The 60,948-nt window shown below is 42.6% G+C and overlaps 1 protein-coding gene across 1 annotated transcript; it reads left to right on the forward strand.

Annotated features, from left to right (window-relative positions):
• The first annotated feature begins 44,598 nt into the window (after positions 1–44,598).
• LOC115804784 (genetic suppressor element 1-like) lies at positions 44,599–60,339 on the forward strand. The gene is made up of 16 exons (XM_030765279.1): positions 44,599–44,794; positions 47,169–47,381; positions 50,249–50,396; positions 50,727–50,927; positions 52,332–52,499; positions 52,728–53,032; positions 53,780–54,077; positions 56,061–56,420; positions 56,559–56,758; positions 56,921–57,033; positions 57,296–57,563; positions 57,759–57,857; positions 58,161–58,463; positions 59,361–59,636; positions 59,959–60,062; positions 60,202–60,339. The coding sequence occupies exons 1-16, from the start codon at positions 44,599–44,601 to the stop codon at positions 60,337–60,339; spliced, it is 3,390 nt and encodes a 1,129-aa protein (XP_030621139.1).
• The last annotated feature ends 609 nt before the right edge of the window (positions 60,340–60,948 follow it).

Below are 60,948 nucleotides of genomic sequence, written 5' to 3' on the forward strand. Positions count from 1 at the left end.
GGGGATGACTGGACCTGACGTTAGTGTGGTTTAGTTCGGTAGTTCAGTAGTTTGGTATTTTTGGTAGTTTTAATACTGTACTCAGAAGATATTTGGTGGGAAGATTTGTGTGGTTTAGTTTGGTGGTTTATAGTCTGTAAGGTTTATAGTCAGTGTGCATTTGCAAAGCAGCGTCTTCATAGCACCATGTGTGATGACCTATTTCTGCCCGAGTTAATGTGTGCATGTTGTTAGAACAGAAATGGTCTTTTGTTAAGTTTTTAACCGATCCAGGCTCCCCTGTCATTCAAAATCATTCCTATGTCAAGCTCCTTCATTTTATTTGTACAGACAGATATTTCCAATGTGTATCAATCAGCGTTGTAAATTAGGGAGCTCTCATCTGCACCCAGTACCATTACCATTGTCAGGCAGGACCACGGAGCTGGACACAAGCGCAGATTAACAAGTTTTTTTTTTTAATGACAGGTAGTGTTTGGGCTACCAGGGAACCAAGACACAAAGAGGGATAACAGGGAACCAGGAAAGAAATGACAAAAACTATATCTACAGGAGGCCAAGCGACAGGCACGGAACCATTCAAGGAATATACCCACACACTCGATTAGAAATACAAAGACACAAGCGGCTCAAACACATAGAAGGTGTAGGCACTGACTGATCCAGCAGAGGGGTTTAAATAGTGAGAGGTATCAGAGAAAACCAAAGTGAGAGCAGGTGCACAAAATGAGAGTGATCGGACCGGTGATTAGTAAACCGGCATCACTGAATGTGGAATGGCTGAAACCGGCGAGGGAGGAGACGCGGTCGTTACAACCATAAACTTCCCACCAGTCCAATCCTTTAAATGTCAAAACTGATTACCACACAACACACAGTCTCCTGTGATGTTCTGAAAAGATTTTGATGCAAACAACTAAATCAATGACAACAAAAGACACATAGTTAAAGATGATATGTAAAATAATTCCCCAGAAAATGTAAAAAAAAAAAAAAAAATTAATAGGGCAAGAGAAGTTTAGTGCATAAAGGACCAGAGTTATAAATATAAGTCTCTAAGCCCCTGTATTATCATAAGAGTGAAAGAATGATTTTATTCTTTTTTTATTTTCCTTTAATTCTTTATGCATAAGCCTGAGAGACGACCAGACACTGTTGTCTGTTAAAATCAGTGGGTTCCCTGAATAATCCGTTTTGCAGTGTACATGCCTCTCTCCTGTAGACCACTAGACTCCCGCCCAGCTTTATAAATGCACCGTGGTGAAAATCGCATTATCCTAAGATCAGCCATGAGGACTACCACAGCACTCAGTAACACCACGGTATTGTCACCTATTTACTGAAGCATTAACCAACTGCTCCTGTATCTGCGCCATGTGCCCCCACCCCAGGAGTGAGGAAAGGACACATTTAGCCCCCTCCTCTGTTTGATGAAAGAGAGGAGAGGTATATGGTGGTACAGGTGACCTGAGATCAGTCTCTAATAATGGGATGAGGTCAGAAACCAGCAGGATGCTAGACCTCCAGGTTGAGGTTGAGGATTTGAGGATGTGAGTGAGGGTGCCGTGGCATTGGTGCTTTGGGTGGGTATTGGTCAGAAGGCTTGCACTTGGCTGGGCTCCTGAGGAGTGTGGTATGTGCTGGGTTTCTCCTGCACCCTGGGAGGTGCCCAGACTGACATGAGAGCCAAGCCTCTGCTGTGGCCAGCACTGGGCAGTGCCATCTGTGGTGTCAATGGCCAGGCAGTGGGGAGCGGGTAGCCTGCAGAGGGCTGTAATTGGGTCTGAGAGTGGAGATGGAGCCCCGGGTGCCTGTGTATTAGTGGACAAGCTAATGAGAGATGTGGTGACATCACTCTTGGGGGATTCTGAGGATTTCTGCATAAACATGTTCTGACACCTCACACTCTCAGTTTGCTGTAGTTATATTCCATTTTAGGACTACAAACATATACACACAAAGAGAACAACAAAATAGGTGTCGTTTATCTGATTGTGGTGTTCAGTCATACGCCAAATATGTGACATGAGAATGTGCTCTGGTAATCGGGATGGACCAAAAACGGTCACTCAGTTATCCTCTGCCAATAGTTTGGCAGGAGCTTTTTGTCCTATACTGGCTGATCAGATTCAACCGTTTGCTTAAGATCAGCTTTTGGAAGTGACCCCAGCTGCATCTCGTTATGTGTTGACATTTTTCAAATATGTGAGTGGCTCTGCTCCCACCACCCTGCCCAACCTGAGTGACAGCAGCGTGGCTTGTCACAGCTCCACTGTGAAATTTCTGGGGTTTCCACAGGAATTCTGAGTCAGAGAGGAAGACGAGCGTTTTCAGGGTGGCTACACCATGCTCCGCTGTTTACTAAACTGTTCTCTCACATTTCATTATCTTACCGACATGTCTAAACTATCTGAACTAAAACCTCACATTTCTAAAGCTTACATGTAATACTGAGCAGTGACCTCCTTCTCTAGATATCCATCTTTTAATTACCACACACACACACACACACACACACACACACACACACACACAGATACACAAACACACACACACACACACATGCATAAATGCACTAATGCAAACAGACCTGCCTCCATTGAAGCAGAGAGGACAGAGAGGAAGTCCACCTGGAGATGCACAGGAACCAGTTTCGGGCTGATGGGATGTGTTAAGACAGGGATGTGATAGTGGCAGAAATAGGAGGTAATGCCTTTGAGCTCCGGACCTATGAACACAATTTTGGGAAATTTTTGCCCTTATCTCATGCGCCAGGTGTCCCAGAGGTAAAGCATTCCCTCCCCAGAACACTTACTCACTGCTGCCTCAAAGCTGGGCTCACAGGTTGAGAGGGAGCGTAGAATGCATATTAAATTCAAACACCATGGTTAGAAAGAATTCTGCACTGTGGAATCATTAAGCTTCAGACAGGTAGATAAATTTCTAAAAATCATTACGTGGTTTTGTAGGAAGTAGACTCAGTTGATAATTACAGGAATTTAGACTTAAGACATGTACCTGTGCCATATGGCAGTCTCATCACAAGTTTACCTTACCTGTCTGGACTGTTCAAATTACTAATGCCAAATCATCCTCTTTTCCTGTTTTCACACCTTCTTTAAGACATCTTCTTTAATTTCATCTGGTTCTTTCTCTCTCTGTCCTCATCCTTCTTCAGGCCATCTTCCTCCTCTCCTCCTTTGTCCCGCTGACATTTATTCCCTTTGTTTTCTGTTCCCTCTCTCCACACACAGTCCCTCCCTGTCAGCACAATATGTACAGCAGCAGCAGGACACTTTGGAAAAGAAACAGCATTCCCATGAGTAAGAGTATTATTGTGTGTGTGTGTGTGTTTGTGTGTGTGTGTGTGTGTGTCTGTGATCGTATGTCTCTGTCTGTGTCTTTGTCTGTGTCTATTAGTGTTTGTTTGATTCAGAGAGAGAGAGAGAGAGAGAGAGAGAGAGAGAGAGAGAGAGAGAGAGAGAGCTAAAGAAAGGACGATAGAATATTCCATAAGTAATGTTTTCTCTTATTCTTCTCTCCAGTTGAAGAGTTGCTTACTTGAGCTCTTGTCAGCTTATGTTCCTCTCTTGTGAAGAAGAATTTTACACATTCACACAAACACAAACACACAAACAAACACCTAACCCCCCTATCGTATGGCTCCAGGCTATGAAATACGTGGCCCTTCCACTTTTTGCATGGCCCACTGAAGGTTGAAACAGGACAGAAATTACAAAGTATCTGGTTCTTGGGGGTTAAGTTAACCCATAAACTTAACCCATTCTGGGCTTTCTCTGATACACTCTAACCCTCACTGACTGTGGATCTGCATACATAATCTGGATATTACATTTCTGCCCTCTACTTCTCCAAAAACTCTTCTCTAATTCTCTTCTCTAACAGCACAGTGTCTGCCACCTGGGTTCCTCACAAAATTACTTCCATTTATTTGGGCCTAAGGGAATTTTCCCATGTCACAGTCACCTCAGGGGTCCTCACAGAAGCGTCATGCCTTACTCTGTTCTGCATCAGCGTCCACAGAGAAATACTGTGCAAACAGATCCGAACCAAGCAGAATCAAACCAAACTGAACTGAACCAAACTAAATTGAATTGAACTGAATTGTTGGGAAATACAGTCGCCACTCTACATTCGCGGGGGTTAAAGGTGCAGGACCCCCGTGAAAGTGGAAAAACTGCGAATATCTCTCGGCCCCCCCAACCTTGACTCTTAATACTGTAGCCTATATTTATGATAGTAAATAACAAAATAGATTGATAATACACATATTTTTTGCATTTATGACTTATTAAACTTTTTTTACTTTTCTTTATGTTGCACTCTTGAATAAAACGTTGTCCGAAACAAGTGTGCCGATTTGTTTTCTCTGTTTATTTCGTAACAGCATAAAAAATACACATCACACCAACATTTTATCTTGCTCTGTATTAAGTTTTGATTCTTCTACACGAACTCTCTACTATACCGACAAGAACGTCGCTATGTCACTCAATAACTCCTCTTCTCACAAAGGTATAGCGGCAAATTATGTCTCTATGCGACAGCATGAATAATAACGCAAAAAAGTCTACAACCTCCTGAAAAGTACAGTTATGGGGGTATACCACATTTACATTGTCTAATCTACGCACGTCATCCACAGTTTTCTGCAGCAGACTGCAAAACTCCACAAAAAAACCCCATTTAATTATTGATTGGAAACTCGCGAATAATCGAATCCGCAAAAGTTAAACCCGCGAATGCGGAGGGCCGACTGTTCTGCTGTGTAGATGGTCAACAACACACGCCAGCTGTGGATAAATAGCTATGAGCTCAACATCTCCACACATCTCCAGGTCTGAGGTCTGTTTGACCAGCCGTCCCCAGAAAACATCTCCACCATTCCCAGATTAACATCTCCACCATTCCCAGTTTAACCTCTGTTGTATCCTGAAGGGTTATGCAATGGATGTAAATAGCAGACACTGAGCTATAATGTTCGAATCACCAGTCGTGCACTGTCAGTGCTTATGCAGATATATGACCAGACAACCTTTGCTTTCAACGGCTGGACAGTTTTCTGCTTACGCTCAGGAAACATGAGTGTGGAGCAGGTTAGCTGGCAGGGTCACTCCGGTGCTGTGTGGTTGCACTGCGGAGTAAGGGAAGGAATGGTCTGTATGTGGTGGTATAGATGACAAATGACCTTGTCATTGCCTCTGGATAAGAGAATGGAGAATGCCTATGACTGACACTTCAGTGTAGCCACAAAGCCTCAGGCAGGTAGAGGAAAATCTAATAAGTTATATGAGGATGAGAGAGAGAGAGAGAGAGAGAGAGAGAGAGAGAGAGAGAGAGTGCTGCTTTTTGAGAGCATTTTCCACCTCTCCTGCTGTAGTTTTGGAGTTGATTGAGTTGCCCAGTTGTCCACTTCTTGTACACTCTACCCTGTCTCCATGGTGTTAGTGTCAAAGGGTCGTCAGCCATTAAAGTCTGTTAGCTCTCATCACAACCTCTCTCTGCTGGATGTTTATTGGACATTGCCTGACCTTTGACCTCTCGTAGGTCTTATGCCCAAACAGCAGTCGTGAGCCTTTGACCTCTACCAGAGAGCTTGGACCCTGAGGTCAGGGGTTAATAGCCGGGAGGAGCCCATCTGTGGACATTGCCTCACAACTTAATAGACTCACTGAGAAGACTAGTGTTTCAGTCTGAACAGGAGAACAGAGAGGCTGAACTCCAGTACGTCTGACATGGAAGGTTATACAATGAACAGAATTACACACACACAGGTACATAGAAACATATGAGTGTGTGACACACTAACATATACTAACATACTGAGAGACAAAATCATAAAAAGTTGATTTCGTAATCCTGTTGTTGCAATAATAGGTTGAGATGAATGTGATGATGTGAAACACATAACAGAGAGTATCTCTTCAGCACAGCACGTCTCTCTAACACACTGTCTCTTTAATGTACCATCTCTCTAACACACTGTCTCTTTAATGTAATGTCTCTCTAATACATTGTCTCTCTAACACACTGCCTCTCACACACACTGTTTCTCTAACATACTGTCTCTCTAACACGCTGTCTCTTTATCATACTGTCTCTCTAACACGCTGTCTCTATAACACATTGTTTCTCTAACACGCTGTCTCTCTAAAACGCTGTTTCTCTAATACACTGTCTCTCTATCATACTGTCTCTCTAACACGCTGTCTTTTTAACATGCTGTCTCTCTAACACGCTGTCTCTATAGCACACTGTCTCTCTAACACGCTCTCTCTAACATCCTGTCTCTCTAACACGCTGTCTCTCTAACACGCTGTCTCTCTAACACATTGTCTCTCTAACACGCTGTCTCTCTAACACGCTGTCTCTATAACACATTGTCTCTCTAACACGCTGTCTCTCTAACACGCTGTCTCTATAACACATTGTCTCTCTAACACGCTGTCTCTCTAACACGCTGTCTCTATAACACATTGTCTCTCTAACACGCTGTCTCTCTAACACGCTGTCTCTCTAACACATTGTCTCTCTAACACGCTGTCTCTCTAACACGCTGTCTCTCTAAAACACTGTCTCTCTAACACGCTGTCTCTCTAACACATTGTCTCTCTAACACGCTGTCTCTCTAACACGCTGTCTCTCTAATATGCTGTCTCTCTAAAACACTGTCTCTCTAACATGCTGTCTCTCTAACACACTTTCTTTCGGTGCCGAGAACACACAGACACGTGACTCAGACCTTGGCTTTCATCACACAGACATGAATAATTTAGTCTCCCCCTGTCCCCCCCCCGCCTCTGTCCAGCACTGTTTGTTTCTGAGACTTGAGCATTGGATTTATTGGTGTGTTGAAACAGGGCTGAGACCCTGGCCTCCACTCTCTCTGTGGGAAGGATAACGCCACTCAAGAGACGGATAAATTGCACTGTGTAATAACATGTCTGACCGGAGGCACTGACCTATCACAATTTCTCTCTCTGTGTGTCTCTCTTTCTCTCTCTTTCTCTCTCTCTCTCTCTCTCTCTCTCTCACACACACACTTTGCCTTCATCATTCTCCACTTCCCTGCTCTGATGTCTAATAAACACAGGCAGAGACACTGCTCATGGTCCTGCCCCTATAACCCCACATTATCCAGACACTCCGCTCCCCTAATCTCACTGTACACCTCACTTCCCTCCCTAAACGCTTAATTTCCCTCACTGTAAACCTAATCTGACTCGCTGTACGCCTAATTTCACTCACCATAAACTTATTCTGACTCACTGCACACTTAATCTCTCTTATTATCCACCCCTCTAAATGCTTAAATTGACATGCCAAGAACCTAATCTCTCTCACTGCACATCTAATCTTACTCATCTAAACTCACCAACTATAAATCTTAACTGACTCACTCTACACCTAATCTGTACACCATGTGTCACTCACCAGATTTCATTCATTATGAGTCTAACCTCATTTATTGTGAACCTAAATTCGCTCATTATGCTCATAATCTCACTCACCTAATATCACTTGTTGCATATCTAATCTGACACTTTATAATTCTAATCTGACTCACCATAAACCTAATCTCCTTCACAAGAAATCTGATCTCACTCACTATTATCCCAAATTCACTCACTATCAGCCTAATCTCACTCTTTGCACACCTAATTTTATCCACCATAAACATTCCTTTCACTATATATGCAATCTTACACAGTGTACAACTAATCTCTCTCACTATAATCCTAATTCCACTCAGCGCGCACCTCAGTCACTCTGTTCTCAATTTCAAATGCCACATAAACAATCTCACTTACTCCACACCCATTCTCCCACACTCTAAACTCTGTAGGTCTCACTACACCCTTTCCTGTGCACTGTATCCAGTCCTGGGTGTGTTCTCCTCTATCTCATGGGTGTTTGCATGGATAATATTGTACTGGGTTTACTTTGCAGGGATTAGTGGGTACTATAGGGTGTAGAGTTATGTTTTATATCCACTATCTTTTGATGACTGGGGTTTGCACACACTAGTTTCATTTTTGCATGGCCCAGTATGCAGAGCAAGCCAACGGTGTCTATGGTGTCTAGAGTTGAGGTCATTTAGGGCCCATTAAGTGTACTCATGTCCTTACAGAGACTGGAGCAGTCTATCTTAAACCTACCCCCAAATCTGCAATATAAAACATAATTTCTTTTTTAACCCATGATGTGATTTTATCATCATTATTTCTCTCTCTCTCTCTCTCTAGCATTTAATTAGTCACCCTTGCTCTGTCTTTGGTTCTTCAGACTGTACATGAAACCCTTCTCTCTTCTGACTGCTGTGCTAGAGGAGGCCAAGCCATGCTTTCACATCTGCCCAGTGTGGTAGACAGGCCTGCAGGGCCATCATGTTTGACTAATTTCATCCATAATTGGCCCTGTGCTTTAAGCACCACAGTAAAATGAACTGTTCTAAAGGCCTTTCTCTACAGCTGCTACCACGGGCTCTGTGCTCGGCTGCCGGGGTTTGTTATGTTTGAAAAGGCTCAGTGATGAAAAAGAATAATCATAATTATTCCCAGTCAGAGCATAGAGGAGCCCCATTCAAAGCCCTCACTCTCATTTCCATCCATCTCTCACATTAACGTTTGGGTGTTTTATTCGGATGCGAGTCAAATCTATGCTTCTAAGACAGATAGCTGTTGTATTTTTTTAAGATAACGATTCTGTTTGTTTCTCATGAAAAATGACCTGTTTGCAGTGGTTCAGTAAGGATGGAGCTGAGAGGGACTTGTGAGTAGACTTCATAAATATTGAAATTAGCTGCTGGTGTGAACAGAGCCCAATCTAATCAATACAGACCATCCTCAGATGGTGTGGGGAGTATACTCTGTATTACTGCATTTCCTCATCAGACCCTCACACTCACAAGCCTAGCAACACAGAAAAAACAAACACTATCCCCTCTCTGGTAAAATGCGTGTATTATAATGCTTATATGCATATATTACTACACAATGCCGCAAATTGCAAGGTACTGCACACATGCTAAAACCTTTAGCAACACTAATTTAGATCTGGAAAAGGGTTTGTCTCATAAAGGTTTAGTTCCTATAGAGATATAAGCTTTTTGTTTTAGTGTTAGAAGTTCAGAGAGAGAAGCAGTGAGTAACTGGGCAGATGGACTCTTCATAGCTGAGTTGGTTAGAATGTTTCCCAGTAGAGAGAGGCAAGAAAGGATCGCTGAGTGGAGGAATTGTGAAGATAATTCCTTACAACTTTATACAGTGTCAACATATAAAAGGAGAGACAAAAGGAAATCTGTAGTCGGAGGACAGGGGGAGGTTCATTTAGTGTCTGTGTATGTGATGTCTCCCTGTGACTCCTTTTCTTCATCAGCTCTACTAATGAGGCAATTAGAGTAACGAATGAGATCCCAAGAACAAAAAATCTGTCTGAACAGATCAGCACAGCTCCAAACATTCACAGTGGATCAGTATCCCTCGCGTCATGTGTATACTATACTTTATGTTTTCCTATTTCTCACAGCTGCAGCATCGAATTAACGTTAGGATGTGTTCAATGCATGCATCAGGATGTCTGCATCTGAAAATTAAGCAGATAATTACACAAAGGAGTAAACAGTTCTACAAATCTTAGGTAAAAACCTTATGTTGGTGTAAAATAAAATAAATTTAAAATTAAAAAAACCCTCAAAATTAACATCACATGCAGTCTATTTCCCCAGCCTGCAGAATCCACAAAACCCACTCACATTACAAACATTATATTACATTACAAACAGCCTGAGAAACGAAAACATGTATTACTTAAGCTATGTCAGCTGGTTCCCGCAGCACAGCCTGGGTAGTGTTGAGATGTGGTGTTTTAGATGTTGGGCAGTGTTGAAATATTGTGTTTAGATGTTAGGCAGTGTTGAGATATAATGTTTAGATGATAAGCAGTGCCGAGGTGTGGCGTGTTGGGCAGTGTTGAACCACAGTGTTTTAGATGTGTGGTAGTGTTGAGGTGTGGTGTTTTGGGCAGTGTTGAGGTATATTGCTTTAGATGTTGAGCAGTTTTGAGGTATAGTGCTTTAGACATTGAGCAGTGTTGAGGTATAGTGTTTAGATGTTAGGCAGTTTTGAGGTATGGCATGTTGGGCAATGTTGAGGAATAGTGTTTTAGATGTCGGGCAGTGTTGAGGTATAGTGTTTTAGATGTTGGGCAGTGTTGAGGTATAGTCTTTTAAATGCTACACAGTTTTCATAATCTTGCTATTCTTAAACACTCTCTGTATACGAATATCTGATACGATAGCTAGAAGTAGTTTTCTCCTCAGATGTCTGACAGTTTGTGAGGTATGTGGCATAGAGCAGACATGTATGACATGTATGCATGTGTGTGTGTGTATGTGTGTGTGTGTGTGCATGCACACGTGTGTCTGCTCTATGCCTGCACACCTATCAAAGCTTATTGTGTGACAACAAAAAGAACATGAGTATTATCATTTTACAGACTGGGTTTACTGCTCTGAGTTGGAGACGGGCTCTCAGCACAGAGCTCAGTCTATGGGTATAAGCCTATTAAGTCGATAGAATCGACCGTCATCATTCACAGCCAGGCACTGAGCTGGTGATGTCATCTGTTTTGTGCCTTATCTTAGCATGATGTATTTGAGCTATCAGTCGGCTCCTGTGCAGAATAAGTGAAATGAATGAGAGGCTGAAAAAGAGCCTGGTAGGCCCTATCCATCCACCTCTCCACACACAAAGTGATACAACGCTACACAGTAGTGGTTTGCAGTAATTATGTGTGTGTGTGTGTGTGAGAGAAATCCACACCAGACAATTAGCAGACGTTCCTTAAGAATAATATTAATAAAAAGACAATAATGATAAAAAAACAACACAAATGAAACGAATTAACTAAACAAAAACCTGAGATCAAAACGTCAATGATCCAGGATCATCAGGACTGTAAAACACAGTTTGAAATGCTCAAAAAACAAAAAAAAAACAACAACAAAAAACTGCTATAAAACACAGTGAGATCACAGTCAGCTCACACTGAGCATGCTCAGCTCTCAACTCTGCCGTCATGGCAACCATGCCTCCCAAATCTACAGCATCAGCTGTTTGGGCTTCCCTGCAACTGGCCCGGCCACACACTGATGCAGTGTGGCTCATTTATGGAAGTGATAATCCTGAAGTCTGAGCCAGATTCAACACACCCAAACGCACACACATAGACATGCAGAGACACAGAGACACACAAGCACACACACACAGGCACACAAAGCAGAGGTCATTAACAGATTCACTAAGCTGTCATTAATGTCAGTATGGGCAGTTAATTAGCATTACTTTAGTGGCCTGTGAGGGACAGGGACAGTGCTGTGGACTCTCACTCTCCTAACAGAATAGAACCATACCCGCTCCCATGTCCTCATATCACATCTGTTCAAAAATCCTCAAAAAACTCTGGGTAGGCTCAGAGGCCCAAGGTGCTGCTCTCCCAAATGGCCGGGTCCACATCAGCTTAATTGGGCCTTATTAGCAGCTCTCTCTGCGCTGTGCCGGGCCCAGGTGTGTGTGTGCTGCTTCACTGAACACCTAGCCCTCCGTCTGAGGACTCAACACATCCCTGCCCAAGTGAAGAGAAAGGACCCAATTAGACGCAGTCCCATTCCACATCTCCCTCTGCACTCCTCCTCTGACATGCTGAGAGAAGCAGGAGAGAGGGATGAATCTCCCTTATTCCCCTGTGGATGGGGAGAGATAGTGCAGAGATGATATTTCAGCATTTCCCACAGTGCTGGAGCACAGAGCAGCAGTGAGACTGACAGAGTCTTGAGTTAAAGCTATGGAGAAGAGCAGAGGAGCGAATGAAAGGGGTTATCCCATGTCATCTGAACTATAGGCATCCACCACACCATCTCAGAATTGGCTGATAATTTTTTTCCTCAAAAAATACGCTATGACATGACATATCCCAGAATTTCAGCTTCCTACTCCCAAAACTCTTTAGAATTTAGAATTTATTTAGTGCTCGTGAAAACTACCTTTGAATTCATTTTTTTTCAGTCACTGACATTTTTGTGAACTTTAGAGCTTAGTAATTTGGACATAAATACCACCAGAGATCTGAAATTTGTAATGATGATTCAGTATTTCCAGTAGATTGCAAATCTGCAATTTGTTTTATGCTGAATGGAATGGTTGAATACATACAGAGGCCCAAACATGGTTACAAAATTTGTCTGAACCATATTTAGAGGTATAAAAAAATCAGGAAAATAAAAGTGTACAGAGCTGATTTTTCACAGTTTTGCACACATTTATGGACACTTCAAGAATAAATTGCATCTGGAATGAAGCATTAAAGTTGGTACAGTATCTTGCCTAAACTTAAAAAAAAAAGGCTTTTCATGCACTTTGTGTCAAGGGTCATTTCACCTGGTAACAGATGTCCAATTTACTGGAAATTTTCAAGGAACATTATATGTATATCAAAGAGATTATGTACAAAATTTCAAGTATGTGTTCCTTCTAGAATGAATTTTATGAGCTGCAGATTCTGGGTGTAACACCAAACAGTGAATGTAAAAAAAGTATTTTTGCAGGATGCATCACTTATGTGGACTTCGGTGGTCAAGTTTCCCAGAATGCATTTCACACAAAGTCTGGACTCCCAAGCTGAATTTAGCAAGTCCGAACTCCCAAGAACGGGAGTCCATACCTGACGTAGTCCGTATTGAGAAACGGCCTTCGAGTATTTGCCCCTCATAAAAAAGTGGGCCTCTTGGCTTTTTATATTACAGTTATTAGCTAGTTATAACTTGAATTTATTTTAGAATTATTTATTTTTTCCTTATTTGTCACCAGTGGCGAAGCAGAAATTTATTTTTGGACGGGCCTCGGCAAAAGTGAGTCTTCCGTTCTTTGTTTGCATTGAAACGGAATATGTAGTAAACCACAAAATACTGGTGCATTTTTAGGCTGTTCACCAAGCACACTTTGACCAGAAGTAGCATAAAACGCATGCCCTGTCACAACAAACGCACAATATAATGCTGTCACAAAACTAGCTGGGTTTCCATCCAACTATTTAAGGCAAATAAATGCTTAAACTTCGCATCAAACCTTTTAAGTCGCATAAGAAATTTATTTGCTGGAAAGAGGTGATTAGCATAGGATAAAATGATACTGGTTGATGGAAACAGGTTTAGTCGCATCAGCATTGGGTTTGTTGCAATTTTATCTCGTATTTCCATTAAAATTGCCCCAGACAAACCCACAGTTTTAAACCCACAGCTGTTCAACTCCTCCTGCCATAGAACAGTGTACATTTTTAATCTGCTTAACATTGCTGACGAAACATGCACAGACATTTCCTTAGCAAAATTTTATGAATGCACTTAAAATATGCGAATGTGTTGGTTGGAAAACCAGTTGCGATCTCCTGCTAAAGGTTTACATCACTGGAACTATAAAGTCAAAACCAAACTTGTTAATTGGCTAATACAGATGTCAGTCAAACCTATCAAGTATTAGGCTATACAAATAAAAAATTAGAGCGTTTTTCATGATATTTAGTTTTTCATGATATTTATATTATCAACCAGTTTAACAAACAATATCGCACCCTTTTTTTAGTATTAAATAATTTCATCCTAACTTGGGGGGGGGGGGGGGGGGGGGGGGGGGCTATGCATCCTTTGGGCAGGCCTAGGACCATCAGGTCCATCCGTTGGCTATGCGCCTGGCTGTCACCTATTTTAAGAATGATTTATTTTTTCTTTTGTCTTGTTTTTATAATTCTGAGTGACGTATCGCTCATGTTCTTTCACTAAGGAGACAGAGAGAGAGAGAGAGAGACAGGAGAGAGAGAGAGAGAGAGAGAGAGAGAGAGTTCCTTGTGGTGTTCTCAGAGCTCACTGTGGCTAATGTAGAGCGTTCAGTGTGGTCAGTGTAAAGTTGAGTGTAGTTGGTCTAGAGTGTACACTGAAGACTGAACCGCAGTGCTCTGTCTTCCGTATTCTGTGCTGAGTAGAGGACAGAGCAGTGTAGTAAAGAAGATGTGAAAAGCCATCACGCAATACGATATGCAGAATTTTCAAATAATTTGTGGAGACAGAGCTCAGAGATGCCAATGGCAATGCACTGGACACATTACTAGGCAGTCCATCGCGAATGAAGAGGACGTTGCCTCCGTGGCGGGGGGCGGGGTAGTCGGGCTTCAGGAATTCAGATGATGTGGCCCATCCACCTTAGTTGAATCCAAGCAAGGGGGGTGCCTTCAGTGGTGATTTTTGGTGGGATGGAGGATGGAGAACTCTCTTGGATGAGGACCTCGGTTTTTTTGGGTATTGATCTGTACGCCCAGTGAGTGGTACACAGAGGACACAACATCTAGAGCATGTTACATAGCAGTAGGACTGTGGGCCAGGAGAGCACAGTTGTCTGCATATTGTAGCTCCTGGACATTGCAGATGGTTGTCTTTGTTTTGCACTGACGACGTCTGATGTTGAATAGGTTTCCATTGAGATGGAACTGGATTTGTATACCATCCTGTGCCTTGCGGGACTGATTGGAAAGGATTGTGGCTGCTGCCAGGAATAGGTTGTATATCTGTCACAGGAAAGTGTGTTAGTTTCTTAATATTTTGGAATACCTTTGCAGAGAAAATGGCTTGTTTATTGTTATATGTAAATAAATAATAATAAATAATTTTTTGCAAATATGGCTTTTGGTTTTTCGGTGTCTCGAGTGGTGGTGTTCAAACTAGTGAGGTACGTTGAGTGGACAACATACTGTGGTCATGTGACCAAGCTAACTAATTGGAGAGGAAATGCATATATTGCCAGAACCATCGGGAACTACACACAGAATAAGTTGTTCTCGCCAATGAGGAGTACTGGTGCGAAATGAAAAGATTGTAATGACTCCTAAATTTTGGGTCAGAAGGTGCACACGGTATGTGATTGTTACTCATTCTACCTTTGTATGATTCGTTTATTGTTTCACAAGTTAATCTAAGTACAAATTTCAAGAGGACATTATCGCTAGTTTTTGTAAGAAATGGCTATTGGTCAACAGAGACTCACTGGTAATAAGCTCATGTTTATAAAATGTAATATTTATTTATTTCAGTTTTTCACAGTGTTTGAAATTGTGAAGAAAATAAACCTCTGTCAAACATCAGTCGAAGTGTAGTTTTGTCTGAACCAGAGGAAAAGCTTTGGGAGCAGTTATAGGCTGAATATCATGGGGCAAGCACACGTCCCTGTTTCACCCCTACATTTACAGGGAATGGTGATGATTGCTGATTGCCAACAAGTACATGTGCCTGCATGCCATTGTGGAGTTGCTGAAGGATGCCAAGAAATTTGGTTGGGATGCCAAACTTCCTAAGAGTGATCCAGAGAATTTCCCGGTTGACTGTGTCAAAAGCTTTGGTGAAATCAGTAAATGTGATGTAGAGGGCCTTGTTATGCTAATGACATTTCTCCTGGATTTTTTGTGCAACAAAGATCATGTCTAGTGTGCTCCGATCTTTTCTGAAGCCACACTGTGTCTCTGGAAGTATGTCTTCGTGATGTGGGTTGTGAGGCGAGACAGCATGATTCTTGACAGGACCTTTCCAACAGCAGAGAGAAGAGATAAGCCATGACCTGCAGCCCTTCCACTCTTGTGGGATGGTCTCATGGTGCTAGATGTTGTGTAGTCTGTGCAGTTTCCTGGTTAAGAGGTATCCTCCCCGTTTTAGGATCTCTGCAGGAAGTCCCTCTGGGCCAGGGCTCTTGTTGTTTTTGAGACCTATAACTACTGAGAGGACCTCTGTGAAGTTTGGAGGTTCATCAAGCAGGGTACCTGGCAGGAATTGCGGCAGTGCTTCTAGAACAGATGGATTAGCTGGGTTTATGCTGTTTAGGAGAGAGTTTAAGTGCTCTGCCCAACACTGAAGGATTTGTTGCTTGTTCTTGAACAGCACCAAACCATTTTCTGATCTAACGGGGTGATGTTACATTTTTGTGGGCAATACACAGATTTCATGGCATTGAAAAAGACCTGGATGTTATTGGCATCTGCGTAACATTGGTTCTCAGTTGCTTTTCTGACCCACCAAGTATCTTCCATGAGCCGAAGCTGTCTTTGGGTCTCAGCTTGGATGGTTTTCCAGTTGGAGAGGTTGGACGGAGAGTGAGAGTTGGTGAGAAGGGCAGTATGGTCTTTTCGTTTGGCTTCAAGGAGTTCTTTTATGTCATTGGGGCTGTTATCAAACCAGTCTTGATGACGTTGTTGTGTGAAGCCAATTGTCTTAGTAGCTGCCTCAAGGAGGGTTGAGATCAGCTTTGCCCATTCAGCATCTGCATTGAAGGTGCCGTCCCAGTGGTTATTATTCTTCAGGCCATGAAGTCCCTCTGCCAGCCTCTTGCAGAATTGTGTTCTGTTGTCCAGTGATTTCAAGGCGCTGCAGTTCCATTGTTTTCTAGGTTCTTGTTTCTTTTGTTGGGGCTGGATTTTTATTTTGGACTTTTAGATCTAATTAGCTGGTGATCCAGCACTCAGTGCCACACATGGCCCAGGTTATGTTGACATCACTTTGGTCATGCTGTCTCATGATTATGTAGTCCAGTAAGTGCCAATGTTTAGACTGGAGATGCATCCATGAAGTTTTGAATTTGTCTTTCATTTGGAAGATTGTGTTTGATATGAGCATTTGGTGTTCAGAGCACAGAGAGAGGAGTCTGAGACCATTGCTGTTGAGTTTGCCTACACCGTGATTTCCAATAATTCTTCTCCAGAGCTGGGCATTGGTTCCCACCTGGGCACTGAAATTACCCATAAAGAGTGGGGAACCTGACTTGAACTAGGAGCTCCCAGCTACATCCATGACATATCCCCGTCACTCTGTCCTGGCGCCAGAGGGCCTGTAGTTGAGCGGGTTGGGGGGGGGGGGGGGGGGCTGAGGCGGAAGCCTGCACTACAAATGGATTTAATGTGAAGAAAGGGGTGCGCAGTTCCTTCCTCCACAGTCTTGGCCACACTCAACAGGCTCCAGTGGCATGAGCTAGGACCCAAGACAACTTTCAGATGAATGAGGTTACAGGGAGCTGTTTGGATCTCAGTTTTGGAGAGTCCATTGTGTGCTCCCAACACAGTGTTGTTGTTGGTGATTTTCTGTCTGGGTTTACTCCCATAGCCTTGGTCCTTCCAAGGACAGCCACAAGGCGAGTCCACTCACTGGTGGGCCTGCACGCCTCATCTCTCGGGCCCATTGTTGCTCCGAGATCCCTGTGTCAGTGGACACACATACCCTGTGTCAGTGGACACACACAAACACTGCACACACACACACACACACACACACACTCACAGGTTTTATCAGCAGATGTCTGGTCTGTCTTTTAAAGAACAGGGGTAAATTCTCACACTTTATAAAGAGATTTCTTTCAGCATGAGAATTTTTGTTCATGCTGATTTCCTGGTCAGAATTAGAGCATTCTTCCCTCTCTCTCTCTCTCTCTGTCTCTCTCTCTCTGTGTCTTTGCCTGTGGTGCAGTGTGGAATCTCCACTCACAGATGTCTATTGTGAGCAAAGGCAGCTCAGAGCTCAGGGACCTGAGGCAGTGTCCAAAGCTCCCACCACAGCAGCAGCCAAATACTAAGTGATGGATAACCATACGAATGCGACGTGTCAGAGAAATGAGGCCTGTGTGAGCAGCGCTGCTCCACGCCCATGTGACCGGGCCACAAAGCAGGACACTTTAAGAATGGACTCAGTCATTTGGACAGACAGAGAAACAGAAAAAAGCTCATGACTAACGGCACCATCCAAAAAAAACGCCTGACAGGGCATCTCGTGTGAGTAGCCGGGAATATCAGAGAGCAGATTTTAACCTTCCCTCACTGGCCCATCGCACACACTTTATCAACCTCACTTAGACACAAAGCAATTCTTGTTTTGATGTAACTAAGTGCTCTTTGATCAGAGAGTAAATGTTTAAGGTTTAGTTAACAGACTCAAGAACTGATGCCGGGGAGTGACTGCCTTTCAGAACAAGAGGCTCTCTCTAGTGCTCTTTCTCTCTCTCTGTCCCTTACATGTTTACAAACTCACAGTAAATCCCCACTGCATTTTGCATAAGAAGCATTTTTTTCTCCACTAAATTCAGCAGTCCAGATTTGTAATATTCCTCTATGAGTTATGCTTTTAGAATGATTTCAAATGAAAATAACATAGATAAATGGAACAGAGGAGTACAAAAAAAAGTGACTGAAACCAGGGCGAATCCGAGTTGGACCGTACCAACAGAATTGGGAATGACCATCTATCTCACCTCTAGGACAGTTTGAGTGACAGCAGTAGGCCAGTGTGAGAGCCAGTGATCTGAGGATGAGGCAGACTCTGATTCTCAGCCAATCACATGTGGTGGCTCAGTGACCTCTCAGTGACCACAGAAGACACACTGTAAACACTGTGTTCATGTGAGTCAGCCTGGACTCAACATATTTGATTGAATGAGTTCATGTGTATGTGTGTTTGCATTTGTGTGTGTGTGTGTGTGTGTGTGCGTGCGTGCGTATGTATATGTATGTGTGTGTGTGTATGTGTGTGTGTGAGAGAGAGCAGAGCAGATGCCCCGTCTCTCTGCTGCCCTCTCTCACTGTCATTATGGGTGACAAATCTGCTGTCACTCAGGCTATGGTCCAATTTACTGATAATGACTCGCGCATGAAAATTGATCGCTAGGCAGGCTTCTCTCTCTCTCTCTCTCTCTCTCTCTCTCTCTTTCCCTCTCACTTCCTCTCTCCACCTCTGTGGTTCTTTCTCTCATCTTTATCTGTCCCACAGCCTCCCCTTCTCACTCTCTTGCTGTCTCTCTTTCTCTCTCTCTCTCTCTCCCCCCCTCTCGCGAACACACACACACACAAACGTCCATCTCTGAGGGGATGTCTTTTCTCTTCCTCTTTGCTCAGCGGTGCAGTCAGGAGTGGGATTTAGTGAAAGAATGGAGGAATAAAGGAGGATAAGAAAGAGAGAGAGAGAGAGAGAGAGTGAGAGAGAGAGAGAGTGTGTGTGTGTGTGAAAGTGTATGTGAAGATGACTTGTTCTTTGTCATTTCATTGGATATTACTGGTGTGTTTTTAATTTTTTCTCCTTTAAGATTTTCATTCTCTTTCGGTCGTATTCAACCAGGCAGTCCGCCCCCTTTTTTTTTCTTTTGACTCTTCCTCTTTTGCCTGGAGTGGAAATGGTTGGCTTGATGTCCACCTCTTTGCGTCTCAGGGACTGATCTATCTCAAGGCACAGCGCTGTCAGTCAGCCACAAACAGCAGGAGAGCCCCCCCCCCCCTCCCCCGGACCCCCCTCGCCCTGTGTGTGGAGGATCTCCTGAGCTCTGACACAGCCCTGCCCCAGTGTGTGCTTTTATCTCCTCTGGATTCCTAAAGCATGTTTGGACTAAAAGCTCCACTCTACCATCCACCAGGTAAGACAGCTTAGGAGGTGGACACGCTGGGAAGTTTTGGTGTGTGTGTGTGTGTGTGTGTGTAGTACTCAACTTACGTTGGGTGAGTGGGTGGAGAAGGCAATGGGCTTGGAGGTAAAAACAATAAGGGGAGGGATTTGTGTGAAAAGACATGGGAGTCACAGACGTGCTGTTTGACTGAGTGAATGGTTGCTATGAAAAGTACAGTCTGTGAAGTGTTTTCAGTGTTCCTTTAGTTTATGGCTTGTGGGCGTATGCATCTTGGTTTGATAGATGTATGTGTGAAAGATGTATGTGACACTTCACTGATAGAGAAGAGCACTGAGTCTTTTACATCATTTCATTTCACTCTTTGCTGAAGTGGTTGGTGCTGCTTCATTTAAAGCTGAGCGATCTTCAGTATGTAAGAGCTACGCTGGGAACAGACAGAGGACGACCATTAAGGTTACAGAGTCTTGAGAGTGCCCGGAAAGAACTGAACCAGGATCAGTCATGACAAGAAGGGGAGAGGTAGAAAAGTCTAGAAAAAATGGATTCTGAATGAAAGGGTCAATAAAAAGACAGATATGGGACAGGTCAGATACTGAGAGGAGAAGAGAAGAGGGGAGTGCAGATGAGAAGAAAGGACAGGACAGAAGAAGAGAAGAGAAGAGAAGAGAAGAGAAGAGAAGAGAAGAGAAGAGAAGAGAAGAGGAGGGGAGGGGAGGGGAGGGGAGGGGAGGGGAGGGGAGAGGAGAGGAGAGGAGACGAGAGGAGAGGAGAGGAGAGGAGAGGAGAGGAGAGGAGAAGCACAAGAACAGTAAATGAAACAGGTTGTCTAACAGCACAAGAACAGTAACATAAAGCTCTCTCAGTTGTGTCGCTCTTTGCTTTCAAAAAATAAACCTGTAAACTTGTATCTGTGGATCCTCACTGACATGCAGACTTTTGCCACCCTTTGTTAATCTGTGTAGAACTGCGTAGATCCTGCGTTCACTCTCCCACCGCAGAACTGTCTGGAAAAGCACAGCTGACTCACTGAGTGGACTTAAAGGGCACAGTCTTGACTTCCTGAGGAAAACACACTTTACACTTTAAGTCAGAGATGTCAGATCTCCAGAACAGGCACACACTCCCTCAGCCCTTTTAGACTAACTCTGATATTCATTCACAAACATTTAATTGACTTTGTCAAAGTATAATGAGTTCATTCACAGGCACCCTCTAGTATACATTCAGAAAAATGCTGGAAAATGTGCGTGCTGTCTTTCTGTATTCATTAAGCCATATTTCCTTCTTCTCTGAGTCTGTTTATGGCATACAGAGTGTGGCTTTAAGAATCTCTCAACATGATTGTTCCTTTCGTATCTTCTGTATTGTAGCTGTTAGCTTATATATGGCAATCTTTGGCATTAAACTTTTCCACATGATGTGATCAGAGGGGTATCTCCTTTGATCAGTAAAAAAGAGAAGAAGTTCTTATACATGCATATTTCATAGTTTTCATTGAATTATGCATCTCTCTGTTTAAATGATTGAACAAGCATTGTTGTTGTGTGAGTATTGTATGGAGTTCATAGGAAACTCAGTGTGTAATCTATCACATGATTTTCACCCCATCACACACCGTCCTGCTGCCTTACTCCATAAACTTTATTCTGTGTGTGTGTGTGTGTCTGTGTCTGTTTCAGTGTGCGCGCGTGTGTGTGTATGTGTATGTTGTGTCTCTGTTTGTGAGCGTGCGTGCGCGTGTGTGTGCATGTGTATGTTGTGTCTCTGTTTGTGTGTGTGTGTGTGTGTGCAAGTGTATGTTGTGTCTCTGTTTCTGTGTGTGTGTGTGTTTGTGTGCATGTGTATGTTGTGTCTCTGTTTGTGTGTGTGTGTGTGTGTATGTTGTGTCTCTGTTTGTGTGTGTGTGTGTGTGTGTGCATGTGTATGTTGTGTCTCTGTTTGTGTGTGTGTGTGTGTGTGTAAGAGAGAAAACGTCATTTCTCCCACTGCTCATGCCTCCCTCTCCTCCTCTTCCTCCTCCTCCCAGCGCAGTGGGTAATCTGCCATCCTTCCATTCTCTCTGTTTTCCCTTTCTCACTCATTCACACACAGAATGGACTGCCCGCCTCCTGAGGCTTCTAACCACCGTTGCCGTGGTGACTGTGTCAGACACATGCAAGTTTTTCAATGATTATTTGACAAGGGAAGGGGGGGGGGGCTGCTGAAGACGACAAAAAAGAAAAAAGATGGAAGAGGGGAAAATGGGTGAAGAAATTGGTGACTGACTCAAAACCAACTAATTACAGCTACTTCAGAGGAAAAGAAGGGATGAGAAGGAGAAAGGAATAGAGGAGAGGTGGGGGCTGAGTGTATGCTGCGTCAAAAAGGGACAAAAAGACAAAAAGAGTGATTGAGAGAACATTGATGAATAGATGGAAAAAGGGGATAATGGTGTGGGGAGGGGAAAGAGGAAATGAAGTGAATGATCATTGGAGAGGGGAAAATGTAAAAGGATCTCACTGATATCCTTTTTGTAAATCAGTTACTCTCCTCTGTCACACATCTGTGAGTTTGTGTTTTATTTCACTCCTTATTCCTCCTGATTGGTTGATTTTCGGGGTGGGGGGGGGGGAGTCTTGCTGTAAAACAGCGTGACATATATCTGTATGGCAGACCAAATGAGTCAGCGTGTAAAAACAGTAGGTAAAAATAACCATTCTGACACTTTGACCTCAGATAACCCTTCTGTGCCACTCACAGTTCTACTGTCGCTCCTCAGCTGCATACATAGAGTCTGATCCTGTATGACTGCAGTTACCACATCACTCACCTGCAGAGAGGCAGACAGGCCCAGCCTGTCTTACCGGTACTAAAAACATTACAAATCAGTGAATCTTCCTACTTTTATAAATGCATGTGATTAGACTGAGTAAGTGGTAGACAGAGGAGAAGACTGTCATTTCAGCAGGGAATAAAAAGCTGTCCTGGTTTGAGATGTCCATGTTTAATCTAGTTCTGCTTTTTTTTGGGGTTGGTAACATATAGCCTGCTAACAAACATGCAAGCAAATACTGAAAACCTTGCAGATTAAAGGTCCCCTCCCCCCACCAAAGAAACATTAGACTTTAGACAATAATAACAAGTGTTGTTATTGTTGTGTGAGTCTTATATGGAGTTCATAAGAAACTCAGTTTACTCCATATACTTTATTCTGTGTGTGTGTGTGTGTGTGTAATGTGTGTTTGTGTGTATGTGTATGTATGTGTGTGTGTGTGAGTGCTACCATGGGTAATTGTAACTTAATTATCATAGTTGTTTGTATTTGTTAATTGGGTTGTATAGTAACCTAAACCAGAATCTCTTTGTTTACTTCTCTCTCTTCTGATTTCTTCTCTGTCCCTCTATGACTATGATTTCTCTGACAAGTAAAGGGTGTCTGAATTTATCTCAATCACATTCATCCATTTCCATTTTTCAACCATCGCTCCCCTTTTCACCCTGTAGTTTCATCTTCTCTGTTGTCAAACTTATGACAGATGAAGCAAACCCATCTGAATGACTTTTACTCTAAAGAGTGTAATGTGACACTGAGACTAATTTTACTCTAAACACTGTAAAGTGACATTGAGACTGATTTTACTCTAGACAGTGTAAAGTGACACTGAGAGACTGGGTAACTTACACAGGGTTGACCCATCCAGGAAGAAAGGGGAGAAGTAGTTGTCTTTCTCTGTTCCATACCTTTAAACTTAGAGGTGTATCTGGTTTTACCACATATTGTGATTGTTTAGAAGAGAGTGGTTTGTTTAGTTTCCTGTCCGCCTGGGGTTTTTTGCTTTATAAAGGCTGTGTTAAGAGTGCCTCACCTTAAGAGCCTAAGGGAAATGTATTCCCTGTTGGTTTGCATCATGCTTGATCCATTGTTCCTCTGTCAAACTTTTACGAGATCCCATGACAGAGCAGGATGAACATTTTCCATAAATGGGAAATAGTCTGAGTCAGTGTATCTCACTGTCTCTCCTCTCCAGGCCAGACAGACATTTACAGTTATTACACTGTAGTCTTTATACCATCAGTGTTTTGGTGTACTTAATCCTCTGTCTATCGCGGGTCAGCCATAAACAATGACTGAAGAACAGAGGATTCAGCACGACTCCCCCTCTACTTGTTTTTTTTTTTTTTTTACTTGTCTGTCAAACATCTTATGTGTGTCCAGGCAAGGTTTCAGTGAGTGTGACTGGTCTGTTTAGACTCCAAAACTCCATGTGCAGAGACTTAGAGCCAGTGAGTCAGAGGCTGAGTCAGGGTGAAAGTCCGATTTTTTACCTGCTTGTACATTACCTGCATTATAAGCATTTTTGTGTGTGTGTGTATGTGTGTGTGTGTGTGTTTCAAACCTTTCTATACACGCAAGGCTTTCGTGATTGTTGTCCACTCATGTGAAGCATTCGTACGTTTCTGCACACAAGATGGCAGTGTAATGTTAATGCTGATCAAAAGTCCCTCCCACTTTCATCTCTCAGTCATTGTCTACACAAAATTTTCAGAATCACACAGGCAGACTCACTATTAATTAGAGTCACTCACAGTCACAGAGAGTCACAGCCTCAGAGCATTACCTGATAATCTGCTGGTATCTCTTCTCTTCAGTGACTGACATCAGTGATTGGTTGAAGAGTGCACACTCTACATCTGCATTGATACATACAAGCACGCATACATACATACATGCAAACATAAATACATACATGCATATATAAAAACACACATACATACATACATACACTCATACATACATACACACATTCATACACATACATACATACACACATACATACACACATATATACACACACATTCATTCATATATACACAGAGGTGGACAAAGTACACAGCTCCATTACTTGAGTCAAAGTATAGATACTCCTGGTCAAATATTACTCCAATACAAGTGAAAGTTGTTCAGTCAGATTTTTACTTGAGTTAAAGTACTGGAGTACTTGCTTTTAAAAATACTAAGGTATTCAAAAGCACATTTTCTTTTTAATGTCAACACATTGTTGTATTATTGCCACAATGCATTTCCAGAACCTAATGACTTTGAAACAACCTACTGAATGCACTGACTTGCTTGTAGAACCTGTAGAATAAAGAGCTTGTGGAATATGCTACAAAGCCTATAGAAACACAACTGAATCGACAAAAGGATAGCCATTGCCGCTTTAATTTTTTAAAATTTAACACCCCACCCCAGCCCCACAAAACAGCATGGCAGTGTTCTGACACAGCTCTTGCAGTGTGTGTGTGTGTGTGTTCTGTGAATCAGAAACAACTATCATTTTTCATTATTATCTTTTTCATCATCATCATCATCATAATCATTAGGACTTTAGTCAGTAACGTTAACTCGGCATTTTCGCTAGCTATTAGTATGCGTCAGCAGGGGATTAACATGTCCCAACTGGTTTCCAAGCTAACTGGTTCCCATATGAGTTCATACACTGTGTTAACAGCAGCAGTTGTGGTCTGCCTCTGTCACTAGATTCGTCACACATTCACAAACGTATTACTCACGATTTTCAAGTCGCATCTCATATCTACTAGTGATGTGTCGTCACTAACCCCATGGATAGCTAACGTCAGCTATGTAGCTATTGAATGGACGTTTAATTTGTCTTTCTGTTGGAACAAGTTCATACACTATGGGTCTTCAATGACCAGGTAGGCTAAAGTGAATAGCTATCATAGAATGATAATTTTTTTTTTTTTTATTGATAGCTGCAGGGCTCTCGTAGGGGCAAATTAAGTAATCAGTCATTTCAGCTGAATAACTCAGTAGGCTATGGTCCAAAACGGTGCTTAAGAGCTTAAAAAAGTGAACTTGTGTATTATACTGTACCAAATGAAGCAAACCATGTTGCTCTTAGTGTTTGATGACAGCTACAGTGCCACAGTTCCAATGAACGAAATGAACGAATGACTTGAAAAAAGATTCGTTCCTTTTACTGAACAAGATTCAAAGATCCGAGTCAGTAAAAAGATCCGAACCTCCCATCACTAATATCTACAGCGGCAAGCATAAACGTATAAGCGAGCAGTGAGCACTACATCACAGCTACGCGCTATGTTTAATCGAACATAGCGCGTGAACGCGTACAGGAACCAGTTAGCCTGAAAACCAGTTGAGACATCGGTCCCAATACAACAATTTGGTGGGCAATTCCATAAAAATCCAATGCAGCACACACTTGACTGACAGCGTGGGAGTAGTTTACTGTGATTGTTTTTCTCCTGTGACGAACACAATATGGCCTATCGCATTTTAGAAAAGAAAATTCGTGCACCGACTTCAAAGCTATGCTTCAAAGTAATGAGTAACGAGAACCTAGAAGTGTACAATATTATATAGCCTACAATATTTGTCTTTCAAATGTAGTGGAGTAAGAGTCACAAGTTTCCAGAAAAATTGATACTCAAGTAACTAATACTCGAAAAATGTACTTAAGTACAATACTCAAGTAAATGTACTTCGTTAGTCCACCCGTGTATATACATACATAAACACATACATACCTACCTACCTACCTACCTACACACATACAAACATACATATGTACATAAATACATACATACATATGTACATACATACATACATACATACAAGACATGTACCTGAATCCGAATATGTTATTCAGGAAAGCAAAAATAATGTGATGGAAATAGATATTTCCTCTACCCGAAGTTGTTCGTTATTATTCGTGAAAAAAACATGATTGATGTCTGTGCGTCAGCCATTATGTTTCTTCAAATCGATTCATATCAATACACATTATTGAAAAGTGATCGCTATAGTCGCCCCTGCCGTTACCCACTGTAGTCAGGTACGGAACTAGTGAGACAAACGTCTGGTGTGGCAGCTGGTTTACCCCTGCAACCTGTAGTATTCAGCGGTATGTGTTATTTTCCTCCATTTAAATAAAAAACCGCAGTCGACAGTCGTTTCATTTTCTACACATTATTGAAAAGTGATCGCTATAATCTGCAGTCGCTCCCACCGAGTCAGTGCGTTAAGACATCAAGAATCACGAACGCAGGTGGGGTTCAGGTGGGTTCGAAAGTTCATAAAACTTAGTTTACCTAAAAATAAAAATTAAACAAGAGAGAGACCAATGAAAAGTACAGTTTGAGGATGTGGAAATATATTCCATAATAAATTATATTAAATCGGCTTGGTGCTTTGAAGGCACAAAAATTGCATTGTCAATGAATATTAGGTTAGAAAATATGACATTTGCCCGATTTAATGTGATTTCCGTTATAAACCACGCCTGCTTCTGGTCTGCTGTCCAAATACAGATACAGAAACAGGTAATTTTGTTAGCTGAACAGATACAGATACAGGTAATGACATCTCTGTACACCTCTAATACATACATACATACACCATTGCACATACGAACACACATACATACACGCATACATACATACACACACACATACATACATACACAAATACACACATACATATATACATACATACATCCATACATGCATACATACCAGGGTTTCCATTAGCTGGTAATTACTGGTTTTTGCCTGGTACAATTTATTTAAAAAAAAAAAAGATAAATTAAAAACTCGCTGGTCAAAATGTCTGGTAATAATGCATGTACAAAACGTAGGTATAACAAAGACTATCCCTAAACAGGACATTTGTGTTTTGACAGTGAAACAGCCTGTTAACAGCATTGCAAGCTGCAAAGACACATTGGACACATTTGATTTCAAGTCAGCAGCAGAGGACTTTCAGATGTAACAGGTTACAGATGTTTCATAATAGCCTACACTTTAGCAGCTAATGTTGAGGTTTTGCTCAATCATTACTTTTTGTTTTGCTTAATCGTCACTGTTCATTAGATAGTTAAGCTGATTTGACATCGTTGTCATTCTTTCGTCAACCTAGGTGTACATTATATTTGCACTTGTAACATAGACTGTTACGGAAACATGACTGGTTAGTCTCAGATTTGTCTAGTAAAATAAATTCTTTTTGGACATTGGACCGGCAAGAAAAAATCCTAGTGCAAACCCTGATACATATATCCATGCATACATACATATATATACACACACACACACACACACACACACACACAGATATATACATTATGTATGTATGTATGTATGTTTGTATGTGTGTATGTGTATATATGTATGATAGATACATACATACATACATACACACATACATACATACTGTCCTTAATTAGAAACAAAAGAGGGAAAAGTGGTTTCGATGAAGGTTTGACTGGAATGAAACACTAAATGAAAAGGCTGTTCCAGTGAAACAGATCTTGTAACAGAGGTCTTAGAAGAAGCATTGGCACCACAGACACAGTGCTCAGCCCAGCGGCTTGACTAGCATGCCCACATACAGAGAGAAAGTGAACAGAATTAGCTGGCATCTGCAGTAGCTGGCACCCAACTGTGGGCAGTTTACTTTTATTTGAACTCTACTTATTCACCTCATCATCTTACGGTGACCCATAATCTGTAAAGCATACTTCCAGTAAAGAGCTGTAAAATTTATTATTATTTTACAGGGTAGTCTCCCTCTCTCTCTCTCTCTCTCTCTCTCTCTCTAATCACAAAAGTTCATTTCTGGCTTTGCACTATCAGTTAGACCAGTCCACTGCAGGTTTCATGTGTGTACAGTCAGCCTAGCGAGAAGCAGAGTTTAGTGTGGCCTGAACAGATCAGAATGGATCCCTAAAACAGGGTCAAATCTCAAACCTTCGGAGCCTCAAAAAATTAACGAGGACAGTGAGTCTCAATGACAAAATCACTACAACTCAGCCCAAAAACTCTGACAACAACAGCAACAACAACAGGAAGTCTGCCAGCAAAACCAGGAGCCCTCTCTTGCAACACGATCAAGACAAAAGCATAGAATCCTATCTTGTTTCCTCCTTAACCAAGACTTTTAAACATAGATGGCAACGAACCACTGCACAGCCTTGAGAGAATGTCCTCGATACCAGAGCCATAAGGCAAATGAAAAGCATATTTTATAAGTTTGAACTGTTGGTGTGACTAATGAGCCGCTAATTAAATCTTATTGTCAAGTAGATCAGTTTCTGTGTCTACTTGTTGTATTTATTCTTATTTGCAACAAACAAATCACTTTGATGTGTACACTAATTAGAAAAACAAGTGCATGGCCTAGAAAGGGGACCTCTGGGAAATAGGGTAACAACAGACACGTAGAGCACACGAGACTTACTTATCTGTGGTTCAGTGTTTGAAACATCTGAAAAGAGAAAAAGCTACTGACACGCATAAGCTGGTGAAATATGCTGAGAAATAGATTTGTATGCTGATGTCATGGTTGTGCAACTCTTACAGCGTACTATATAGATCAAGACTAAACAGATGAAAACTATTCAGGACAGGACTCAACAGGACAGAACTAATCAGGGCAGAACTAAACAGGACAGAACTAAACAGGACAGAACTAATCAGGGCAGAACTAAACAGGACAGAACTAAACAGGACAGAACTAAACAGGACAGGGCTCAACAGGACAGAACTAAACATGTAAAGGCTACACATGGCAGAACTAAAAATGTAAGGACCAAACATATAAGGACTAAATGGGTCAGGGCTGTACAGGTCAACACTAAACCAGTCAGGACAAAACTTTTAAGGACTGAACAAGCTAAACCTATAAGACCTTAATGGGTTAGGACTAGACACATTAGGACTGATTGGGTCAGGACTAAACACTTCAGGGCTATACACTAAATATGCAAAGGTGGGCAAAATTACATGGTTTTGACACAAATTATAAAACCCATGTGAATGTATCAAAATGAAATGAAAGGTGAAGTTATTTGATGCCTTTATGAAATATTCTTGTAATCCACGAACAGGGTAATCACCTTTTATATCTGAAAAAATTTAAGTTTAAGTTTAAGTTTCAGTGATTGCACACACACACTGTGAAGTGAGCAGTGAATTTGTCCTCTGCATTTAACCCATCCGATACACCAGTAGTGAACACACACACCAGACGCAGGAGCAGTGGGCAGCCTTCCTTGGTGAGCACCCGGGGAGCATTGGGGTTAAGTGCCTTGCTCAAGGGCACACAGCCATGGATGTTGGGCCTGGGAATCGAACTGGCAACCCTCCAGTCACAAGCCCGGTTCTCTACCCTTTAATAGCTATATTAAAGCAATTTTCAGGATTTCTAGGCAAATTGTTCAGCTGCATCAGGACAGAGTCAACTAGCAAAGAAATATAACAAACCTACATATAAAGCAGTAACATGCAAAAATAAAAAATGTATTTGTTGCACCTCATCTCCTTTTAAATAGCAAATAATGAGGGGAGGGATCTTGCAAAAATGCTTTTTTACAAGCCTTCCAGGAACAGATGCTGAAATAGGATACATATTTTACCATTAAAAACACCTGTCAAATTTTGTTGCAGAAATTCTGACCACTCTCAGGAGTCCATATGTGAAGGGTAGCTGATTTGGTGAATATAACGTTAAGTACATGAATATAATAAATTATAAAACTGTATAATGCAGATTATTATATTTGGTTGTATTCAGATCAGGCAGGAAACACAGGGAGGAAATGGTACAGAGTTTGGACTGGGTGCTGTCTGGAAAAACACAAGCTTCACTTCATGAGGTCTCATGTCACAATGGACTATGGGTAGATGTCTCATCATCACAGTTCTAGCCAATACTCCCAATGAAATTCACCCATGACATCAGACTAAGGGTTTTCTTTGCCATTGCTGTAGAATGTCTTTTTGTAAATTTGATGTCCTGCAGTTTTGTTCCTGTCAGAATGATTTATACAGTGTAAGCTTATATGTGCACAGACATAAACACACATATGCATCACATGCATGGATGCATACACACATATACAGACAGGCACACAGATTCAAGTAGGGCTCCTGGACACACACACACACACACACACACACAAACACACAAACACACACTTTGCTTCTGGCACTCTTCTTTGTTCAAGCTGGCCATGGTACCTTCCCATACTCTTAGTTAATGTTCTGAATCTTATTCATGCAGGAGAGATGGAGGTGTGTATACAGTGGATTGTGTGAGAATGCACTATATAGTGGAATGACGAATGAGAAATATTTAGAGTGGGAGAGAGTGAACAGAAAATCAAACACCAATAATTATGTCTGCAAAACTGAATGAGAAATTCAAAAGGGACTAATTACATATGGTTTCACTAAGTCAACTGAAAGCTTATATGTGCAATCTTTAATTTAACATTAAATCTCAAAATTACACTAATGTGGAATAACACTATTGTTAAGCAGTGGTATACAGTAGCATTGACCCAGCTCTGTTGTGTTGATTGGTTATTCTGAGGTGGTCATTCTCTTTCTGATTGGCCAGTGGGGATAGCTGAGGGTCTTAGGTACACAGTGGTATGGCACACCCAACATGCATGTAGCCCTAACACCAACTCCTCTATGTCTTTGACTTAAAGCCATGAGACTATATATTATGATGGGTTTGAGGAGCTGTACTGGAGAGAACAGAATTCAGGCAGGACTGATTTCATCATTGCTTATGATCTTGTTTCTGAATCCATCCACACCTCCTTTGTGGACGGATGGCCTGGACACAGAGAGAGGGGAGCAGAGCACATCTTTTTGGGATTGCATTTTTATAACGAGTGATTTTTGTTTGTCTAAACTCTGAAGAAGAGTGTTCTAAATTATTCATTCTGTACAGTGATTTCAGAATGAATAAACATGATTAGCATGATAACATCAAATTTGCATAAAGGACTAGAGCTCCGCATATAGATCAGACATAAATGTAAATAATTTACATTTTACAATTACAGCAATTTAATGTTGTGTACAGTGTTTGAGAATTATTTCCCATCCATATATAGTTATCTATAAGCAGATGTATGTGTTTCGAGTAAATTACTGCAAGATTAATTTTTTATAGTGTAGGCTCTATTTACCACCCCCCCCCTTCTCTTTTTTGTGGTTGGTGGGGTGGGGGAGTTGTCTGTGCTAACTGACAGCAGATGCACCTGCAAGGCAAAATCTGTAAGATCACTTTGTGCGCGCGCGTGCGTGTGTGTATGTGTTTATGTGTGTGTGTGTGTGTGTGTTTGTGGATGCTGATAACTGGCCCTGTTAGAAACTCCCTGCTGTAGGTCAGTTTCCCTTGTGCGCACGTAGACACAGACACACACATGCACACTCACACACACACACACAAGCACGCACACACTAACACAAATGCATACACACAGTCCATCTGTCCAGATGAGCAGAGCAGAGTAGAAGGTGTGTAAAGAGGGGATGGAGGTTTATGTTAAGTGTGTATGGTGTAAGTGTATGGTCATGCCTAACAGTGGAGGTGCTATGGTGTTTCTGTTTTTCTCATGAGAGATCACACTATTCCGCTTCTGACTGCATTAGCATAATCTGCATAACCATCCTGATTTTAATTGCTAACACCCCAGCAAAGATCATGTGGCTAAGTGGTAAATCATAATTAGGTAAATAATTTGTGAGGCCATAGCAAGCTGCTCTACTCTGCCCACCATCTGTGTGTGTGTATGTGTGTGTGTGTGTGTGCATGCGTGCGTGTATATGTGTGTGTGTGCGCACATGCGAATGCATGAGCCAAACAATGGAGAGGGAGAGAGAGGGGGGAGTGGGTGGCGAGAGAGTGAGAGAGAGAGAGAAAGGGAGAAAGGGATATTTTCATTTGTCCTGCTGTTGTGGTGCAGAAGAATCTATTTTCCCTGGAGAAAAATGTGGTTTCTCTCTCTGTGACAGTTGTCATAAGGGAAGCTGAAAGGCTGGGATAACATTGGCCTCAGATTGTTTTTTCAGTCCATCCAAATGCTCAGTGCTGAACAGAGGATGAGCTAAAATGTCGCTTGTCAAACCTCACCACTCTAGCCAGCTGTGCTGTGCTGATTTTAACCCTCTTCTCTCTTGCACCAAAAAAGAAAAAAGTGTGTGTGTGTGTGTGTGTGTATGTGCAGTAATACTGTCATTTTATCTACAGCACAGATGGTGCAGGTAGCATTTTCATATGGAGGATGAACAAAGGGAAGGTAATGCTCTCTTCAAGACAAAAGCAAAGTTTGTACACTTTGAAGAATACACAAAAACACACCCACACATCACACACACACACACGCACACACACGCACACACACACACACACACACACACACACACACACACACTAGCACTGTCCTGATGGAGTCAAACAGAGAGAGGCTAATCTGGCAGAGAGGCCATGGAGGATTTGAATGTTTATTCTAGAAAGCCAGGGGCATGGTTTAGGTTTCCACCCACTCTCAGGTGCATTTGCTCTCTCTTTCTCTCTCTCTCCCTCTCTCTCTCTCTAGCTTTCCCCCTCCCCCGCTCTTCAGCTCTCTATGTGTGTGCATGCATATGTGTGTGTATGTGTGTGTGTGTGTGTGTGTGCCAGCCCTTTTTGAACATGCCTTTCTAATTCTGAATACTGTCTGTGAGGTTTTGGCAGACAGCAAACAGGGTGCTGTGTTTCATGCATTTCCCACCTGTGTGAAAAAGCGTTTCTCTGTGGTTAGAGTGTGATCAGATCTGAACTGACGGGTAATGATTAGCTGCCTGTGCGTCTGATAGAGCCCTGTGTATTTTTAATTATGCACTAATAGAGATGAGTAACGCATTTGAATATTGAGGACTGAGGGCATGAAGCAAAGTTATTGTGTGATTTTAAAGCATTTACATATTGCTTATTGGTTACATATGCCAGCTATTTATGTACAGTAACATTGTGTTATGATTAATATTGTGCATTTAGAGTGTGTGAGTGTGTATATGGGTGTGTGTGTGCATTTGTGTGTGTTTGCATGTGTGTGTATACCTATGTTTTAGCATTGCTTCATTAATCTCCATGTGTTTGCATGTGGTCTGAGCTATCAAGTCTGACCCTGGTTGACAAGCCACCAGTTCCAGTGCTAAATGAAAGGTCTTTGCTCCGTGACTTACTGGCTCGATCACTTGTGGTTGTGAAGGATGAGTCAGTGTCTATGAACAGGCTAATCAGTACCCAGGTTCCAGTTCCACTCAGTACAGGAGTGTTTGGTTTTCCTGGTACAGACCTACGTTTCCTCCTCAGTGCCTCGTGAAGGCTCTCCCACCAGCACACTGCATGATATTCTCACAATACGTTCTCAGTGGGTTTGGTTATTGCTTCACACACATACAAAAATGACACAGCATGAAGGGTTATTAATGTGTGCTTTAAAAAAAATGACACAGGGTTATGAATGTATGTTTTATAAAAAACACACTGGGTTATTAATGTATCCCTCTGCCAGAGTGCAATATGTATGTCACAGAATATGGTTAGGGCTCCTGTCAGAGATCACAGCTCATAGACATGACTAGATAATGAGGAAGACTCTACTTATGTACATGTACAATTCAACTGTACCCACTGATAAAAAACAAACAAACAAATAACCAAACCATCCATGTTGTGTAGGAATGCATGAGCCTTGGAGCCAATTTAACTTACTGTAAGTGAAGGTGGGACATCACTGTATCACATATCAGGTCTGTTGTGCTGTTACTGAGGGTTTAAAATAGTGGCCTCTACACAAAGTGATTTTAGTGCAGGATTAGAGTCACAATCACTGATGCTGTGTAAATGATTGTGAAAATGCATAAGAACATGTCAGTGCAAATCTTAATAATTTGGGCATTTTAAAGACTGGTGTCAGACACCTCTGTAACGTGACTGAGGTAACAGGAAGCTGTTTCACTGTAAACATATCAGGAGACCAATTATCATGAGTGTGCTTAACTGCCGCATAACATATGGAGCCCTCCCTCCCTCTCTCTCTCTCTTTCGCCACTCATTTTTCTGCTCTTCTACATCTCCCTCCTGAAGTCTTCAGCTGCAGGTGTTCCTGTTATCAGTTAACACCCCGGGCACACACACACACACACACACACACATTCAGGGCTAGTTTAACATGGCAAATGGAGAGAGCATTGCGAAGATAAGAATTGTCTGCCGACTCACAGACGTCTTGTGTGTGTGTGTGTGTGTGTGTGTGTGTACGTGCGTATTCAGTGGAGCTACCCTTACTTTTGCTCCCCTTCATGACCTCGTTATTTCACTCTTGCTGTCTGTGTGATACCCTCACAGAGAAGAGAAAGACAGAATTCTGTTCAGCCAAAGACATATACTCTCCTACTATTACATCCTGCACATCCTGGACTGCATATCCATCAGAGAGAGAGAGAGAGAGAGAGAGAGAGAGGGAGAAGAGGAGAAATGTGGTGAAATGGAAAGATACATACAAAATGTTTTACATCTTGTCTATAAAACATGTATAAAAGACAGATATAAAAATATAGATAAAAAAGACTAATTACACTTCAAAATGTATGCAGAGGAGCTGCTAGATAGTCACAGTAGCCATGCGAGAGCCATGCACGCAAAACGGAGAGAGAGAGAGAGAGAGAGAGAGGTGGGGATAGAAGGTTAAGGGATTACAGAAAGCTATCTTTTTTTTTTACTCAGTCATTCATTCATTTGCTGCTGTGCATAGCAGTGACTGCATGCATTGGTTTTCTATTGGTTTGTCATAGTACAGAAGAAATCTAATTGTCCTTTACAGTCTTAGCAATAACAATACAGACACTGAGATGCTTATTGTAGTAACGTGGACAGTGTTCCTCTGTGGACCACAATTACACCATCGCACCAAGAAGAATGTCTGCAGAATACTTCACACCAAGAGAATATCTTTTACAATCACATACACACACACAAAGAGAGAGAGGGAGAGAGACTGAGAGACAGAGAGAGAGAGGGAGAGAGAGAGAGGCAGTGACACACCCACACCACAGTTCTTGATACACTGGAGTCCTGATACACATGTAGAGAGAGTGTGCACTACATTTGTCTACATTTGTTTATCGGTAACTAAAACATTTACAGTCAGTCAGACAGAGCTGTCATCTGCTCAGTGCTTGGATGTTATGAATATGCCTGACATTCTCTTTAATCTAAATTCTCTTTGATACACTGCAGTTCTTTATTTGCCCACACTAAGGAGAGAGCTATAATAAATCTCTCTCACACACACATACTCTCTTCCTTAGCTGAGTGTCTTTTCCCTAAACACACTTCCTAAGATATACAATTCACTGCACTGGCAAATTTTAATCTAAGCAAGTTTATTACATAAATCTTCTCTCTGTCTCTTTCTCTCTCTCCTCCTAGATACCCGACAATAAAGTGTGTTACTTAGAGGGCTTAATTAATACCGAGGATATTCGAATACATGCTACGTCATCGTTAACGAACTTCTCTTGATGTCTGTATCAGTTGCACTGTTGGCAGCTTCTCTTGACTGGCCTCTAGTGGCCTCTTCTCTGTTCCGTTTATGATTTATATGATAGAAGCTCGTTAAGATGTAAAATATGTTATTTACATTGAAACAGTCACGAGAGAGGCGGAGTACAAAGAGTGGTTTTGTGATTGTGATTATGCTCACTCAAACAGGCATGGTATCATCGAATTTTCGTCAATCTTAAAACATACAAATTCTGAGTCTGTCGAAAATATTGCATTTATCAACCGATAACCCGATGTGTTTTAGGGAGGCGTCATTGCCTACTGAACGCGAAAACCACTCAATGGCTTGAACAATTTAATGATATTCAGGAGCAATTAATATTAACCGTATGCTGCTGAGACTTCAGACTGAAATCATCCGTGTTCTTGTTCTTTGTTAAGGTTTAGACCCAATTCTTATCCAATTCGTGACTTCAGTGTAGGAGCAGCGTGGCGGGGGCGGGTCGGTCAGCAGGTGCTTGCTTTCCCGTCCCGCCTCTCTTTTCGCTGCCTCAGCGCTCCCCGCGTGCTAGTGACTGTCTTGTAAACGGTTAGAGGTGGTGCCGTCAATATGGAAACAACGCCCCACACGGATTAATGTATATTCAGGATTTCAGTCCTCTTCTAAGGTGAGTTTCGTCACCTAGATGTAATGTCAAACTCACAAGTAACTGCTTACATACGGAATGGTTGCCTTCTGTTCGCGACATCACGGTTAAAGAAGCATTTTATTAAATCCCTTCGCCTACCGCGTAGCTTGCGGTTGCTCTTTGCTTTGTTTTCAGTGACAGTGGATTGTAGCTGTCGATACTCTGTGACATACAGCTCCGCGTTTGATTATCTAATGGAGCAAACAGACTGTTTAATGTGGAGTACGGGCAGTCACCAAAATGTAACTAAAGCCTCCGAATGAAAAGTTTATATGTTTTGTGAATGAATAATGTTTACCTTGAAATAGGCTTTAATTACGCGATAAACTCGAATATACTTTATAGTGCCGGTTGATTTGAATATATTGCACGATATTGCTGTAGGAATTAGTGGAAGAGATGTAAATTGGAAGATTTTTGTTTGTTGAGATTAAATGGAACATATACTGTCATTTACATTGCATACACCTTAATTTCTTGCTCAGATGCGTACTTTAATTAAATGTAAAAACAGTTTACACGGAAACAAATTTATTTTGAAAATTCTCCTGGCTCGGTAAGTTGCGCCCATATAGGCGACGTTTACTGCTTTATTATACTGGTTATTTTAATCATCTACCCAACATCTCGTGATTTATATGGACGAACTGCCGTGTCGGACTGATAAACTTTCCAGCACTTTTTAGTCGCCCTCTGCTTTCTGTTGAAAGTCTTACACTGTCGCGGTGCTACATTTGTTAGTTTACAATGCTTCATTTTAACCTTTCGTATCCTGTTCAGCGGACGGCCAGGTGTCACAAAATATGAAAAATCAATCTTAAACGCATATTTGCATAAAGCCACGGTTTCTCTCTCTCTCTCTCTCTCTCTCTCTCTCTCTGTGTGTGTGTGTGTGTGTGTGTGTGATTGGCAGGTCTGTTGAGGTGCTGCGTTCTTTTTGAATGGCAGGCCTATTGAAACAGTGTCTTAACCTAACCTGTCACTAATGACCTGAAACGTTAGTCTTAAATAAGAAGTCACTCACTCTCTCTCTCTCTCTCTCTCTCTCTCTCTCTCTCTCTCTCTCTCTCTCTCTCTCTCTCTCTCTGTGTCTCTGTTCTTGACATATTTGCATTTCTGCATTACTGAGCTGAAGTATTGCTGAGCATGTGCCCTAAAGGACTTGAAAGACTGGATCTCTTAGTATTTGTGTTAAATAAAGAAAAAGAAAGGAACATTTTTGGTCAGTTTACCCAACCTGACACATGCAAAGACGTGCACACACACACACACACACACACACACACACACACACACACATACTCACACATAAACAGAGAGAGAGAGGGAGAGTGTTTAGTCTTCAGTGTAAAGACTTGATTGATTTGGTAATCCCATTGTGACAGTAGTTGGAATGAATGTGATGATGTCACTGCTGTGTATAATTGACATGTAAAGACAGTAGCTAGGGGGCAAATGACCCATCAATTGATCCATAATGTTGTCTGACCCTGTGTCACACAAAACCTCTACACCCACCCCAACACATTACAGACGCCCCCTCAGAGACTTACTGTTCGCCACTACCCTGCCCCATGCTTAGACACACACATTCTACTCATCCACAGTCACCCTCTGTAGCACTTCTGAGCTGCTGACTGGTTCAGAGTATTAAAGGCTAATTTTTTTTTTTTGCCGTATTTTTGCCTCTTGTCTGTAGGTCTGTAAATGGTTTTGTCTTCTCTCGATTTCTTCAAGAAGGTAAAGGAACAGGTTGTGTGTGTGTGTGTGTGTGTGTGTGAGGGAGAGAGAGTGAGAGAACATTTGGGGAAGGCAGCGTAACATGATGAAGTGCTGAATGGAGTGAAGTCGAGTCAGTGGCTGGGCATTGGCTTGGGTAAGTGTTCAGAGATGCAACGTGGTTAGTCCATCTCAGGTTACCACTGCCCGCGCCGCTCAGCTGCCACATGTACTTACACTCACAGCTTAGTCTACAAGCTGCTGTCTGCTGTCACTGACACGCTTACAGATATGCTTTCTCTCTCTCTCTCTCTCTCTCTCTCTCTCTCTCTGGATCTCCCTCTGAGTGTATGTGTGTGTGTGACAGCAGTGTTTCGCTTGAGCTGAGTTTATCCTCTGTGATAAGCAGGCATTTTAAACAAATGCGAGATGCTGATATAGAGAGAGAGAGAGAGAGAAAGCAAGAGAGAGAGAGAGGGAGGAGAGGCTGATAACAGCTTGACACATCAGCCCCGGTCTGCGGAGGACTTTTCCTTTTCCCTTTAATTCACTTCTCAGGATTATTATTCCACAGTAGAGTATTCTAGGAATTCAATTAGTTTGTCCATTTTTCCGGCAAGCCAGCCACAATTTCCATAACAATAACCATCTCATAACTGACAGAGGAACAACGTCAGCACGGCTGTGTTCACTTAAGATGGAGATGTCACAATAATGCCACCATATTTCACTTAAAAAAATGTGATTAAAATAATATCACTGAGGAGTTTGATCAGATTTGAAGCCCACACAGTTTAACTTATTTTCAGATCAATGACACAGGATTTGGTCTCCTTTTCTCATATGGTGGTTCATGTGAATGGTCAGGGGTTTATCAGATCAGTTGATCAGCTTTTCTGCTCAGTCTGGTCTGTGATTTTTTTATAACTTGGATGGCCTGCCTGTTTTGCTCATGATGTATGAGACATTCCTGGTCCAGTTGCTTGTCTTTGTTCTGCAGATATTTGCAACTCCAGAGCAGAGCACGGGCTCCAGAGAGAGGACATTAAGATCCTGAAAAATGAATGCAACACATGTAGTGCACAAAGAGAGAGAGAGAGGGAGAGAGAGAGAGAAAGACATACAGACAAACAGAGACACAGAGAGAGAGAGAGAGAGACAGACAGACAAACAGAGACACAGAGAGAGAGAGAGAAAGACAGACAGACAAACAGAGACACAGAGAGAGACAGAGAGAGAAAGACATACAGACAAACAGAGACACAGAGAGAGAGAGAGACAAACAGAGACACAGAAAGAGAGAGAGAGAGAGAGAGACAGACAAACAGAGACACAGAGAGAGAGAGAGACAGACAAACAGAGAGAGAGAGAGCGAGGGAGATAGACAAACAGACAGAGAGAGAGAGAGAGCCTCCTTCCCTTTCTAGGCTGTCATTACCGCCTGAAAGCTAGCCGTCTACTCTACCTTTCCTGTCGTCTCTGCTTCCCTGTGGTGAAGCTCAGAAACAGGCTGGGCTATTAGTCTGTAATTAGAGTGAGTGGAGAGAGGTGGTGCTGGGTGGGTGGGGGTGCTGGAGCAGGGACCCCACAGCGTGAGTCTATAGCATTGGCAGGGGAAAGAGCAGAGTGTAATTAAGCATCTACAGGAAAGCATTAGTACTATGATTAGTAATGGTGCTTCACCCATTAATGGAAAAGCCAAGCAGGGTAGGGGGCACACACACACACACACACACACACACACAGAGCGAGTGAGAGAGAGAGAGAGAGAGAGAGAGAGAGACCACAGGGGAAAGAAGACTAAGAAAATGATGGAGCCAGGTTGTTTAAAAAATTGTAGAACACAACGGGGGGGGGGGGGCACACTGGAGTCAGACCATTACATTATTGTCCATGTTCAGATGTCCACTGCTTTATTCAGATAGCAGACAAACCCACAGACAGAACTATAGACAGTCCCACAGAACTATAGACAGTCGTAAAGAACTACAGACAATCCCACAGAGCTGTAAACAGTCCCACAGAACTACAGACAGTCATAAAGATCTATAGACAATAAAGCTGACCGAACCATGAGTGGAAAAACAGACAGACTGAACCATAGGCACAAACACACTTGCACATGCATACAAACACACACACACACATATGCAAAAACACAGACACATACATACACTCCGTACACACACATACACACAGATGCTTGTGTGTGGTATGATATACTATAAAATTCGTTTCTATGACAGAAACTGTTTGTAAATGCTTAATCAGAACATGCTGGTAAATCAGTAAACACTGCTGAGACCTGATAAACCACTCTTTCCTCTGTCTCACACCCTCTCTCTCTCTCTCTCTCTCTCTCTCTCTCCCCTTTTCTCTCTCTCTCCCTCTCTCTCTCTCCCTCTCTCCCCTTCTCTCTCTGTCTCACATCCTCTCTCTCTGTCTCTGTCCAACATCCTCTCTCCCTCTCCCTCTCTCCTCTTCTCGCTCTCTCTCTCTCTCTCTCTCTCTCTCTCTCTCTCTCACATCCTCTCTCTCTGTCTCACATCCTCTCTCTCCCCCTCTCTCTCTGTCTCCTGGAAGTAAAGGCTGTAAACTCCTGTGGTATGATAAATACCTAGTTCCAGTGCCAGATAATGCCCACACATTTGGTTCCATTCAATTTTTTTTTTTTGCATGTGCACACTTGCATATATGTGTGTGTCTGCGCACGTGTGTGTGTGTGTTTGCATACAATAAACCTCTTTGACAGATGATCCATTATGCTGTCTCTGTTCCCCTCTATATCTTCTGGTGAACATGCCTGAGCTGAATGTATGGAGAGCGGCTGATTCAGTTTACATCTACACTAAAGCCTGACAAGGTCGGCTCTCAAACAGAATGAGAGGCCAAATCCACTTCTCCGTCTTTAATGGTTTAAGGTCAGTTAAGGGTCTGTGAGAGACAGCCAAAGTGGGAATATGGAGGTCACATATGTTCCATCCAAAGCTGGGAAAAAAAACTCTGACCAAACCAACACTGTTTTGATGTGTGGTTAGCGGAGGGTTTTTAGGTGTGTATATTTGAATCTGTGTGCCTGTATGTATGTGGGATTATTTTACTGTGTAGTTTTTTATTGATCTTACTACATTGTACTACTTACTTACTACTTACTACTTTACACATAGTCACTGAGGAGTGGGCTGTCTGATTTACACCCCCCCCATCCAACCACACACATATTAATACCTATAAAATTCATAGTGGTGTCAATTTTAGTGTTTGATAATGAGTCTTGGTATCATGCACAGAGAAATATCCTTACATGTACTGGTGAATGGTTATGGTGGTTATGGTGAAGCATATTCTCAGCCGGCAGGGGGAGCACTGAGCACCCAGTACTCAGCTGTGACTGATGGGGTTTAATGGGGTTTATTCTTCTCTGAGGCACTATATACAGTACTGCCCTATTAACTCCTGCTTTCAGTGTGAAGGTTGTTAGTCTCTGTGTGGTGTGGAAATTAATGATGTTATTTGTCTAATGTGCAATTTAAAGTTATAATTACATATTATATAGGCCTAATGATGAGATGTCATCTCTGTGTCATGGAAATCTGTATATGAACTTCTCTCTCTCTCACACACACACACTCTCACTCTTTCTCCCTGTTTTCTCTCTGTCTCTCCTTTTTTTATTCATCTCTTTCTGAATCTCCTTCCCTCCCTCTCTCTCTCTCTCTCTCTCTCTCTTTCTCATCCTCTGTGCATTTAATGATGTGTGACCCCTGGCATGTGAGGTGTTGAGGTCAGATATGTGTGTGTGTGTGTGTGTGTGTGTGGTGACCTCTGGCATGTGAGGTGATAGGGTCAGATATGTGTGTGTCAGTGTGATGGATTGGCAGTCCCTCCCCTCCCCAAGGCCCCCTGCATGCCTCTGTTATCACCCAAAGATGGAGACATGACCAGCGCCCCAGAGAGAAAGAGAAGTAGAGAGAATGCCAAGGGGGGGTATCACGTGATCCCAGCGGCTGAGAGAGAGAGAGAGAGGCAGAGGGAGGGAGGGAGATGCAGGGTGCTTCCTTTAAATCCCCATTAAGAGTTGAACACGCAAGAGTTTAAAGAACCACACACAGCAATTCTTCTCCAAGAGAAAAGACTCTGCCCTGTGGAAACAAGAATGGTTTTGGTACGTATGTGTGTGTGTGTGTGTGTGTGTCTGGCTTGTGTGAGGATTCCAAAGCTGATTGTTTCTGAAGCTTTTAGTGTGTGTGTGTGTGTGTGTGCGTGTGTGTGTGTGTGTGTGTGTGTGCGTGTGTGTGTGTGTGTGTGTGTGTGTGTGCGTGCGCGCGTATGTGTGTTGCTTTGAGACTGGTTGAAGTGTGTAGTGTAAAACGAGGGAGCCATGTGTGTGTGTGTGGGTGCCTACCGTGGCAGTCAGTCGTCAGTGAATGTAGCGGCAGTGATTTGTCCAGACTCTGGGTGTGTGTGTGTGTGTGCGTGTGTGATTGCATGTACGTGCATGTGTGCGCACACACGTGTGCGCGCGTGTGTGTGTGATGAGTACTGTAGTACTGAGGTGTCAACCTGGGCAGAGTCAGAGGACACTGTGTCTAGTGTAAGGACCGCTCAGCACTAACCATGCTTGCACCGCTAATTTCATTAATTGCTATCTGCAGTTCACCGTGAGGGTGGAGGTTGAAATGGAGGTTATTGTGACTGAGTATGTTCAAGTGTTTATGTGTTTATATCTGTGTGTGTGTGTGTGTGTGTGTGTGTGTAATATGGAAACACATATCTGATGAGAGTAATATTTTATACCATGACAACTATAGAGTCGTATTCAGTTCACCTTGTGGTTGTGGAGTGGCTCTTCACAGTGAAAAAAAAGAAACAGTTTCATTGAAGTCCCTCTGTGATTACAGTGTCCTCTTTCGTACACTTTCCCAGCAAAATCTGGCCATTTCATTAGGGAGTGAGGGTCTGTGGAACTGGGGAGCTTAGAAATATGTTTGATGGTAATGGGTGATATTGCTGATGGTAATACCTCACTCTGTACACTACACTCTACACTGTACACTCTACTACAACATTTAAATTTCTGCACTGCACTACACCAAACTACACTACACTACACGCTCTACCGCTACACTTCTATTTCTACACTGCACTACACCAAACTACACTACACACTCTACCGCTACACTACACACTTTACCGCTACACTTCTATTTCTGCACTGCACTACACCAAACTACACTACACTACACTACACTACACTATACTACACTACACACTCTACCGCTATGCTTCTATGTCTACACTACACTACGCTACACTACACTACACTACACACTCTACCGCTACACTTATATTTCTACACTAAACTACACTACACTATACTACACTACACACTCTACCGCTACACTTCTATGTCTACACTACACTACGCTACACTACACACTCTACCGCTACACTTCTATTTCTGCACTGCACTACACCAAACTACACTACACTACACTACACTACACTATACTACACTACACACTCTACCGCTACACTTCTATTTCTACAGTACACTACACCAAACTACACTACACTACACTACACTACACTATGCTACACTACACGCTCTACTGCTACACTTCTATGTCTACACTACACTACGCTACACTACACACTCTACCGCTACACTTCTATTTCTACACTAAACTACACTACACTACGCTACACTACACACTCTACCGCTACACTTCTATTTCTGCACTGCACTACACCAAACTACACTACACTACACTACACTACACTATACTAAACTACACACTCTACCGCTACACTTCTATTTCTACACTACACAACGCTACACTACACACTCTACCGCTACACTTATATTTCTACACTAAACTACACTACACTACGCTACACTACACACTCTACCGCTACACTTCTATTTCTGCACTACACTACACCAAACTACACTACACTACACTACACTATACTACACTACACACTCTACCGCTACACTTCCATGTCTACACTACACTATACTACACTACACACTCTACCACTACACTTCTATTTCTACACTGCACTACACTACACTACACTATACTACACTACACGCTCTACCGCTACACTTCTATGTCTACACTACACTACGCTACACTACACACTCTACCGCTACACTTCTGTTTCTGCACTGCGCTACACCAAACTACACTACACTACACTACACTACACTATACTACACTACACACTCTACCGCTACACTTCTATTTCTACACTGCACTACACCAAACTACGCTATATTTATAGACACACAATCACTTTCTTCTGTTTTTCTCTAGGCATGAGCCATGAGCTAAAGTCACCATCGTTAGGAATGATCTCCATGGCAACACGTACCACGGCGACAGTCAGCCCTCTCACCCCTTCCCCCGTCAACGGAGCAGCTTTGGCCAATGGGAGCCTTGCATCCCAGTCCTCCCATTCCGGATTTGCTGCGGCTCTTCGCAAACTTGCCAAACAAGCTGAGGAGCCCAGAGGTTAGACCAGCTCCTCCTCGTTTCATCTTTTCACTGTTCACATCCATCCATCCACCTCCCTACCCTTTCCTTCATCAGTCTATCTCTAACTTCACTGCATCACCATTTCTTCTCTTCCTATAACTCTATCATTCTTCTCTTCCTGTTACTCTATCCTTCTCCCTTTCCTGTTACTCTATCATTCTTCTCTTCCTGTTACTCTATCATTCTTCTCTTCCTGTTACTCCATCATTCTTCTCTTCCTGTGTTACTCTATCATTCTTCCCCTCCTGTTACTCAATCATTCTCCCCTTCCAGTTACTCTATTATTCTCTCCTTCCTATTACTCTATCAATTTCCCTTTCCTGTTACTCTATCATTCTTCTCTTCCTGTTACTCTATCATTCTTCTCTTCCTGTTACTTTATCATTCTTCTTCTTCATTCTGTTTATGCAGTGACAGAGGGTAATATGTTGCTAAGAGAGTTCCTCAGTTTCAGACCCACATAAACATCCATGGTCTCTGGAGCATATACTACACAGACCATAATATTAGACGTTGTAGAATTCTGTATAAAATGTACAAGATCATAGGCAGACATACAGTACAGCAACCCCCCCCCCCCCCCCCGCACGCACACACACACACACACACACACACACACACACACACACACACATTCGCCTAGCATATACTATGAGCTCATTTGAATAATATTTGCATATGGCAAAATGCAACCAGTTAGCAGATTTCCAGATTCTGCCATGCTGTTCAGAACCCCATCTGTCTATGCGAATGTGTTCCAGACACCACCAAACACACACACACACACACACACATACACACACACACACACACACATTCAACTGGTCATTAAGTTGAGCTTGGTGGTCCTCCAGTATATGGAAATGATTTCTTTAAGTCCAAGTGTCTGAGTGATACATCTGGTGAAGGATGGTCCATGGTCCATCACACTGCCAGAGAAAAGGTGTAGAGAGAAGGACAGAGAAGAAAATGATGGAGGTGCATAAGAAATTACAGGGAGAGAGAAGGAGAAAATTAAAGTGTGTGTGTGTATGTGTGGGTGTGTGTGTGTTTATGAAGCTTTTAGTGCGTGTGTGTGTGTGTATGCATGCATGCATACATGTGTGGGGGTGTGTGTTTGTGCGTGTGTGTGTTGGTGTGTGTGGAGGCTTGGAGAGATTTTAATGAATGATTATTCATGATGAGACTATTTATATGAGGTCCATTCAGTTCTTAGGAAATGAAAGTCCAGGTCATAACCACTCATATGGACTCAGCCTTCATAAGTCTATTCAGTGAGGAGCCGTCTATTTAGCCTCTTGTCCAAACCTCCCTGAGTCCTAATGAAGTCTTTGATCACATCCAGCCCTAACTGACCCCTGTCCCACGGCTTCTTAAGGCCGTCTCTCTCTATCTCACTAATTAGCCCTGAATAACATTTCATAAAATTCCTCTCCTCTACTTCCTTTCTTCTTAATCACGGCCTCATGTTTCCCACTGCTTTGTTCAATCTCATCTCTCTCTGTCTCTTAATGCATGCACTTCTACTGCTTTTTTATGTTAGTGATGAAGATGCAGAGAGAGAGAGAGAGAGAGAGAGAGAGAGTGTGTGTGAGAGAGAGAGAGAGAGAGAGAGAGAGAGAGAACAAGACAAAAAAGACTAAGAAAATGATCGTGTTTTGTTAGATAAGCTGCTGTCTTATGGTCCTGTGATGTGTTTTGAAAGGGAAAGATTTCAGCTGGTCCACTAATAGTTTTTGAGTTTCATCACTCTGCCAACCTCTCCTGTGTGTTCCGATACACTGAAGTCAGGGATTTTACAGGTTGTAACAGTGTTAGTGAGGGACTGGACAGATTGTAGCAGTGTCAGTGAGGGACTGGACAGGCTGTAACATGGTTTATCCTGTATCTTTTTAATGTGATGGAGTGAGATGAGGTAGGACTGGAGCAGACACTGCGGTCAAGGTTGTGTTTAATGTAAATGGTTTAAAGCACAGGTTTTTTAATTATATCACCTCACAAAGCAACATTAGAGTGTATATCACTGATAGTGTGTTAATGGTGTTTAATCAGTGTTTAATAGTCTTAGCGTGTTAATGATGTTTAATAAACCATTGTTAGTGTATTAATGTTGTGTTATAGAACAGCATTAATGTACTAATGATGTTTTATGGAACAGTGATAATGCGACAGTGATTTTTAATAAACCAGTGTTTGTGTGTTATTTTTAATAGAACAGTGCTAATGTGTCAGTGATGTTTGATAGACCAGTGTTAGCATGTTAGGGATGTTTAATAGAACAGTGTTAATGCTGCTGAAGTAATCTTTAAATGCAGTGCTGTAATGGGACATTATGTCTGTTTCCTCACAGGTTCTGCCTCCATCAGCAGTGAATCATCTCCAGTTTCCTCCCCAGCCACTAATCACAGCTCCCCTGTCAGCACGCCCAAACGGGGCCCCATGGGGCCAGTGTTGATCCCTGCAGGCAGCCACAGTGTGCCTGGCACCCCTCCTGTGGTCACCATAGCACCAACTAAAACCAGTAATGGACTGTGGAGAAGCGAGGGACGGCAGATGAGGGTGAGTATTTGGTGCCACATGCTTGCTTGAAAGAGAGAAATGTTTTGAGTGATGTGTAATATTGTATGATGGTACTGGAATACCACCAGAATGCTGTCCCTGTGAAAACACCATGATTATTCTTCACCAAGGCCTTCAGGCTGAGCAACCTTGCCAGTGCTATCTGTAAGGAAGACAGTAAGGTGAAATTTTTCTCTCCCTTGTTTTCCCTCTCTCTCTCTCTCTCACTCTCACTCTAAGGTCATTGAAGGGTCGGTCTACATGTGTTGGAATGAGATGTCCTCCATTTTCTCTTTACTGTCTCCCTTTTCACCATTAGAGAAATTGTCTCAGTGTCCATCAAACTCTCCGCCTCTCTCTCCTTCGCTCCCTCTCTCTCTCCATCTCTTGCTGTCTCTCTCTATTCAGTTGATCAAGAAGCATTCTTAGCATAAACGTGTGCTAATATATACATACATACACACACACACACACACACACACACACATATATATATATATATATAGAGAGAGAGAGAGAGCAATAATATATCATTTTATTATAGTAAAATAATAATAGATATAAAAAATGAAATGCTGTAAAGCAGGTTTAATGTGTGTGGTTGTGTGAGTGTGCTGACGTGGTAAAAGCATAAACAGATTCTGTGTAGGGGACGTTTTAGGTGATTATTACAGTGAACAGGACTGCACATGCAGGGGAGGGAAGAAGCTGTGGCTGATTCAGATGAGCCAAACCTGGGCCAGCTCAGGGTGACAGAGGTCAGTCAGAGGCCAAACGGAGGTTGAGGAGAGGTTGAAGGGACATAGGTTTAACTAGGCATGGGTTTCAGCTTCTCTGCCTTATTCTCTCACTCACACGCCAAGGCCACTCATTAATTCACAGCTTGAAAGCAGTGTGTGTGTGTGTGTGTGTGTGTGTGTGTGTGTGTGTGTGTGCGTGTGCATTTGTATGTGTGTGTGTGTGTGTGTGTCTGTGTGTGTGTGTGTGTGTGTGCGTGCGTGTGTCTGTGTGTGTGTGGAGGGACATTGTTTATTCAGCGCTGTGTTCCCCTTTGAGCCTGTTTAGCAGTGTGGTCACTGTGGGAGCTGCTCAGACAATACAGGGGTGAACAGCTCGCTTCCCCCTGATCAAACCAGCCCCTTTCTCCTCAGGCACAAAGACTCCTCTGTGTTCAGAGAGAGAGAGAGAGAGAGAGAGGGGTTGATATTCAGCCTACCTCTTTATGTCAGCTTACACAAACTGCACATTAACTGATTCTTAGTGTGAATCATTTGTTTACTGTAAACACTGATAATATAGTTGGCTATTGAATGCTTTCCTGCCTTGCGTAGTTCTTGCGTAGTTTTGCTTTGGAAACAGACTTATTTAACACGGATGAAAGATCTGTTTGTCCCCATACAGACATAGCTGTGAGTGTCAAAGTGTCCTTAAAAAACCTGCTTTCATTCCAGGGTAAAAGACAAAGGTTTGCATTCTGTTGTGTGGGATTACAGTGAAGCGGTTGTTGTGTTTTCTCAGTATAATTTGTTTTTTTCCTTTCTTTGGTTATTTGATTTCTGTGATAGTTTGAGTCAATTTTGTCTTTTGAGGTGGTGAAAGTATCAAGGAGTAAGAAAATGAGAAAGAAATAATATGGGGGTAATTCTTCAACAATGGTCCATTTTGTTCTGGAAAATTTTAGAAAATCAATTTTTTTTTTTTAATAAAAAATGCATTGCTATGATTTAGTTCTCCATTCTGTGTAGAAACACATCCTGATAGTGGCTGTGATGATTTTGTTAAATAATATATATTTCATCCTAACATTAAGAGGAAATCAGCATTTCCTGTCCTGGAAATGACTGTTGTAGAAATGACATTTTGTCATATTTCTTTTAAAATATCATGATATGTTAGCCTGCTAATGTCAATGTTAGAGTTAGCATTAAATATACACAAAATACACAATATTAAATGAAATTGGTCCAGTTGCTTTTACATTCATATGAAATATGGAAATGACACCCAGTAAACATATTCTCAATTTAACTTATATTTACCTTGATTTTTCCTCTTTTTATTACCCCCTATGGAGGTCACTCTTTTCTCCAGCTGTTGAGTGGCTGTTGCTATGGTTACCAGGTATACAAACCCTAAAACATGATCCCATAATTCTGTTTTGTACAGTGTGGTGGAAATGACAGTGAACCCAAGGGACATGGGTTCTTTTTATGAAAAATACAAGAAAATGTGAAGAAATATTACAATACATAATATATTTAATTAAAATGGGCATTAATGTCTCATTTGTATTTAAACTAAACAATATTTCAATATTAAATTCAAAATGAAGCAGGGCTGAAGGACCAAAGTTTGGCTTAGGGACAAAAGCAATATAGTTAAAACCATACATAAAAGGCCTCTTATTATATAATAAAATGAATGACTGAGCTATAATTTATTTTTGGTGTGAAGTAAGCGTTACAAAAATAAAAATGTAGAAATGTTTTTTTGTTTTCTTATTTTTTCCAGGGACACAAAAGGTACCATAGTTGAACAATCAACCATGGACAGTTGTTTGCTTATCTTTAGGGTGTTTTCGTACTGTATCAGTAATAAGTGAAATATGGGCTTACCTTATTTCTTTATCAAGTCTGTGCATGTGAACTGGTCCCTTTGACTTTCTCGTTGAGATGATATGGCCTTCAAAGACATTCTCACATGTCCACTGACCAGTCTATGAATGGCTTTGTATAGCATTGTGTATTCTGGTATGTTGGCGTGTGTAGTCTGGTGTGTTTGTGTGTGTATGCATAATATGTTTAACACTGTGTAGTCTGGTGAGTTTGTGTGTGTATTCTTGTATGTACGTGTGTCAGCAGGCAGACCCAGTCCACCGGGTCACCAGTAGGGATCGCTTGGTTCCAGATGCCCCGGAGAAAAGTGGTCTGTCTATCCCTCATCACCTGGTGGGGGCGCCATTCAGCTTGGGCCTGTCCCCAAACACAGTTATGCAGGATCCCCGACTTCAAGCTTTCAAGTGAGTTTTAGGTCTAGTAAGTGATAAGTCTTTAAAGTGTTCCACAGCCCCAGGAATAGAGTGTGTAGAATCGTTTTTGGTATAGTGTGTTTGACAGAGGTTAAATGATCATCATAAGCCTACATTTCCTCTCTGGATCACTGGACTACTGAAACTCCTCTCTATGGCAGCTTTCATCATTTTAACTGAAGGATAAAGAGATCATAACTCAGATAGAACCTATACCTCTGTCTTACATCTCTCTTATATCTGTCTCTGTCTCACTGTCTCTCTCTCTCTCTTTGTCTAACTCTCTGTCTCTCTCTCTCTCTCTTTCCATTTTTCTCTCAGTTTGCCACGGCAGGTTCCTCACATGCTCCCTGTAGGAGCAGTGTTGTCAGAGGAGTACCTTCGGGGATTGCGTGTGTACTCCAGTGCTGAAGACCTGCGTCTACCCTCTTTGCCCTTGGGTCTGGACCCCAACACTGCTGCAGCCACTGCCGCGTACCTCCACTCTGGCTACCTGCCACACCCCAACCTCTCTTCATACAGGTGTGTGTGTGTGTGTGTGTGTGAGTGTGTGTGAGTGAGTGAGAGAGAGAGAGAGGGAGAGAGAGAGAGGGCAAGTGAGAGAGAGAGAGAGATATTCATTTAAATCCAGCAGTTTTGAATGCAACAGATTTGCTGTAAAGACACATCTAACTGTATGAGTCCTTCAGTTTACTCAAGCGACAGGCACATCTAACAGTATGAGTCCTCCAGTTAACTCAGACGACAGACACATCTAACTGTATGAGTCCTCCAGTTTACTCAGACAACAGGCATATCTAATAGTATGAGTCCTTCAGTTTATATCTAAGCCTCAGCTGGTAAATCTTCGTGTTCAATGCCAACAATTCCTACATGTTGACTTTGGCAGTTCTCTGAATTCATTGTGGAAGTAGTGTTAAATGTGAGTGTGTTGACTGTGTTTGGTGTGTAGTGATGGGCCTTGGTGTAGTGTTTAATGCTGACTATGTGTTTGATGGAGCGGCTGTGAAGGAGCCTGGGGCAGATCGCTCTGAGAGGGGCTGTGGTTTTGACAGATTCTCAGACAGGAGGATTAGAGGCAGTTAGTGAGAGTGCGCTATTCAGAATGACAGTGTGACTGTGCAGATAAGGATCTGTATGCAGAATCAGAACCCATCAGGTCAGGTTAGCAGTTCCTCAGTGTGGACAAGACTCGTTCACTGCAGTTCATGATCTAATGGAATTAATGAATGAGAGTACCCCCAGGCAATGCCTGTATCAGACACACACACACACAAACTCTTTCTCTCATACACACATGCATATTCACACCCTCACTCACTCACACTCACATGTATACATGTACACACATGCACGCACGCACACACACACACACACACACACACACACACACACACACACACACACACACACACAGACTCTCTCTCTCTCTTCACAAGCACTGACCTACACTGACACAGAAATGTCTCTTACAGAAAGCCGTTCATGAACTTGCTAGAGTTATATTTCATAAAATATTTATTCATTTTTTGTTGCTTTGTTAAATCCTCTGAAAGCCTGGAATTCTCTTGATCAATAATTTAATGATTCATTTTCAACAGTTCAGTGATTTTAACTGGATCTCTTTTCAGAGCCATCTTTTATACACATACACATTTGCATTCGCATACGTATACACACACACATATACGTATACACATATACGTATACACATATACGTACACAAATTCATACACATACACATACACATCATGCGGGCTGGCCCATGACAGCTGTGTGGTCTTTACAGACATAATGAAGTTGAATTGTTAGAGACTTACAGATTCTGTAATATGTGTTACCATGGGAGACACGTACAGATATGCAGCAGGACAAAAAATGTTCTTTTTTTTTTCCTCACTCCTCTGTCATTCCGCATCTCCTCAGAATGGATGAGTCCATGTGTTTATCTGCCCTGCGGGCGCAGTTCTGTCCACTGCCAGCAGGGGGAGCTCTGCCTGCTCTCCATCCTTCAGCTCTTCACTTTCACCTGTCAGGAACTCGTGTCCCTGGAGACCTGGCACACCCAGCACTAATGGCTCTGCAGTCTGAGAGGTAAACATAAGTACACACACACACACATATATAGAGATATATGTGTGTGTTATCTGATAGGACTGGAGTGTCTGGAGGACACCTCCTCTCATTCTCTGTTGTTGTTTACTGTCACGCAGAGTGTGTACTTTTTGTTCTTGTGAAGAGTGTTGCATCTCACACCTTCTCTCCCTCTATGTGTGTGTGTGTGTGTGTGTGTGTGTTTGTGTATGTGTGGCCTTCCAGCAGGCTGCAGATGGAGGATGAGCTCCGCCAACAAGAAAAGGAAAGAGAGAGAGAGCGTGAGAGAGAGAAAGAGCGATTGTATGAGGTGGAGAGAGAGCGGGAGTTTGAGAGGGAGAGAGAAAAAGAGAGAGAGAAGGAGAAGGAGAGGGACAGAGAGATGGAGAGACAGAAAGAGAGGGCAAAAGAGAGAGAGATTCAGGCAGTTCGTGCTATGGAGAAGCGTTTCCTGAATCAGGAGCTCCAGGCACACAGACAGCAAACAGAGGAGAGAGCCAAGATGACTGAGAGACTCACACCAAACTGCCTGGGTAAGACTTGCTACAACGGCCAAGAAATACACCCAAGCACCCTTAAACACGATAAACACTAACAAACTGTCCAGGTAAGAACTGTTAAACTCCCCACAAACACTCCCCTAAATATTCCCAAACACCACCAACTGCCTGGACAAACTCCCCACAAACAGCCCCTTAAACATGCCCAAACACCACAAGCTATCCCTTAAAGACTTCCAAGCACTAACAAACTGCCCATGTAGGAACCATAAAAATCTCCAGAAACAGCCCCATAAAAATACCTTAAGTCCTTTGCACATACACACATAGTTCTTAGCATTACATCCCCTATCAGCATGAGTCTGTTAATACTGCTAAAAGATCCCTGGAGCCAGTCTCATATAGCAACCAAAGATTACATAAAGTTACTACGGATGGTACACTTAAATCATTTAAGTCTCACGATTTCCTTAAAACCCACAAACACTGAAATGTCCATCAGCTACCAGAACACTGTTCATACTGATTTTTTTCCCCCTTGGTGTGATTATGTGAGAGAATGCAGGATGGACTTGTGTGCGGCAAAGCTTTGTTTGATGTGCCGCTTGTGAATGTAAAGTTTCATCCTCTGATAAGAGCTACCCTGCAGAATGTCATTGTGCAGACAGTAACCACTTTCCCCCTTATCTGGCCTCTCCTCTCTTTTCAGTCTGCGAGAACACCTCAGCCTTTCGCTCATTCACACCAAGAGTCTTACCTCTTTCCCCTTCTTTATCACAGACAAAACCAAAGAGGTTTCTCTGCCTCCCCTGAAGCCTTTACAGCCTGGATTCTGTCCATCTCTGCCCACCCCCCGCCCGTCCTTACCCGCCATGGGCTCCTCTACGGTGGGGCACTTTGTACCGGGAGCTCTGCAGGGCTTCGGGGAGGAGGAGCGCTGGCCTGGCCGACAGAGGGCTCCACGGCAGGAGAAGGAGGCGTTCCCTGGCTTGGGGTGCGAGCTCCGAGGGCAGGTTTTGGATCAGCATCCAGGGCCAGGGAGGTCACGAGAAACAATGGAGCCCCCAGACCTGCACCAGTGAGTGGGTTAGATCAGTCTGATTCCTGCCCAGCTGGAGACAATACAGGTCCTCTTCACTGAGTGGGCTAAACTAAGTTTCGTCCTGAGTTTAATATTTCCTGAAAATCTGTAAACATACAAGTCCCTCATAAACTGTTTTTCCCCTGTTTTGCATTTTACTGCCACAGAAGATGCCATCACATATGAATCTTTATCATTAATAGTATGGGGTAAAGGTCAACTCTCAGATCTCAAGCTTTGACTGCAATTCTGTGGACATACTTTTTTCCATCACTTAAAAGCTTAAAAGGCCAGCGGTGGAGGAATAGATCAATGGTTCATAGGTCCCCTCGGCATTCTGTTAAAAACCAGCATTTCCCATGACTAATGTCCACAAAAACAGACTCTCTTTTCATCTAGCTTTTCTTCCCAACTGAACTGGTCAGTGCAGAATAAAGCAATCAGAGGTTTGAATAGTAACTGCCATTGCTCCATTACCTCATCTAACCACACTTTGGATTAATGAGGTTGGTCCAGATTTCTGCCTTGATTCTGCACTGAGCCTCTGAAGATGGCTTTGGCTGGACTCATCTACTTCTCACTCTCCAGTGCGTTAGGTCAAGTCAGTCCCACACTCATTATCTGCGGTGCCCATAGGCTGAGCTCGACATTTGCGCTGGGGGGCAAACGTTTCTAACTGTCGTCAGTGACGTCACAACGTGCCATGTCACATGGCATGAGTGCTGATGAATTTATCACAAAATCAAACAATAGAATTCAGATCTATCTCTTACAATCATCTATTTTATTGTATTACTTAAAATATTTGTACATATATATTTATATATATTAGGGGTGTGCATCTCTCCTTTAAGACGTATCTAGATACATGGTCTATGGGACGATGCATTTTAATATGGATTCGGCGCGATTCGACGCGACGCGAGGCGAGTTCTTATCATTTTTTAATGTACACTTTCATTTTCAATTATACATTTAAAAACCAGTTCTATAAAAGTGGCATTGCTTACCTTCAAATAGATATATTTCATAGAAGACCAGGGAACTCTGAGTATTTTTGTTACTTGGTACGGAAAAAAAGGAAGACAAACGTATCATTTCAGAATTACGTCATTGTGTTTATTACTCTTCCAGTAGACATACTTGTACAAAAAAGACTTACTGCATGAACAAACATTTTGACATTATTAACTGCAGTCGGTTTCACATAAGCTTCACCAAGCCGTCTCATCAAGTGAGTGGTAGATTTGTCGTGCTACCGCTGCACTTAATCGCTATTCTACAGACCTTACTAATGGCCAATTTTTTGTCCAATTTTCCTTACCTCTTATGAAATCCAAATGTCTTCCAAACTTTAGATTTTAAATTTGATAGTACACTGTAAACCGTGTCGGCGTTATCGGAAATGTTGTTAATGCTTTTACCAACGCTAACGTTACTCTCATAAAAGGTATAAGGTGAACGCGAGACTGTGCAGATTTCTTAGCGAATGAGAGGCAGTCATTATTATTTTGAAAGTAACATGACTTGTTACGTTGGATCAGAGAGTCTTCCAAAGCCGCTTAGCTTTATACTAAAGTAGTATTAGCAGCAAAGTCAGTTAACCGATTCGTAACTATAGGATCGGGCCATCGACCGGCTCATGGTACATTTAGATCAGTCCAGGGGTCCGTATCGGTGTACTCGCATCTCTAACGTTAAAACCGGTTTCCGATACCTATCGGTGAACCGTTACACCCATAATACATATACAAGAAATATTTTATAGGACCTATTTTAGACTCAGTGTAGATATATTTCAGCCGCTGGGGATGGGGGGTAAATGTAAATGAACCTAACCATTTGGTAGGATGAGAATAAATCAAATAAACAAGTGAAACAATTGAAATGATTTGTTAATTAAATGAAATGAAAAATCTTGGTATTTCACTGCCCTTGTTTGGTCACAGACGAATTAACTCCTTTCTTGTCTTTGTGCAGGTCGAACTCAAACCAGCGTGACTCCAGTAACAGAGAGCCACTTCTGCATTTGGCAGCCCCCCCACCTCTCATTTCCCCCAAACCTCACCCTCCGCTCCCTCCCACTACACTGTGGAACCCCATCTCACTCATAGAAACCACCTCCGACTCCCGCCGTGCCTATGAGCTCCACACTCCCCCCCTGCGCCCTCCTCCGACTCTCACCAAACCAGGCAGGGTGGCGGAGGAGACGGGCAGGAGGCAGGAATGCCCAGAGAGGTACCCAGTCATGCCGGGGCACAGTCTGCTGGAACCTGGCACCTTCCTGACTGAACTGGAAAAATCCACTCAAAGTTTTCTCAGCCAACAGAGGGCATCGCTGTCTCTGTCCAGCCAGCAGAGGGCATCTCTGTCTCTGTCTCTGTCCAGCCAGCAGAGGGCACCACCCTCAGTGCATTGTCAGCAGAGGGCACCATTGTCAGTTCAGAGAGCGTCAGTGTCACAGCCCAGTCACCAGAGGGCGCTACGACCCCAGCCAAGCCAATATGCAGAACTCAGGGTTACCCAGAGGGCCAGCTCGCCATGTAGGGGCCTCCAGGGGCCCAGTCCAGTGGGCCCTAATCCCATGCTTGTGTGTGATGAAGTTCTCCAGCCGCAAAGGGGCCTGGTCAGTAAGCTGGACCTGGAGGAGAAGAGACGCCGGGAGGCCAGAGAGAAAGGTCAGTGAGTAAGGGAAAGCAAGAGAGAGAGACATGCATTTGTCAGACTGTTTGGCTCACAGCACTGATCTACATCAACTGCCCTGGTGTGTGTGTGTGTGTGTGTGTGTGCGCGTGCGCATGCATGCGTGTGTGTGTGTAAAACACTGCTGTGTATTCCAGGTCATTACTATGAGCTGGATGAGTCATTTGATGAGAGTGATGAAGAGGAGGTGAGAGCCCATCTCAGGAGGGTGGCTCGGCAGCCTCCTCTAAAACTGGATGAAAGTGCTGAGGTATGCAGCCTTCTTCTCTCCCTTTTTCTCTCCTTTAACCTCTCAAGTCCTAGTCTCTGGAGCTCTCCAGGGGTCCTTCCTTCCTTTCTTTCTTTCTTTCTTTCTTCCTTTCTTTCTTTCTTCCTTTCTTTCTTTCTCTCCCTCTCACTCTCTCTTTCTCTCTCTCTCTGTATCTATCTATATAGCTATGTATATGTCTAATTTCAAAGAGCCCCTGAGTGTTATTTCCCATCTCTCTTTGTCTCTCTCTCCTGTTCTGTAGAAGGTGGAGTTCCTGAGAGTGTTTGGGTTGACCACTCACTCTCAGAGGGATGAACTGCTTTGGGAAAAGAGAAGAAAGAGAAGGAGGATGATGATGGAGAGAAGCCCCTCCCCTCCAGCCGTACAGGGCAAACGCCAGACGCCTCCCGCGCTTCCCCTCACCACACATTTCTCAGCAGAGGAGATGGACAGCACTCCTCTACTGGACGACAAAAAACGCTTTCTCTCAATGTTCAGTCTCACCCACATCAGCACGCAGCAAAGGAGAGGTAAAAATTATATGTAACAACACACACACACACACGCACATGCACACACTCACATGTAGGAAAGTGGGTCTTTGTGTTCCATTTCCATAACGCTGTGGTGTGGGAGTGTGTGTAGCATGTGTGATGGCCTGTTTTGGCTCTAGCTGTGAGAGGAGACCAGGGCGAGTGCTGACACATTGTGTTTTGTCCCCTCAGAGAGAGAGAAGCTGATTGATCTTTTGCAAGCCATTAGACAGCGGAGTGTAACACTGGACACACAGCTCCCTGACGCAGGCTCTTCCAGCTCCACAGCATGTACTGCATTTCCTTTCACATCTCCTTTCTCTCAGATTAGTCTTATTTATATAGTGATGTCTGGAAAAAATAGCATTCAAATTTTCATGTTTTTTAGTCAAAGAGATAATGTCTATTAAACAATTTGGTCTTGTTTTTTCAACCATTTAATCACTAGTGATTTCTTGAAGATGCAAAACATATCTTACCATGATGTGTGTGTGTGTGTGTGTTGGTTTACAGTGAACTCCATACCTGACTGTACCACAACCCGCCAATCAAATGGGGTGTATTGCTCAAGTTCCCATAGCACTTCCCCACCAGTTCCTCTGAAATCTTTGGACAGTGGTAACTGTAGAGACACACTGAAGGTCACCACCTCACCACCCAAACATCCCTCCCCTTTGCTCCCACACCTGGAGCAGTCGCAACTGGGAGAGCCTAACTCCATTAAGAGAATCCCCAGTCTGCTTCCTGCTGTCCCATCTCCTCCCCGGCTAAAGGAACAGCCAGCCGGCCAGAACGGCAGGACCCACCCTTGGGAGAGCTTCACTGCGGAGGAGTTTGCTCAGCATTTTCACCAGTCAGTGCTCCAGTCAACACAGAAAGCCCTGCAGAGACCTAGAGGTCAGTCAAAACCCCCGGGCTGTCTGTCACTGCTTACTAATGCTCTCACACAACTTTATAATACACATATATCACAGTCTGGTACATCAATCATTTATATTACTGATTTACTGAATACTGTTTTACTAATGCTCTCACACAACTTTACAACACACACATATCACAGTCTGGTACATCAATCATTTATATTACTGATTTACTGAATACTGTTTTACTAATGCTCTCACACAACTTTACAACACACACATATCACAGTCTGGTACATCAATCATTTATATTACTGATTTACTGAATACTGTTTTACTAATGCTCTCACACAACTTTACAACACACACATATCACAGTCTGGTACATCAATCATTTATATTACTGATTTACTGAATACTGTTTTACTAATGCTCTCACACAACTTTACAACACACACATATCACAGTCTGGTACATCAATCATTTATATTACTGATTTACTGAATACTGTTCTACAGTCTTATCACAGCCTTATGCATTACTGATACATCACAGCTTTACCAATGACTGTCCTTTAGAAAAACATCATAGCTTTGTAGATGCTACAAAATCACTGTTCCCTACTCATCTTTACAACAGACACATTGACTGTAATGAATATATATGGATATATTATGAATTATCCCTATATATGAAGGGCTATGTATGGATTTCTGTTCAGGGAGAGAAATATAGGAATTAACAAAATTTCTGACTTTGTTTCTGTCACCTTACTGGATCTTACATGGTGTTCTATCTATCTATCTATCTATCTATCTATCTATCTATCTATCTATCTATCTATCTATCTATCTATCTATCTATCTATCTATCTATCTATCTGTCTATCTATCCTCCCTAACTTATGTGTTTGTCTGTGTTCTTACACTAGGGGGAGCTACAGCAGGCACTGAGCCAAATCACAGAATAGATTCATCTGTGCACTATAACATTTCAGACCTACAGGGGGTGCCAAATCAAGTACTGCACTCTCAAACAAATGGTCACACATGCCCTCTACTAACCAACCCCAATCCACCAGGAGCGCAGCATGAGGTCTGGGATGAAGAAGACTCAAGTGATGAAGATGATGAGGAAGAGCAGGGGTCTTCCTCCCGCTGGCAGGGCATTGAAGCCATCTTTGAAGCATATCAAGAATATATGGAAGGTGAATTTAAATACAGATATCATGATATAAAGCTACAAAGATATAATTAAATATAATGATTTAGGAATGTAACTCTTTAGTGAATAACATGAAACGACCAGGAACCCAGACACACATACAATCATTTACACCATCTCTCTCTCTCTTACCATGCTCTCTCTCTCTCTCTCTCTCTCTCACACACACACACACACACATCCTGTAATCCTCCTGTCTAATGAGGTGTGACGAGGACCTGGTGCAATGCTCTCCTGCCTGAATTATAGCAGTTATTTCTCTAACCACTCCAAACTCTCTCTCTGTCTGTCTGTCGGTCTGTCAGAGAGGAGTATAGAGTACGAGGTGCTTCAGGGGGAGTGCAGGAGGTTGGAGGTGCAGCACTATAACCTCACTGTGGCAGCTGAGCAGCTCTCTCACAGCATGGCGGTGAGCTTCCTTCTCCTCTGCCCATAATCAGGGACCAAATTAACCCGCTACTGCAATGCTCTGGAAACTTCTGCACTTCTGCATTACTCATTCTTTCTTCACCCTCTTTTTCTCTCTCTCCTTTTCCCTCTTTCACCAGGAGCTCCTGGCTCAGAAACAGAGGATGTCACTGGAGCGAGAGCGCATGCACAGCGAGCTGGAGCACATTAGGACGTACCTGGCACTGCCAACCTTGCCCTGGCACAGAGGCCATGTTAATGGGAAGTCTCTTAGGTGACGCCAGCGCTGAGCTCCAATACCTGCACTGACCCTGGGCAAGGCAGACAAGCAGGATGAAGAGGCAGTGGTTGGTTCTGCTCCATCAATTGGTGCGATGGACATCGGAGGAGATCCATTCCCATTGTTCAGCTCATTTTTGAACAGCTGGAAATGCTTTCACTGTGCTGTTACTGACCAATCATGTGCCTGCTCAGACCTCAAGCCACCAATCCCAGATCTGTAAGCTCAAACCTACAAGAAGAACAACCAATCACAGAACTGTTGGTTATCAACAGAAAATAGAGAAGACAGCGAAGGGAATTCTCTGTCCTGTCCTATGAGAGTTTTTATAACTGCTGTAGAAGTGCAGCCCTTACTGTAGAGACTCAGGCCTTCCTGTTGGAAAGGCACTTACACTGTTACACCTGGAGAAAATCCCTCACCTGAGCCCCACACCTGAGCACCTGAACTATGGAACTCAGAGTACAGATACACAGCAAGATTTCTATAGCAACATTTTGAGAAAGTTAAATTGAGTTTAACGGTTTATTATTACAAATATACATTTGAAATGTGAATTTTATTGTTTCTGTAATGTTTGATAATGTAAATAATATCAGGAGAAAAA

Source organism: Chanos chanos, chromosome 2, assembly GCF_902362185.1.
Source record: "Chanos chanos chromosome 2, fChaCha1.1, whole genome shotgun sequence".
NCBI classification, from domain to species: Eukaryota; Metazoa; Chordata; class Actinopteri; order Gonorynchiformes; family Chanidae; genus Chanos; species Chanos chanos.

Coding starts and splice junctions, on each gene's coding strand:
- LOC115804784 (XM_030765279.1), top strand. CDS start 44,599: ATGAGCCATGAGCTAAAGTCACCATCGTTAGGAATGATCTCCATGGCA. Junction 44,795..47,168: donor ACAAGCTGAGGAGCCCAGAG/GTTAGACCAGCT, acceptor GTTTCCTCACAG/GTTCTGCCTCCATCAGCAGT. Junction 59,637..59,958: donor ATATCAAGAATATATGGAAG/GTGAATTTAAAT, acceptor TCGGTCTGTCAG/AGAGGAGTATAGAGTACGAG.